The 60,948-nt window shown below is 36.9% G+C and overlaps 1 protein-coding gene across 2 annotated transcripts; it reads right to left on the bottom strand.

Moving 5' to 3' along the window:
* Positions 1-5,862: 5,862 nt before the first annotated feature.
* LOC121413880 (transient receptor potential cation channel subfamily A member 1 homolog) lies at positions 5,863-56,162 on the bottom strand. 2 transcript variants are annotated; one of them, XM_041606858.1, is made up of 19 exons: positions 55,959-56,162; positions 36,910-37,129; positions 31,776-31,971; positions 30,952-31,141; positions 29,437-29,525; positions 28,105-28,254; positions 27,246-27,366; positions 26,247-26,407; positions 25,682-25,803; positions 25,207-25,344; positions 24,374-24,558; positions 23,384-23,716; positions 22,273-22,413; positions 21,678-21,786; positions 20,435-20,526; positions 18,358-18,582; positions 17,787-17,855; positions 8,387-8,560; positions 5,863-6,342 (listed from the first exon to the last, which is right to left on the bottom strand). In XM_041606858.1, exons 1-19 carry the CDS (start codon positions 56,130-56,132, stop codon positions 6,112-6,114), a joined length of 3,120 nt encoding a protein of 1,039 aa, XP_041462792.1. In that variant the 5' UTR covers positions 56,133-56,162; the 3' UTR covers positions 5,863-6,111. The 2 variants fall into 2 exon arrangements, with proteins under 2 accessions (XP_041462792.1, XP_041462793.1); XM_041606859.1 differs by having other exon boundaries at positions 24,374-24,555.
* Between the last annotated feature and the right edge of the window lie 4,786 nt (positions 56,163-60,948).

Here is a 60,948-nt window from a genome sequence, read left to right as displayed (position 1 = left end):
TAAGAAAGTGACATTTTAAAGTTTCGCTTTATTTACAAAACAGTTATATGAACATCTCGGTCGGTATGCAAATGAGGGAACTGATGACATCACTCACTCACTTTTTCTTTTGTATTTCGTATTTCATATGAAAGTATGAAATATTTTGATTTTCTCGTCATTGTCATGTGAAATGAAGTTTCATTCCTCCCTGAACAAGTGGAATTCCATTATTAATTATTAATAGTCAAATTCGTAAAAATTGAAATATTGTTTAATTTTTTAACAATAAAAAACAAAAGAAATAGTGAGTGAGTCACATCATCGACTCTCTCATTTGGATGTTACTGGCTCTTTCATATAACTATAATTATAAAATAAGCGAAACTTTGAAATTTCATAACTTTTTAATTTTACATCCGATTTTGATGACATTTTCATATTGTGCTCATCTGATATTCTGAGGTGGACTTTACCATTAAGTATACAATAAGCATACACTGTAAAAAATAAAGTGCTGATTTAGCACTAACAGTGCTTGTATAGTGACTGTACTGCGAGTGCTGATTTTCTACCTCAAATTTAAACTAGAAAATCAGCGCTCGTATACAGTCACTATGCAAGCATTGTAAGTGCTAAATTTGCACCTCATTTTTTTACAGTGTAAACACAATGTAATGAAATAATTATGTTCTCCATCAAGGAAAGAAAATAATAAACTAATCGAAGAAAAGTCGAAGAAAATTCCACTTTCACTAGTTTCCATTTATTCTTCAGAACGAATAAATCGAACCTAGTTAGAGTGAAATTTCCTTCTACTTTCCTTTATCAGTTTGCTAATATATATATATTTATATATATATATATATACATTGTAAAGAAAATGATGAAGAGAACAATGGTAGGTGTAGCTTAAATCAAGGTTCCCCAGAGCTATCTACCCTTTGGAAAAATTGGTGATGCCGAAAAATGCCTCTGCCGTGAATCGAACCCGGGCCCCCAGCTTTGAACGTCGGTACCTAAACCACTAGACCACAGAGACGGGCTAGTGGCTAGGCCAAACCAAAGGGTAGATAGCTCTGGGGAACATTGATTTAAGCTACGCATACCATTTTCTCTTCATCCATTTCTTTACAATATTTAAATAAAAAGAGTTGCCAAAAGCTGTTGTACATGATAACTTTACACACACATATTTATGTATATACAGCATACACCCTACTAGATGATGGGAAAGGGAACCATTATATCGCTTCATCCAACATGGTGGGAATTCATTCACAATACTGCCGTAAACTGTGTTGTTGCAGTTTAATTTGTGTAATATTTATTGGGCAAATCAGGAATATAGATACCTGACTAAAAAAATTTGACAATTTTTTTTCAAAAGTGTAAAAATTAAATGTTGTGCTATATGTAAGACGAAACTTGTTTGTGTTCGCTTTTGGATGTTCTTATCTTGGCTTCATTATTGCATCTAAATGATCGCGAACATTGTTCGTACAGTGAATTGTTGCGCTTGATGGATAGTATAGTCAGTTTTAGTCAACTGTCGTATCAAACATCGTATATATCAACTACGATATTTCTGAAGATACAGTCAAAAGACAAGTAAAATAAAGTTTACGTTGATTATTAATTACCAATCGCAACCTCACGTGTATTATCATGAAAAGAAATCAATCGTTTTCAAGCCTTCACTTTTGCGGGGTCTGGTAAACAAATCCCAAACAAATCGGTCGACAAGTTTATTTGACGTCTTTTCAATGAAAGAATAGCCGCTTGCATTCTTACTAAACCTCTTTCACTAAATATTACCAAGGAGATATATGTAAGAGGTGAAATTTCCTTGATATTACCAATGAGAGTGAGCTTCACTGTCAGGCCAGCGCCAGGCTGTGGCTGTTCCTCTCTACACAGCAAAAACTGTGGTGTTAAACGGTGTACATAGAGGACCACACCAGTTATTTTACACCGGTGTGAAATTGGTGGTGTTAGTTTTACACCTATAGGTGTCTACAACACCTTTTGTTGCTACATTTACACTCTTTTAGTGTTATGTATAATCTCTAGGGTGTAATTTTAACACCTCAGGGTGTAGTCCTCTTAACACCAATTTGTGTCAGTTTTAACACCGCAGTTTTTACAGTGTACGGACATGGAACATCAACCAAATCTCGCCATCGTAGGAATACCATGTGGTAGATGATCCCAAGTTCCTCATGCACACCCATCCACCAAAGTATCTTATGAGGTCGTGGATGCAGACAACAGCCCCCATTCCTAACTTTATGTCCAGGATATCAACCTGGATCCAGGAGGTAGAAGTGGCTGTGATGAACCAGTCAAATCTGGCGTCCAAATCAGTAGTCATTGTGGATAGATTGGCACTCTGCAAGGTGATCATACTTGGATAAGTGTCGGAAAGAGAAAATGCACCCCTGCTTGACCGGACGAAATGATCCTGAAGCTGATCTAGATACAACAGTGAAAAGAGTTGAAGGAAAGAGAAATGTTATGTTTCTGCTTTTTTTACTAATTGGTAAATCCAAGTATTAATCCTTTCGAATTTAATCTAGCATTATTAACTAATAAATCGTTTCAACAAGGCCAAATGTATATATATATTAACAGTGGAATACGTTCACGTATTTTATTGGTCAAAGTAATTATACTTGTAGACTGTAGAAAAAATGAAGTGCAAATTAAGCACTTGCAGTGCTTGCATAGTGGTTGCACTACGAGTGCTGATATTTTTAGTTAAAATTTAAACTAGAAAATCAGCACTCGTAGTGCAGTCACTATACAAGCACTTTAAGTGCTAAGTACATGTGATGTACCGAAACAGCATCTTCTTGTCTTGGCAATGTGAGTTACGAAAGACGAAAAAAAAATGTTACACCAATTGACCCTTTCAAAATCCTCGAAATCCAAGAATTTTTAACGATTGAGAAAATGAAATTACAAGTAATAAGTTTAGTCCTTTAAAACTTTGTCACTGTATAGGATTCAGAAGATAAATAATCAGTCTTCTATTAATAAACCTTGAATTTTTTTCAAGTATCTAATAGGAAATTATAAAGAGAGGAAATGGTCCGCTTGGCGACAAAACTTTCTATTCTAAATCTTGGAGTAAGGTAACCATGTACATGAATTGATGTTCTCATATAAAATATCAAAATGTTTATGATAAAAATTATGAGATCGAATCAAAAGCCTTCTTTAAATCGTTACAAATCAATCGTTCACACCTCTACACAAAAGTGCATCATATAACAGTCGAATATTTTCGACAATATAACACACTTCCATAAAACCTTATTGGTTCTCATTTATAAGAAGAGGAAGCACTCTTTTAAGTGTATTTGAAAAAATAATATGACAAAGTTCGTTTATCGATATATAACACTATAATTCGAAGAAATAAAAACTAGTAAAACAAAACTTCACAAATTCCAAAAAGGTAAATTCAACTCGATACATTAATCATGGTCAATCCAACATTGGATAATTGTAAAAGAATGTCCGTCAAAATAATGCGTCTGAACACTGAACATTGAAATATCAAGCATTCTTTTTTATTCATATATTCCTTTGAATATAATAACAATTTCCATGTGAAAAACATTGATTGTCCAAGCTTTTGACCTTAAATGATCTTTGAGTTTCATCCAATGACTTGAAATTTTGCTCGCATGATTACTGATACTTGATAGTCCCTATACATAAATACAAACTTAATTGCATACATCACAAGAATAGAATAAAACATTTTACCTTAACCAGTTGATCCCTCCGCGGTCTAGCGTCCTTGGCAAGGCGTTAATCCACACTTTGCCACTCTTGACCCAAGCAGGTGCTACATGGGTACCCGGTAGGATGTGAAAGTCATATAGCGTGTCCAGAACTGTGTGCGCCTCAACGGCGACTGACTGGAATACTCCACAGGGAGTGGAGGATGTGCACACATTGTGTGCGAGAATTTTTTTTTTTCATTTTTTTTTTCTTATCTAAGAAACGAAAACAAATTACTGCCTAGAAATTTAGTTATGAATAGAATAGGACGTGTACTTTCATTTTCTGCAAAAATCTCAAAATCGATTTTGTTTTTTGGGGTGGGACCAAAATTGACTGATACGACGGTTCAGATGAACGCCGACGGTATGGCGATTAAATTTCATATGTGCCATGGAGTTTCGGAAATAGAACACAACAAAATTTTCACTTTTATGATCATGATACATCAACGTTTATCGTTGTAGAAACATGATAATAATGTTATTCATTCGATTCAGGCCCACTATGGAATGTGGTGTTTTAGATTAAAGGGGAATAAAACCTTTGGAACAAATAGGCCTGTGTAAAAACAGAAAAATAAAAGAGTAAGAATAAAGAAAGTTTGAGAAAAATTTGACAAATAATGAGAAAGTTATGAGCATTTGAATATTGCAATCACTAATGCCATGGAGTTCCTCCCATTGGCAATGCGACAAGGATGTGTGATGTCACTGATGAACAACTTTCCCTTTGATGGACTATAAAATACCCTCAAAATGTCTCTTTTTGCTTTTTCTTATGATGAAATAAACTCTTTATCCAAGATGTATTTATAAAAAATATGTATTACATGCCCTCATGTAGAAAGAACACGTGATCTATGGATAGATGTGATAAAAAAGGAAATTCAAGTGAAATATATACTAAAGTAATGGGAAGAGTTGTTCACAAGTGACATCACACATCTTTGTCGCATTGTCAATTTGCGATCTCCATAGCATTAGTGATCGCAATATTCAAATGCTCATAACTTTCTCATTATTTGTCCGATTTTTCTCAAACTTGTTGATCTGTTTCTTTGATTTTTCTATTTTCATACAAGCTATCTTGTTCCAATGGTTTCATTCTCCTTAAAGTGTCCAGGTTTTTCACGGTGGATGAATACAAACGCGCACACACACATCCATATTTATTTCAAGCAAAACACTTTCAATAAAGTATACAGATCAATAATAAAGTACAAAACATATTTAATACGAATCCGGTATTCAAATTATGAGTACGGAATGTATTTGCAATATATTTATTTGCTAAAGCTGATTTCTATATGTAAACCGAGATTCACATGAATTTCGTAAGATAGATTCTAGATTAATTGTATTTTATCTTTCGATTTTTTGCTAATTCCATGCTTAACGTACATGTATATGCTTGTAATTAAGGGAATATATACAGATATTTCATTATTTTTTACCTTTCAAAAACCGTAAGATATACATTTTCTGAATTTAGGTAAATGATCATACATTTATTATGCAGTATAACATAAATATCTAATGCTTTTAGGATCGTAAAGAACGTCGTAAAGATTCGTTTAGATCTTAGTCTTTGTGATGAAAGTTGACGGTAAAAGAAGGGTTTGGAAATTAAATTGCCAATGTTAAGCAGTATACGTGCACAAAGAAAAAAGGATATTGATTCAATCACTGACAAATATATATCCAGTAATAAAAGTGTAAGTTAAAGAGGTTTAACTGGTTTTTGAAACTATACATTTTTCATTATAGACATGCACTCCAAGAATGTTTGGAGAAAGTGATTTTTTCGTTAAAGACAAATATTTTTGCAAAATACTAAAGATATTGTGATTTATGAGAAACTAAATTCTGCAAGTAAAAAAAAAACTACTGGTCATTCATGTTTCACTGTACGCCAACAATTCAAGCACGTAATGAGATATTAAAGAAATAACGTTTGCTTTCATTCGAGAGGAACAAAAATATGCCCTTCATTCTTAATTATTGTGAGATACAAAAGAAAACAGTTATGGTCTGCGATTCTTAGTATAAGGGCATCTTGCCTAATAGTATCAGAGTGCCATATCTGCAAACAACGGAATTATAGTGCTCGATCTTCGGAGAATTCCAAAAACAATATTTCTTCAAACCATATATTTGCTTGTCTTTCCAAACTCCTGGGCCCAAAACATTATGGTGACTTTGCCATCCAATGACAACTGGCATGAAATACTTGATTTTGATTGGCTTTTGATTAGCGTAAGCAACTGGATGGCAAAATTTCCATAGTCGTAACTTTTATGCAACGGGGACCAGGCTTTAAGAATTTGAACGCGAATCACTCTCTTGGTAGTGTGCTTCTTTCAAGCAACGCATCTATCTTCTTGTGTAAGAGTTTCATGTTGTCCTCAAGATGGCCCACCCGATTCTGGATGCTCTTTTGTGAGCTCTGTGTTCTCTCTGACTCCTGAAGCTGCTTGCCATGCCCTTCTCTGATCTCATGAATGACTTCATCAACCTTCATATTAATATCCTTGATGCGATCCTCATCAGAACTGGGCTCAGCAAGCTGTTATAGAATGGATACAATAGATTGGTTTGATTTAGGTTTCACCATGAATCCTAGTTCTAGTAGGATCCATGGTTTCACCAAACCCTGAAAAAGTGTTTTCTTTTATTCAAGTGATATTCATGACTAGAAGGTTTTTGCATTGTTATTGAGCTTGGTGCGGACCAAAACACCTCTTTTTATTCGGCCATTGCTGCTCTAAATATTGACCAAATTTCATGTTTTGGTATCTTTGTAAAGAAGAATTATTCTTTCAAGTCATGTGTTTAGATTTTTAACAAGATTTTGTAATAAAGGAGAAACTTTTGATCTAAAACATGAAACAAAATATTTTTTCAGCCAACAAAAGTTGTTGTTTTCACACTTAATTTCTGTTTGAGCACACATAATTTTTAGATTATGATAAAGCTGAAGATCTAAGCTTTAATATGATATAATTGTTATAAGAAGATGCATTTTAGATGGGTCAGCAGCCAGCTTTTCATACGCCAAGTACATTTAGCAGCTCAAAAACAAGAATACTGCGCTCTGATTGGTCATGGAGACCACACACCCACGTAAATTCCAATGTTCCCCACAATGGACCTCTGCAAGGTCAAACTCACCATGTGGTAATCTCTTCAAATTACCCGCGCCTGTTTTAAAAAACATTATGAGGCCAATCAGAACTCTGGATTTTATGTTACTCAGTAATTTCAGAAATCTCGTCTTGCATCTTGATGGAAAAAGCTGGCTGCTGACCCATTTAAAAGATGCCACATATCAGGAGCGACATTGTAAGAATGTATAGAGTTTGAGCTTTCTGATGATATAAATAATGTTTTTGCCTAAAACACAAAATGTTGCGCAATTTGCAAGTGAAAACAGAGGAAGAAACTTCTGTTTGATGCATCTTTTCAAGGGAAAAATTCATCTATCAAAATATTTTATTCAAAAGAAATGACCAATATAAAAGAGTAACATTTACCCTTTCCCATGGTATAAGAATAATCAATATTACTCAAGAAGAAAGTGGTTAAATTCTTTGAGAAAGAGAGTTTCACAATTTACGAGATTTTGCAGGGACATAAATTCAGCCACGAGAGGACTTGGATAAATCTTGCTCATTTGCTTGCAGACTGACTGTAAATCTTGAATATTGCCTGAGATGAGGTCGTAGAGTTAATTAGAGGAATTTGAGAAAAACTATACCCATATAACTGAAGAATTACATTAGACAGGCCTCTTCAATTTTTTTTGAGGGGGGGGGCGCGTCATGAGCGATTTTCATCCATTGACTTCATAAATTTGTTATGTTTTTTTTTCTTCCTACTTTGTAACCAGAGATGACAATCAAACTTTTGTATGCATCATCTGATACGGATAGAAAGATTAATAAGCATGTTTTTACTTTAAAAAGAAGTCAATTGTATGGCTCGTATTCTCAAAGGATGTTTCAATTGTACAATGGTACAAGACCATAGACTATGCATGTTTTTGTGCATAATTACCCTAATTTTAATAACCCTAATTTAATTACCATAATTTTAATTTTTTACACAATTACCCTATTTCATCGTGTACGCTAGTGACTAAGAAAAATCCAATCAAAATGCGCACTTTTGGCCCAGGGTGCCAAATAGAAGCGCGATAATAGACCAAGGCCCGATTTTTTTACAGGGGGTGCTGATGTAAATTTGACAAGTAATTAAAGGGAGTTAACTACCAAAACTTGAGGTCATTTTTGTTCCGAGAAAATTCGGCAAGCATGAAAAAAGGGGTTTCACTACATTATTAAGGTCATTTTGGTTTCGAGAAATTTGACAAGTAAAATAAAAAGCAAAAAAAAATTAATACAAAAATTAGGTCATATCGGATACATTTCTTCATTTTTTCACATCTCCCAGAATTCCAGAGGGGGGGGGGGGGTGCTGCATATGGAGAATTATACACACAGCAACCCCAGGAAAATCATGGGTATGCTTCAGCACCCCAGCTCCCCCGTTTCCCAGGGCCATCTAATAGACTCTCTTCTGAGAATACGGGTCTATGATTTTTGACCTACCTGCTTGTTATTGCAGATTTTGATCGCTTTCTTCAACTCTTTCCTCAAGCTGGATATCAGCTGCATCCATTTACCAACCTTGGTCTTTCTAACAATGAACGACTTCCTACGAATAACAGACGAACGCCACACCCATAGAGGAAACTTACACTGCAGTTCCATTACATAATCAACCTAATAAAAAATACAATCATAAAAAAACATGAAACAAGATAAATCAATTTATAGGAGTGAGAGTGACATGGAGGAGCACACAACGACAATAGCCATCTTTTTATGATTTTGTGTACGACCATTGTCGGTATAGGCACTAAGGAGAAGAGGTGGGACATTACCAAAGTTGTCCCCAGAAATTTTGAAAAATGAAGAGAGAAGAAAACGAGATTGATTTGTAAAAAATAGGTATATGCTGTCAGAAACATTTCGAAGCTATAAGAATGCTCTGAACTGCCATCTTACACTCTGGAAAAATGATTTTGCGATATACACATTTTTTCACCCCCCCCCCGTGCTTGACCTTTCCTTTTGTCACCCACTTGTCCCTCCCCCCTCCACCTTGGCTTTTAAACGGGGAATCCAAAAAAGGTGGTGTCCTTTGACCTGATTTATTTTGTCATTTATTGTTTATCAGATAAGCCACTTCCTATAAGCTTCTTGAGCTTCTTCCCCGATCATCGATGTAATATATTGAACTTGAAGTTTGGTGACATTGCGATGTGCGTTTTTTTTTTTTTTTTTTTTGGGGGGGGGGGGGGGTATGGAAATCATGATGGATCTGCACGCCCCCCTCAAAAATAAATAAAGTTGCAAGGGAGCTAGTCCAGCGATCACTAGATAGACATACTATTTTCTGAATTGAAACGGTGGATCCCCACTATCGCCTGCTAGAAAGAAATAGAAATATTGTTTTACCAGGTGGCGCCATCATTTTTGTAAAAGTGGAGCCCTACCAGCAGAAACCTACAATCGCACGGATGTAATACTATAGCGAGTTTTCGTTCAATGACGTATAGAGCTTTCAGCGACTCGGGCGTAATACACAGGAAAGACGATACAGTCGGCAAGGACATGACCACACCCATTGATTTTTCAATAAAAAAAAGGAAAGGCAAAGGAAAGGAGAAAAAGTAGGGGAGAAGAAAAAAAAAAGAGAAATATCTGGATAGACTATGTAACTGTATACCCTGTTTATAATTCAGAAAAGGGACGTCAGTAGTTTCTGTTTGTGTCCACCAAAGTACCCTGGCGTCTGCTCCATGGCCACTATGTGTGGTAAATTAGGGCTATCATAGCAGGAGAGGGTCCCGTATTACCATAAGGGCACTTTCTAAATATTAAAAATAAAAAATCAGAAAGAAAGTTTACTCGAAATGGGGCATGTACGTCCTCCTTTAACCCCACCCCCTCCGATCTGTACTATGGATTCCAGGAATTATGGCCAGTACGATCTTTCAATTTTGACGTCAAACGTTGCATTTTTTAGAAGCACTTGACGTGCTCAACTGGATGCTGCAGCGTTGGCCTATTATCCACTTCATTTCCTTTTCAAGCTCCGCCCCCTCCCGGAATCCCGCCCGATGCACGTGACTTGTAGAAGCATTGAAAGTTTTACGCAGAGCACCGTCAGATTCATTTCGTACCCAGAATTCAACAGCTCAGTTGGCCAATAGTGACTCTGATTTTCTTGAGGTTTCATTGATATTTGGTTGGCTTACAAGTTATTAGAAGAAAGGGAGAGAATGTTTTACTGGTAGCCCTACCTCAGTTTCTCGCAAATTCGTGATAGTGAATGTTTGTTTGATAACTGCTCTTCTGCCATACCATTTTAACAAAATTCCTTTTGCAGGTTAGAATGGAGAGCTTGATAATGTACAATATGTCATTGGATCCTGAATGTGAGCTTTTATTTGTCCTAACAGAAGGTCTTGCAGACATCTTCAGGTCAAGGGGACTACTTTTATTTTGCAGCGTTTCTTCCTCTACTTTTAGTGGTCGGAGTACTTGGTAACTTAGCTTTCATCTACGTAGTCCTTAAAATCCATCAAATACGAATCTCCCCAAACTGGTTCCTATTGAATCTGGCGGTTTCTGACATAATCTTTCTTTCAGTTTCAATTGGACTACGGATTTGGCGTTTTGCTACCTCGCCTATTCTGTATGACGATGCGTTTCTTGGCGCTTTTGGCTGTGTCTTTGTATCTCTATTATCCGACGGGACACATTATGCCTCCTTGTTCTTCATCACACTGGTAACTATAAATCGTTTCTTCGCAGTATGCCATCCTCTGAAAATGAAAGCATTAGATAAGTTGTACAAGAAAACAGTGATAGCCATTGTCTGTTGTGCGTCATGGTTCATATCGATGATAGTCGTTCTTGCTATATTATCACCATCATCGCGTGGTTTCTTCAAAGTAATATGTTTATTATGGCCAACCCTGCCAACTGGAGAACCGCGGTTTGTAGACTACCCAGACACAATCACGTTGTGCCTTACAAGAGAAACGGGGATTGGAATCCTTTGGAGTGGTATGCGGGCCATTCCATTCTTCATCTGTTTTTTAGTCAACGTGGTCTTTTACATAAAGATCGTCCGTGGTTTGAACAGGTCAGGCAGGTTGCGGGTGCATGGTGGAAACAGGAAGAAACTGCAAAATCAGGTCTCGAGAATGCTTATAATAAACGGTGTGTTCTTCTTCTGTTCGTTAGCTCCGTTGGAAGCACTTTCCTTATTTGCCACGATTGTTGGAACATGTGGAATAAGATGTTACAACATATTACGCTCTTTTAGAGGGCCGGCAATCGATGCGATATTAAGGACATGCGAATCTCTGAGATATATCAACTCTGTTATAAATCCCATCATATACACGGCATTCAGTGAAAATTATCGGGATGCTTTCAGGCAAGCCTTTAATGTCAAGAAATCAAAATGAACTGAAACTAATAACCTGCCAAGCGTTCTTAACTAAACAATACACAACACAAACGAGGTTTACGAAAAAACAAAAACACTTCATAAATATTTTTCCTAATCAGTGAACAAATGTTAAACTTGCACTCTAAATGGCGTAGCCGCTTAAAGGGGAAGTTCACCCTGACAAAAAGTTAATTGTAAGCAGAAAAAATAATAAAAAATATTGCCGAAGGTTTGAGAAAAATTCATCCAATAATTAAAAAGTTATTAGAATTTCAACTATTTGATTTGTGACGTCATATGCGAGCAGCATTTCTACATAACGAATGGTAAAAAAAATCAATGAAATGTCATTTTCTCCGAAAATTGAAAATGGTTTTCACTGTAACGTTTGTATATCAATAGACAAATCATTTCATACCCGATCATGAAAAGAAAACAAAATTAAGGCATCAGGAACCATACAAAGTTTTTAATTCATACATTTTATATTACATAACACATGGGGCAGCTGCTCGTTTATGACGTCACAAATCCAAAATTTTGAACTCTAATAACTTTCTTACTCTAACGGATTTTCCTCAAACCTTCACCAATATTTTTTACTATTTTTTCTGCTATTTTCACGACAAAGTTTTCTTCAGGGTGAACTTCCCCTTTAAACCAATGCAAGAACCCTAAATTGCATGTGAGATAGGGCTACCGTAAGGTGCGATCGCCGGCGAATGTTGCAGTTTTTCATGGAATCAAGTAAACATTTTAGTGTTGGATAACGATATGTAAATCATGTTCAGAAATGATAGCACACTTTAGTTTTGAAGGGAAGTTTTTAAAAGATGGCTGCAGTATAAATTAGTCGATAACAGGTTCCATTAAAAACAATGGAAAAGTTGCATTCGAGAGCAATGTAAAGCAGAACAGCTTAAACAAGAAGGTAGAAGTATTTCATTCCAATGTTTTTAGTCTTCGTTATCAATTTCCTTTATGTGATGTATCCATATTATATCTTTGTCAAGAGAACTCTGAGAATATTCAACGTGAAAATAATTGATGTTTTGTAATGTTATTAAAGTAAATATAATGAAATTGTTTCCTTTTTTTCATCTGATAAGAAATATATTAAATGCTATGGTATCATAATCATAAAATTTTCAATTATGCCTCCAATCATCTATTTATGTTGGTACGATTGTTCCAATGGCAGAGATTTATTATAAACAAGGCTTTGCAGAAGAATCGGGGTTTTTTTTAATGAAATTCGACACGTTAGAAAGATATAAGTAATATCTATGTCAGACCGATTATCGAAGGTAGACTTAGTATGTTTGATTTCTATTCGAAATCAAAATAACCTATTGTCATGGATAAATTCTTGTTATATATACATGTATATGTTTATGCATGATACAGGCTAGGAAATTTCCTAGAAAACTCATACAATGCACATATTAAAGCTTTGCTACCCCCCCCCCTCCCCCAACAAGGAAGAAAAGTCTTGACATTGGAAATTTGGTGAAAACAGCTAAAATTGGCAGTAAATTTCGCGTAGAAAGACATACTTTATATTTAATTTAAAAGATTAAAGATAAGAACATTTCAAAATTCAACCTCATACTTTTCACAGAATATTACCTTCTCAAGACAACTTGTACAAGTGGAAAATTAAAAAAAAACATATCAACGTGTAATGATAATGAAACCATTGAAAATTATCTACTTCTACTTTTTTTTGAAAAAAAAATGTCCAAGTCTAATGAAACATAATATCAAAGATTATTCATTTTGTTTTCGAAGAACAAATGGTTCAATTAAGAAAACACTGTTAATTGGATGTAAAATGGGAAATCGAAATTTTGATCTTAATACTTTGATGATAAATATAGCCAGTGGCGGACCGTGACCCCAAGGAGACAAAGCATTGGGGGGGGCACGGCATTGTTCACGAACAATGCAGTGCCCCCCCAATGCTTTGTCTACTCCGGGTCACGGTCCGCTACTTTGATGATGAATAAAGCGCAGCTTATAGTTTATTGTCATGTCAAATGCAACTTTAAGAATTCATGTCATAGTAATTAGAGACTGGTTGCTGAATTTGTTTCATCATTCAGTATTATCTGGACGAATCCGTGTTAAAACAATTTTCTTTTCAGAATTTCAAGAAAATAAGTAATATGTTCATGTTGTAAACAATATATTATTTGGCTCTTCAATAAATTATGCCTATGTAAATATTATACGTTCATGTAAATATTTTGAAAAATATTTACTCAAGCAAGAGGCAAAGATAAAAAATATCTATTACATAATTCAAGTAAATATACAACATGCATGCGACATGATTTTTTTTTCTTTCTTTGATGTCAACAGTCAATTAATCACCCTTTCTCTTTACTTTCTTTTTGGTATATATACTGTACATTTTTATCTTACTATTTTACAATTACGCATATTACCTGATGAAGGTTTTTCCGAAAGCTTGTAAGAAATAAAGAGATGTTCAGCTACGACTGGAGTCTTGTAATTATTTCTAAACTGCAAAACAGCGTATGACCATTTTCAAAGTTGGGTATCCCTTACGATTTCAAATAACACATATTCATACATATTATGCACGAAAAATTTCATTCGGGCCGATTAAGCTAGCGTCACCGGAATAGAATCAGCTCCCCGAATCAGGGACGAATAGGTCCGGAATAGGTCCCAAATCAGAACAGAATCGCCAAGAAGTGACAACTAAGAATAAATAAAATGCCTCCCAGAATCCCTCCGAATTCCATTCGAATACATCCCAAAAGTGGCCTAAATGAAATTTGTCTTGGCCACATTTGGGAGTATTTAGATGGTGTTCGGCTGGTTTTGACAATTTTCATCGAGCTCGAATTCCTCACGATTTTATTTCGCCTTCGGGGAGGGAGAACAGAATGCTCCCGAATCCTCCCAAATACGTGCACTCTGATTCGGGGAGCTCCCTGTAGCAGAATCCATCCTAGGCAGACAATAATCTGGCAGAATCGGTCCGAATTTATTCGGGAAAATTATTCTATTTTGGTGTAACCCTGATTTACGGCCGGGCTACACCGCAACAGAATCATCCGCGAATCCATCCGAATACACGTATTCTTGTGGTTTCGAGAGTATTTTGTTCTCCCTCCGCGAATGCGAAATAAAAATCAGAAAGGATTGGGGAACATTCAAATTAGGCCGGAATGGGCTAGAATCAGTTTTAATTTAATCGGAGGATTTCCAATTTTTTCAGTAACCCTAGTTTTAATGTACATTACAGGGGCCGCGGAACAGTTTCGGAAAAAACGTGTGGGGGCTGCCCCAATCCCCCCCCCCGTTTCCGCTGCCACTGCATCATAATTATGAGCTAATTCAGGAGTACCTGCACATTAAATCAAACACGAACCGAAGTGGTACTATTAAATTTCCAAAGGCTACAGCAATAAAGAACTTGAAGTATCAGTATCTACACCACGTCTATCAAAACGATCACATTTTATGTAGTCATATATTTGTTTTCACATATTCAAAGAAACCTGAAAATATATGTGATTGATTAATTCTATTTCAAGTTCGATTTTAGGAAGTCATGGGCTTATTACACTTTCCTCGGCTGGAAATTTATCTGTTTATGCAATTTATGTCACCCAAAATGTGGTCCATAAGGCCTTGATAACAATTATAAAAAAAGGAACTATGCAAAATGTGATTTAAAAAAAGAAAGATGAAATCTAATTCTTCATTAAATAACAAAATTAGCAAAATCCACAAGGACATTGGGCGCATGCGCGGATCCATGCGGGAACGAAGGGATCTTGCCCCCTTCACTTTCTTAAAAAAAGAGAGGGGAAATACAGAGATGTGAGACTGACAAGGAAGGAGAGGGAAAGGGAATAGGAAGTAGAGAAAGAAAAGAAAAGAGAAAAAAAGGACAAGAAAAGAAGGAAAAGAAAGGAAGGGGGAAAATAAAAAGGTAAATAGGGAAGAAAAGAATAATGAGAACAGGGAATTCTAAAAAGGAACAACCTCTGCCCTATTTCTTGGTTGGTCAAGTTTGCCCTTTTCTTTTTTCCTATTTTTCTTTTATTTTGATTTATTTCCCCTCTCTTTCTTTTTTTTATTGTAAATTTGTGTTAAATCAATTAAAAGGTCCTGCATGGAAATTCAGGGTTTAACGTCAGAGAATGAGAGACTCCTTAAAATAATCAACATAATATTGATGAGTTAAACAATACAATGAATTATAATTGGTATATAAAAAAACATATGCTTGAAAGTGTGAGTAAACCGAAAGCCGAGTGAATCATCAATCATTCTAAAGGCCCCTTTGAATGATCTAATCTACTTTACATAAATCGTAGATTCGTATTTCAAACGAGTATAACAATATATAACATTGAAATATTATCATTGATTGCCTTCGAAAAAGGCAGTTATTGTAAAGAAATCAATAAATCATTTCTAGAACTGTATAGTTTCTAGAATTGATTCAGGAGTATACCTGCACATTACATTAAACATGAACTAAAGTGGTAATATATATTTCCAAAGGCGACGGGACTATATAACTTGAAGTTACAGTGTCTACACCACGGCGATAAAACGTATTATATTTTATGTAGTCGTATATTAATTTTCACATATTTAAAAAACATGAAAATATATTGGATTAATTCTATTTTAAGTTCGATTTCAGGAAGTCATGGGCTCATTACACTTTCCTCAGCTGGAAATCTATCTGTTTATGCAATTTATGTCACCCAAATGTGGTCCATAAGGACTTGATAGCAATGATAAAAAGGAACTATACAAAATAAGATTTTAAAAAAGTAAAATGAAATTTAATACTTTATTAAATGATGTTGTGCGCATGGGCTGAACCATGCGGGGCACGGAGAGGGGAAAGAAAGAGAAAGGGATGATTTCAAGGAAAGAGACGGAAAGGGAGAAGGGGGAAATAAGGAGGGGGGGGGGGTAGGAAAAGAAAGGACAGGAAAGAAAGGGGGAATTAGAACTTAAGAAAATAAAAAATAGGAACATGAAATTATAAAAAGGTGTAGAGGTGTATAAAAAGGTGTAGAGATTTTGTGGCTCAGTGGATAAGTCTCCGGACTGTGAACCACAAGGTCCGGTGTTCAAATCCCACCGCAGATCTAGCGTCCTTTGGCAAGGCGTTTATCTACATTTGCCACTCTTGACCCAGGTGTAGTGGGTACCCGGTATGAAGAACTTCCTTGAATGCTCGATGCGCCCGATCAGGGTAGCCGCATAAAGCCGGGGTAATAGTATGCAGCGCTTAGAAACACTTGTATCAAGCGCTATATAAATGTTGCATATTATTATTATTATTCTTATTAAAAAGTGGTAGCCTTTGCCATTTATTTGTCGATAAATCGAAAAAAATAAAGATGGAAGGAAATAAAGAGGAAGGGAACGATGGGGAAAGAAAACAGATTAAGAGAAAAGAAAGAGTCCCTGCCAAAACGGTCTTCCATCCCCTCTGCAAATGACGAAATATCAGTTATTTACATTTTTCATCAATATTGTGAATCTCGGAGTTTAAAGGCCCTTGCCTCTTTTCCACCCCCCCCCAAAAAAAAAATTGGAAGGAAAAGTGTAAAATATAGGTAGACAAGGCGCGAACTGTTCACGATTCCCTTTTGTGTTGCCAACAAAATGGAAGAAAATGGGGAATGAAGAGAAAAATATGATGAAAATGAAGGAAGGGATAAAGACAAAAAAATAAAGGAAATGAATTGGGATTTAAATGCGTTAATATTTATATAAAAAAATTATCTTGTCATTTTTGCTCCCGCCCAAAGAACTTTTTGCTCTGCCTCTGACACACACCAAGAAACACACCCTCACACACCGGTCCGCCCTAATCCTTTATACGCGATTCCATACATATATAGAGAAAGAGGCACAGTGTGAAAACAAGTTCTGCTTGGAAAATTATACAACAAAGTTCACCAGTCAATATTGAATGTGTCTTTCCCATAAAAGTTTCATAGCAATGATGGAATATAAAACGAGGTTTATTTGAGGTACTCGGTTCAGATATTAATATTTGTCATTTTTTCTCCTTTTAATTCAGAAAGATTAAAACGACAAGAGCTTATTTTCTAATTCTAATTTTTACTTTAGTTTCTAGTAGGCCTATCTAGATTATTGATATTTGACCAGAGCTCATCGAAGAGTTCAGAAGGTTGAGGTTACAAGATTTCCTCCGAAGGGGAGATGAAAAAACATCTTCAAAACTGTCACATTGTTTCCACAGAAACAAAAAAATGACAAGAGCGAAATGATAAGGGATATCAGTTGAGAATGTGTCCTGTTTTCGTCCTTACTGCCAAAGACGTGGCATTATATAACGCATGGGGCTTCATGTCTTTAGCCCCATGTTATAGACTCCCTCTACCAAGCCCCCCCCCCCCAGAAAAAAAACACACAGACACACATGATTTTAGCAACACTTACCTGCATTGTAAGGCGATGCAGATGAGCTTTAGCTTGTATAGCTTGGATGTCATCAACGGCTAAACCGACCTGAAAGTAAATGGAAGACAAGTCTACACGCTCAAATATATGTAATTAATAATCTAATCATATATTTTCGTTTAAAATTCCAGGGAGTCGGCAACAACTGTGCATGTGTTTTTTTATAATGATCTCTGCCACCTTTACACCCCAACCCCCCTCTCTCTCTTTGCTCCGTCCCTGTGTGTTGTTCTGCTCAATATCTTTGTATATGCCGCACTCGTGTGTGTGAGGAGAGACGTGTGTGTGCGTGTGTGAGAGGGGGTGTGTGAGGATGTGTGCGTATGTGTGTGTTTTGATGGGAGTTGTGGGTGTTTTTATTTATACACACACATATATATGTACATGCATGAATTAGATAGAAAAAAATTCAGTTTTTTGTTTATAGTTTGCTGTAGATGGAATAAAAAAAAGCATTTTGGGTTAGGGTGTGTGGGCGTAGAGACGCGAAAGTGTGTGGGGTGCCTGGTTGTGCTTGCATGTGTGTGATTGTGTATTAATGTGTACTTACCAGCATATTCATCATGAGGATGGGCATGAGGACGACGAAGAGAATAAAGAAGACATAGGTGAGTTTCGATAAGAATACCGTGCCCATGAAAGCATCATTATCCATCAATGAAATAGACTCAGATTCCATGTAGTTTGTGGTAAAGAAGATGGATTCGAAGTCAAACTCGCCTATCATCATGACGAATGTCTTCGCTAAAGAGTATTCAAGGGAGTGGAAGGCGTTCTGTAGACGATAGAGCAATAATAATTAATGATGATAATGATAGCAATGGTAATCGTATTAATCATATTTGGAATAAACTACTCCTCACATACATAATGCAAAGTCCTACTCAAAACGTACATTTTTACTACATGATTTTAGTTATGGGTCGGTCAACTGGAGGTGCACTCCAGCTTTTAATATTACTATGTATTGTTTCACAATTTCTTTTCTGTAATACCCCGAATGTTGATCATGAACAGAAAATAGCGCGCTTACAAACACCCGTATCAAAGACTTATAAAAAAGTTTTATAACATTAAGAAATAGCGATAAAATCATTGTTATGGATTACTTGTAGATGACGTCACAAAGTGGGGAGGAAATACGATATTTGTGCATTAGATAAAAAAACACAATAATTTCCCATTGTTTTTATCAAGTTACATATTGTCATCTATGAATAAATAATCTATTCCATATTAGATCTAAATCTAATCATATTCAAATGTAAGCAAGCATTATCAATAGTTTATGATGCACGAACAAACCTGTGTATGACTTGTTTTATAGAATGGTTGAAAATTTTGGCAATAAATCAATTTTCATAATAACCATGGAGAAGTAATGACCGATATATGGCTAGCGATGTATCGAGTAAATTTGCCATGCATAAGTAATTACCGGCACATTGCAAATTTACTGAGTGCATGGTTACCATTATGTTTTATACATAGCAATGTTTTCCCGGCTTTCAGCCAGATAATGTATATTGTTTTATATTTTTTCTTTCTTTAATATTTTTTGTTTACTTATGCCGATTTCATTTTTGTCCCAAAGTGTTAATCATAATTAGAAATTAGCGCGCTAAGAAACGCGCTTATTAAGCACCTATACATGTTTTGCATTATCATTATAAAAAAGATGATAAAAATTATAAATATAGTCGAATTTTAGATGAAGTCACATGGAGGTCATAAAAATGGGAAACCTTTGCATGAGATCATTAGCACAATCATTATTTTTACTGATTATTTTCCTGCATTTATGTTACTCTAAATGATTTTCTATATGGTTACCTGGCCTACCTACAACTGGCAGGCCAATAATATTCATTCGATCCAACCCATTCTCAATTTTTTAATTTGATATTGTTGATTGACAAAAGTGAATGAATATGATTGACAATCTAACACTGATTCTAGGGAGGGTACCTACTGAACTTCTCTTTCCAAAGTGGATAGATATATCACTACTCTGGAACTATTTTTTTACTGGCGGAAGAATTTTGGCCATTTTACTCTCTCACGTGATGAATTTGATCCTGTCAGGTGTAGCCTTCATAAATGCTGATTTATTTTCAAAATGAGCCGGTCGAGGTACCCTTTTCTGGTCAGATATGGAATGTCAGACATATATTATCCTGTCCACTGGTATTAAACATTCAACCCTCGAATTTCCTCCTTATTTTTTATGAATTTTTTAAAGTGCTACTTTAACACACAAGTCTATGGGAAATAAATTACTGGTACGTGCTACATGTTTTGCAATCCATGTATTGACCTGCCATTTGTTTGGAATGGAAACGGCGGACCTGGTCTCTTTATGTATATATATTATATAATTGTCTTTGAACCTGAATAAAGTCATGATGAAACAACATTGCCATCCTGTGAAGAAATAGTTTATTCCGGATAAGACTCTAGATTTAATTATGATCAAATGTAGGCAAGCATTTATCAATAGTCAAATAATTAGTCACCTCTGTCAAGAAGATTTTTATTCATCTTTTTAAATGTTCCAAAAGTACTAAATACATGATGGATTTATCAAATGGCTACCATTGCAATAAGCACATGGTGGATATACACACCTGGTTCATGAGGAGAGCATAGAATGTAAGTCCAAACGCCATGATGAACATAAACAAGATGAATCCAAACTTCAGGAATGTTCGTGTGATATCTGCAATTTAAAGAAAATTGAAATATGCAATATATTTGTATGTCATACTTACTTTTATTAATCCACATTGAAATATAGAGGTTTTCGATGAATCACTTAAGATATAATGTCGTGTAGCGTGAACAGTGAACAAATAAGACTATTTTCCTGAAGGACGCGGCCCCGGAAGAAAAATAGTCGATCAGCAGCCGCCTATTTTGGTCTTTATCCGCGTCATCCGCATTAATAGGCCAATAAATGTAATTGATCTCTGCTCTGCGCTGTACGCGCATTGCTGACAATAATTTTTTTGTGTCCACGCAATGAATTTAGGCCCCGCCTATCAAGCTGTAGATAGTTTTTGCACCATCCAGTATCTACGGCTCAGCCTCTCAGGGTGCTATTTTCGGCTGTCAGATGTCAGGATTCATCATGTTCATGACATTTTCCCGTGAGTTTGTGACGTCGGCTGGAACTATCTTGCTCACATAACGGTGTTTAGACCAATGGTGACGAATAAAACGCATGTAAGATATCGAGTCTGTCTTGTTGTTATATTTCGCAAGATGGGTAGGTCTAGTGGTTCAAATGTTCACATCAAATCTGAATTGAACCCCTTTCGACTCTTCTTCTGGTGGCTTAATAGCATCCCTCTACATCATGGTCATACACATTGCCGAATATTACCGTATAGGATGTGAACAGTCCCTAGAAAAAAATACATTCTACTTTTCGTATTGATTGATTTAGTTCACCTTACAATGTTAAATATAGTGCAAAGTGTTCCTTTTTTTCACTTCACATTTCCTTTCTCTTAACCGCTTAGGGGCATTTTGAATTTGCGGTATATAAAGTGATTATTAGTATAATCATCAGGTCCTAAAGATGATCTGATGTAAAGGTTTGAAAATGAGAATGAATATCACATCATGACTAGGTCTATATGTATAGTCGTATTGTTCATTGCATAATGTCAACATTTCAGATTTCGAGTGCAGTGTAATGCAATACTGTACACCGTATGAATATTATCAAAGTTATACAACAATGTTAACATTATTCATACACTGTCAAACAATAACACTTATGTCTCCCCAGCGAATGTAGAAGGCAGCGACACCGGCAGTGTTTGTGCCTTGACCATGTTGAATTCTGCATTCGTTGTCTTTTACCTAAAAACATGATGACGTATATTCCTAGTAGTGAAGACCTCCTCATGAAAAGAACACAATTCATCCACGCAAGGAATCCAGAACAGGCTCCTAGAGACCACTTCCAGGACTGATAGAAGAAGAGATTTCAAGAGGAAGGAAGGTCAAAATATTATTGACCATCTACATTCATAAGCATATTATGATTACATATTGTATTTGCACCCTATATAATTCTTATTTCGCAATGTATTTCCTCATACGGATTTGCACAATGCCAAGATTGATAATCTGTTGTGGTGAAAAAAAATTGACGTTGACAAAAGCAGAACAAAAGAACAAGAAGTATAAATTTTAGGAAATACTGAACGTGGAATGAGGATGATTTGTTTATAAGAGTTGCTTTGAGGGAATACGGAAGTTGGATTCAAAATTTTAGGAACGTTCTCTTAATATTAGCTTGTGTTCAGCAGTTGTTCATTTCACGTCGGACTAATCAATAGAGTTCGCTGGCATGTTTTTCTTTATTTGGAACAATATCACCACGGTTGTTCCTTTGACTACATGTAGTTGCCAATCACAATGTCAATTATTGTCAATCGACTTATACTTTTACCTGTATGTAACGACCATAGCTGGCGTATTCAACGTGACCCTTTGGCAAAGTGAATAGGATAGAAGCGATGTATAGGAAGAGCTCCAAATAGTTGTTTGGACTCTTGAAATAGTTCAATCTGTGTACTGCCATCTGTACAACCTGCAAATAAAGATGAATTTGGTGAGTTGGAATCGATCGCACAGTATAAAAATGGTCAATATGGGTTTTGCGATTAACGCCGTATATTTTGAGACGGTGGCTCAGTGAACACTGCTATAATTAAGTCGAATAGTCTTACGATATAGGACTACCTCTACGCATGTGCGAGAACACTTCTATATTTTACCTTGATCATGTCGATAGTTTTCTTCACAATCTTCAAAAAAAGGTAAAAATTTGTCCGGGAAGTGAGCGGCACCATGTTCTATAGAATAGCCAAGTGTAACTTTATAGCGTAGGTAATATTCCCTGGAGAGATTATGTTATATGTTACCAGTGCAAATTTTCAACTCAAACCGTTAACTACAAATGTAGAGAGAAGATCGTATAAACTTGTCATATTTCCTATCAAATAATTGTACAAGTTTTTACATTTTTGATGATCATGTTATATGATTTTTCTTACTCCTACAAAGAAAAGACGTCATTAAGCGAATTCGAATTGCGAATCAAAGATCGGCTGATTAGCTTTGGAACAGTCTAGTCTACCAACTTTCTTAAATACTATCATGCTTGGAAAATTTAGAAGCTATTGACTGACAGCCCATTTATTATGTTAATAAAATCTGACTGTTGTTATTGCTCAACTTGTCTCTTTTAGATATTATCACTGTTGAGTTGTGTGACAAACATGTACATCTAATGGAGCGAAATTGTAATTAAAAGCGCGGTGACCTCAAGGAAAATATGCTATAATCATGATAATGGAATACGCAATATGGACTTGGTACGATTGGATTGGATGAAGACAATGACACATGGCCTACGGCCTATAGGCTTCAGAAAGAAGGGGGTAAAGGCAGACCGATGAGAGAAGGATGAACCTCAGTTAGAGTAAGGAAAAAGGAAGATTTGAGAGAGACCAGGTAGCAAGAGAGGGAAATGACGAGTTGCCGTTATGCTTGCTCACCTCTCGAAATAAGTTCAACACAGAGAGGGCAATAATGACGATGTATCCAAATGTGCTGAAGAAACGCAGTTTCAAATGCGACGCCGTGTCCACCCACCGCTTGCGTCCGTCTGCACGCCAGATGATATGATCGGGGTCCTCGAGGCTAGTGTTGACTCCCTGAACGTAGTAGTTTGGTGGCATGACGACGATGAACCCGGTCAGCATGAAGAGGAAGAGGAGGTAGATGACGAGGGAAGATATGAAGGCGTACCGACCCACCGAGACCCACTTGTGATGCAGGAAGGTGGTAACAACAGGATGGTCCAGAAGGCTCTCCCGTTGAAGGCTTGTCTGAAAGACAAGGAGTAGAAGAAGAGAGTATCTTTAGTATTGTCGTGATTATTTGATTCTAGCTGATAACTAGCTCAAGAGATCTGGTTGACCCCACGTTAGTAAATGAGCCCCTATGAAATGTATACCGTAGATGTTTACCCACATGACAGTTAAGAGAAAACGAGAAAAAACATCTATAATAGAATATGATATGGATGGTTTGGTCTCACAAACTTGAACATTATATTTTCGGGATGGTCGATCTGGCTCACTGGAAGGAGCAAGGTAATCAGGAACAATCTATAGTTGATCAGGTTGAACAACAACGCTCTGAATTCCTCCACTGTATACTCGAAGATCTAAAATGACCCAGAAGGCTTACAGAGCAATAGAAACGTTGATCGACTGACGAAGGTTTTGAAATCATGGTGTACCAGACCCGATTTCCTTGGCGAGCAAGACCGACCAGACAAAAAAAAAATGAGTTGATAATTCTTAAAGTGGGAACATCGCACATGATATCTGGGACCCGCTGCACAAAGAATTGTTAGAAAGCAACGCCTTCAAGCCCACAAGACCTAAACGCGCACTCCTTTTTGGTGGAAAATCAAGATACGATTGACCTTGGAGTTGCATTTGATTTCGCCTCTTTCTGCCACCGACCTTGGATCCCACCATGATCTGAAGAGGATGGTTCAAGAACCGTTCTCGAGGGTCTGAGATGTAAGGCCAGGCACTCCGTTTTAAACGTCCTTTGAGATCAAACTGAGATTTCTCCCTTTTAGATGACCGAGAGCCTCTCATTGTCGATAGCCTCTGATAGACCTTGTTGAGTATGCCTCCATGTTTACCGCCATCTTCTAAAAAGGAGATTGATTGGGATATGATGGATTATGCCTTCCTTAGTTCGGAGTGTTTGATTTTTTCACCTACATGTATTAATATTTCACCGTTGTGCTATAAAGTGCTTCAGAGCTGAACACCAAATTAAATAACGGCAATGATGTTACCGATGCGAGTCTTGTTTCATAATACTGGACTTACAACAGTATGACTGTATGGCAGGTTTGACAATTCGGCAACGGACATGGTAGCAAGGCTCAGTGGCCAACCATAATCAAGGTTCTCGTGATAACTACCATGATGGCAAATGTACCAAAACTGTAAGTTCCTTTGTTACTCAGTAGACTTCATGATACTTTTATTGTTTTCTGTAATCTTCCTCTAGGTTAACGTACAATGGTCAAATCACAGATCGCTCACAGGTGGTTCATTACCAAAACCAGAAATTTGATTGTGCAAAATAAAAAAATAAAACCAATGTGCAGGAAATCTGCTAAACTAGAAATATTGTGGAATTGCTGCGGGTATTCTTAAAGGCTTCTGTTTGCATTGCTAGAAGCGTCAATGTGGTTTCTTATGCGTCAGGGTTCGTCATGCAAGAACGAAAATGATGTTTCACTCAGGATGACCTGCCTGACGTAGACAAGTGACAAATGATATCTCACCGGGTTGTCGGATCCATGTTGAGAAAGTATCCTCAAGGAATTCATAGTAGAACTCTACCGTCACATTCTTGCTTGGTTTAGATGAGTAGGCTCCCCCTGTCAGAGTTATACAACGATCTAGGACTAGTTTCCCGACATCTGGATAACAGAAGTGAAAAAAAATGGTCCAAAGAGCTTTTGTTACTGCTAATATCAATACTTCATCTTCCATGTCTTTCTTTCCTTTCTTTTTTTCATCATCGCCATTCCTCTTCTTCCCCTACTTTTTTTTAATTTTTGTTCTTCGATAACCAACCCAGTATTTAATTTCGGAAAATTGCATAATTCATGGGCATTATGCCACTACCGGCCTTCATTACTACAAAATCAAAGCCGTTTTTTTGTTTTACTTTTCAATAAATCGTCTTACGATGATACGAGAACCAGTGCAATAATTACAATATGTAACAAAGTTGGATAGCATGCTGATAAATACCAGGCATTGATTGGATGAGCTTTCTCATGGGCGTGGTCCTGTAGTTAGTCTCATCATCCAGACTCGAAACACACATCAAATCTCGCCACTTTGAATGGCGAAGGATCAGCTTCGCTACATCCCTTGAAGATACGAAAGGAAAGTATTTATGAAGTATACAACGATATTAGAGTGACAAAAATTATAACAGAATTTCCTTTTCATATTCTACAAATAAAAAAATCACCAACTATAAGTAACCTGCAAACATGAAAAAATTAATTTTTACACCTCAATACCACCCGAGTCTGATAGTTATATTCATCTATAAAAAGTTAAACTTGTCCATACATCATAAGGCTCGATTTCCCGGTCAAATCGTATATTTAGTACTGGGCTACTGGCGATACTTGGGGAAGGGGGGGGGGGGGGGTTGGGAGGAGGGAAGAAAATTGGAGAGGTCTGGGTCGTGAAACTTTATAATACCCCAAATATAAATTGATTGAAATATGACATCATTGTTAGACCGTCTTGCCCCTCCCCCTCATTAAAATTTCTTGGCACCGCCCCTGGATTTCAAACATACTCGAATCCGTTGTCGATTGCATGATCGAGGCAAGTCCGTCCATCCTCGTCACAGACCACAGCATTGGCTTTGTTTGCGATGGGGTCGTCATCTTGACCAAAGAGAAGCATCTCGACCATCTCAATCTGACCATTCATACAGGCATGATGAAGAGGGGTCATCTGATGATTGAAGGCGGGAAAATTTAGGGAAAAAAAGAATCGTAGAAGAGCGTTGTGTTCCTGGCAGGAGGGACAAAAATATCTAACTATAGCCCTTGCTCTTGAAAATAAAAGACAAGCATCCAAAAAGGAAAAGAAAAAAGGGGCACTCTCTCAGACAGATTGCCCCTTTTTTCTTTTCCCCTTTTCTTCCCCCCCCCCCCCCGGCACGTGTACGGACGTGCTCAACAATTATGAAGTGGAGATGTCTTATGTATAAAAAAAATGTTATTTTAGGTATTAATCAAAGAAATCTCATTCTTACAGGGATAATTTCAACTCATCCACACAGAACACACGCACCCATCGACCAGCTAGGAGTTCAACTCCCTGCATCACACACATCCACTCATGCATGCCAAAGCACAACCATGCCATACATGATCACACGACAAAGTCGAAAGCAACAACATTGTGAGAGAGACGGAGAATGAAAGCGTGAGTGGGTGTGTGTGTGCGCGTGGGGAGGGTGTGTGCGGGTGTGTGTGTGAGAGAGAGGGGGTAGAGGGATATGCATACACACACACACACACCCACCCTCACTCACATATAGGTGTGTATGAGAGAGAGTGGGGGGAGAGGGGTATACATACATACAAACACACACACCCTCACCACACCCACCCTCACATAATATGTACACACACACACAGGAGGAGTTCTATCATAGGCCTAAGAGTCAAATCAAGATCTCTTTACTACATAGTTTTCAGCTTGTAATGTTAGCTGAAAATACACCTACCACACAACCCCCCCCCCCCTTCCGCACCCCAAAATGGAATGTAATGATCGGACTTACCTCACACCGATCCCTCTCGTCTATGTGTGCATGATATTGTAGTAGTATACCAACTGCTCTTATCCAGCCGTTCCCTGCAGCCAGATGAAGGGGGGTACGTTCGCCATCTTCCCGCCCATTTCTTGACCCAAAAAAAAATAGTTAAAAAAATGACTGCATTAGAAAATATATGTTTCTTTGTTTTATTACAAAATTGTATCGTTCTTTTTCTGTTGCATTTGTGTGGCACCAAAGAAACAGATGCCTACTTCAGTTTTAACAACGAAATTAATACACACTTTTGATCCATCCGCTTTTTTTTGGGGGGGTAGAAAGCATGCAGGTTCCTTTTTAATTCAGTGGAAGAATGCTTTGGGGATCTAACCACCTCTCCCTAACTGCAATGAATGCATTGCGGGTAATTTGTGATATGAATACGTCGTTAAATATGATTATCAAAATGATGATTAGAACGTCATTATGTGAGACGAGCAGTTCCTCCGTATGTCACGGAATATAGATTACAAAAAATCGACTTTTTAGTGGAAATAATCATAATTAGAATGACGAGAATACTATACTTTTATTAAAATTTTGTTAATAATGATAAATCCATCGAACATAAAAAATCACTTTATTATAATTTTTGTCTTTTTAGAAAAGAACATTAATTTGAATTTATATCACACAATTATGGAGGAGCTGCTTATCTGTGACGTAACAAAAATAAAAACTAAAACAAAAACAATTATATTCCAATGTTCTTGCATGGATTTACATCACACCTTTACCGATAATTTATTTTTACTGCTTATATCACATATTAGCTTATCGTCAGGGAGAACTTTCTTTTTAACCAAATATCCGTTAATTTACTAACTTGGCATTGACATTAGCCCTAGCTTTGATGAGCTCAAGCATGATGACAGTATCGCCGACCTCTGCGGCGTAGTGTAAGGGTGTGTTCCCGCTTGAATCCGTGTGGTGTACTACTGTCTGGTGGGACCAGTTCAGGAGGACCATCACCAATCTAAATATGGTAGGAATTTTGTTTTGTAGTGATCTCTATCATTCATTCAAATAAATTTCATACATACATAATCAAGGAAATATAAAAACAAAATGATAATTGCAGCTGTGCAATACACAAAATAAATAACAGTGTAATAAACATAGCAGGCAAATTGTATCAGAACAGAGACATAATCCAAGATCATGCAAAAATAACATTTCAGAAAAAATTGTATGCAGCTAAAGCAAATAATAATAAGACTAACAACTACGCATTTTGAAAGAATGGATGTATATTGAGCATTCTCCCGTCCCATTAACCCCCACCCCCCCCCCATCAGACCCCAAAGCTGAACTAACTAACACACCAACAACAACAAACAGGAGAAATAGACAGAGGGGGGAGAAGAAAAAAACCACCATACACATAAAGGAGAGAGAGAGAAAAAAAGAATAAACAACAAACCAAAAGACAGGAACAATTAACAAAAGAAAAAAAAACAACGAACCAATAACAGACAGGACAGAGGGCAGTTTACAGTGATCGATCGACTCCATGCACGAGTAGGAATCATGATCATCATGGCTGGAATCGTGATTAGTATAATTCGAATAATGATCAAGATCAAAAGCCTTTGAAATGTGATGATTTTTTCTCAATATTGCTCATATTCTAGGGTATTTAGTTCCCCCTCGAAATGTAAACGTTTTACCCCTTTTCTTCGTAATAAGAGCACGTTTGGTTTGAAATACTTTAATAAGTTCCGGTGTCAAACGGAAACAAGCGTCCTCCCTATAAATTGTGTGTGTGTGTGTGTCTTTTTTTGTTATTTATTTCCATCGATTGACATGAATGAATAAATAGGATTACTCTTTATCTTTAATAGTCGTCATTGATTGATATGTTGATATATTTCTTATGGGTATTGGTGAATTGAACATCATTTTTGGCTAAGATTTCTAGAATATCTCCTGAAGTACAATTGATCGTTTAAAGTGCGTGACTTGTCAAGACTGGCATTGGTCAGTCTCTTGCATTAATTGTAAATTGAATCCTTTTCATGAAGATAATTAAAGCAAGTTGATTGCCTTGCATTCAAGATTATAAATACTCAAAAAATGAAATATATATTTTATGTACTTTTGATAAGAAGGTGAATTTCCCTTCATCTCAGGTATGAAGATTTTGAGATATTCTTACTCTTTGTGTCTGTTTTTGACAGCATCCATTATGAAGTCCATGATATCCACATCAGAGAGTGTAGGGAATCGTATGTCACTATCCAAAATCTGTGGGGATAACATGTTAAATATTCATTATTACCCCAATTTACGTTTTCTACCTCAATTAGTATTCAAAGTGAATTGAATTGAATTTATTACCAAATATTACTGTCAGGTACAATTACAAGGAATAGTACATCACATATAAACAAAACATTTGGTAATTGGAGCTAACATAATAGCAAGATGCTAATCGAGGTTAGCCCCAAATAATGTCATTATCATAGTTTAAACAATAAATTTAACTAAATCTCAATATTGTACAACAAATTCAATACTAATTCTACTTATTACTGTTGCAGAAAGTTTCGATTATTTTCAGTGAACATATTTTACACTATTTACAAGAATAAAAAAACATCTTAATTATTCACAAAATCTTTAAATAGAATTATTTGTTTTCAGGCAGTATTTTACCATATCAAATTAATTATAATCTTCCAGTAGCATTAATTTTAACGATTTGCTAAATGTCTTACGACTGGGGGTGTTTCTAATATTACTTGGCAGGAGATTCCATAAAGTAGGACCAGAAAATGAAATTGATTGTTTTCCCAAATTGGTATTATTTTTAAAATCCGTACAAAATTATGAAAACATTGAAATTGCGAATCTAGCCCTCTAAAAAAATAAATGAATAAAAATGAATTGACAAATATCTAGATAAAAGATTGAATCTACGTTATCTGTACCTTTCAGAATATGAAATAATCTACATTATAGGCGGATCCAGCGGACGAAGCAGCCGCCCAACCCTATTATGGCTCAATAAATTAGAAAAAACAGAAGAAAAGGAAAAAACAAAAAGAAGAAGAAAATAATAAGACGAGAAATCCGTGTTTAAAAGCATGGGCGTCGATCCGCCCGCGCTTTCTATTCAGGGGGGGGGAATGGCTCTCTGTAGTATTACGTAATATTCCCCAGATGAATAAAACTTTCTGCGAATTAACACCATAATTTAAAAAGGTCCCCTTGCAGTCAGTATATCATAAAATTCTGCTCGCGCTTCGCGTTTGCATAATGTTTAATGGGTTACACAATGTGCTCTTCATTAAAGCGGCGCATAAATGGATTTTTTTTCAGATCGAAAATATCAAACAACTTCGGCTCGCTCTTCACATCAGTAATTTATTGAAGATACTCATTCTTTTCGTTATTTAAAAAAAACATATAACATCTAATTTTGGGATCTTAATCTAAAAGAAAAGAGCTCGCGCTCCTTGCTCGCTTGAATTATTTAGTTAGATATCTAATCTGCTAATTGCAAGAAGTACTTAGAATGTCCAGTTTTCAAATCGAAAAATTACTATTTTTCACAATGTTGAGTGAGCTACCTATTCCCCTTATAGTGGTAAATATTTAATTTTTTAGGTCGGAATAGCAATAATTTCCCATAGATTTTTATTTTATTTTTTTTGACAATGGTACGTACCTTGCTGAGACTAGCTGCCTTATTGTTTGCTGCTGCCCATCTATGAATTTCCGCTCCTACCTCATGGTGTTTTTTACTTGAAGATACCATACAGACCAGGAGTACGAGAAGGGCATCGAAACTGTCGTGGTTAATCGCCACTTGCAGCGGGGTGAGATAGGTGGAGTCGTGGATGGTAATTTCAGCACCACTAGTGACGTAATAATGATGATGATTATAATTATTATTATAACCACTTTCGGATTAAGGGGGAGCACAGCCGACCCGTGCCCACACCCCCCCCCCCCTCGAGAAGCACAATTAAACTTTGTAATGTAAATATGCCATTAAAACTAAAGTGTGCCCCTTTGTTTTTGCTTGTCAATTTTCTTTTGTGGAAAAAATGTCCTTAATTTGGGGGTGAAAATCTTTTCTTCTTTTTATTATTATTGTTGTTGTTTTTACTACTACTACTACTACTACTGCTGCTGCTAATTTTACTACAACTACAACAACAACTACTACTATATGAATGAATGGAAATACATTTTTAGTCTTCGTCATTTTCTTATAATAGGCCTCTATGCATAATGCTAATTTTATTTAAATTACTATCGTAAAAGCATTCCTACGAATTACATATTACAAACATTTTGCTAGGCTAATCTCTGTCAAATTGACATTTTTTAAACTAAACAAAGATTAAAAAAGTTCCTTTATACTTGGATAGAAACTAATATTAACATTGTCATTTCAGACGTCAAGGATGATGTCACTTTGTTCCCTTTAAATCAATAACTAATAAGGCTAATAATTTTCAAAGTATTAAGTAGGTAATTTCTCACTTTTCAAAGAGAAATCTTGCAACCTCGGGTCTATTCTGGTGACAGGCTAGATGAAGTGCTGTCTGTCTGTCCCTGTTCTCACGGTTCATCGACGCGCCTCGGCAGACGAGGTCCTTGACGATGTCGAGATGACCCGCCGAGCTCGCCACATGGAGGAGAGTGTTTCGGTGATGATCGACACTCCTCACCAGGTCGTCTGAGAGTCAGTGACATAAAGATAAAGAGGCAAAAGGTAAGGGAGATAGAGAGGTGAGAGAGGAGGGAAGAAGGCAGACACAGAGAGAGAGAGAGAGAGAGAGAAAGAGAGAGAGGGAGGGAGACAAACATAGACAAGAATAAGAAAGTGAGAGGATTGCATTTTTATGCATTATTATCATTATAATTGTTAATTGTTGGGCGTTACCTGTGCGGGAAGCGGGGGGGGGGGGGGGAGGAGCGAACTGAAAGCTTATGACCCGCAGGTCTCTCCTCCCGATATAACTGATCATGATTGGGGGAGTGCAGGTGGACCACTACACCATGTACACTGCGGTCTCCCCTACTCTTACACGAGGAGTGCAGTTACTATTTGAAGTGTTCATCAAAATGAAAATCGAAGTTTGAATGAAAGTCATCAAAGAATGAATTGCTCTGATTTCACAACCCCAAGATCGATTTACTTAGCAATTTCCAATACTGGATTGTTGAAAGTGACATGCCCTGGTGGTATAAGGCGCCTGATAACGCGATGAAAGTCCAAGGTTCGATCTCTGGCACGGTCTATGACCAAGGCATTTTGTCTTTTATCGAATAAATGAAAATGCTAGAAGCAATGCACATATACCACACGTTATATATGTTTATTATCTTTGACTGGAACAGGATCTTCTGCAAAAAGAATTAGCACAAATTCAATATATTCAAAATCACGACTTGACTCCTAAAGTGGTTTTGCAGCAAAGTGCACATTTCCCTTCAATAACAGTATTACCATTTAACAAATCATTAGACAGTGTTAGATGGGAATTTCATCCTTACGTCAGGTAGCTTAAAACACTAGAAGGAAAGAACATATTATTTTTTTTTAGTATTTAAGTTTTAAAGAAGATTCATCGATGAGAACGTAATTATGAATATCTAATATCTGGCGTCAGTTACGAACTCTGTAACTATCATAAATTCTATTAATTGCTCATGTCAATAATCATAATTATTTAACGATTTTTTTTCTAGACTTAATGATGAAATAATGGGGGCTATTGTACTCAATACGCATGTAAAATTATGGGGGGAGGTTAGATGAGTTCCTAGTACACAAGTCTATGGAAAGCAGTTCGTATGCGTACGTGCGTCAATTTGTAAGGATTTTCTTCAAAATGACATTATTTCCCGAGTCTATCAGTTATCAGATTCACGTCAGGGCAAAGTTTCATTTGAAATTTATAAAGCAGGCACATTTTCCATTTCAGGAGAGCAGTTTGTTTGCGTGTGTACAGGTACTTCCATTTTCAATGATTTTCTTCAAAATGATATTGACATATTTTGAGGTTCTAACAGTAATCAGTTTCACGTTAGGGCAAAGTTTCTATTTGAATTGACAACTCACGCACATTTTCTATTTCAGAAATGGGGACTATTGGGGCACTTATATATTTTTTTAAGTTGCAATCTGATGTATGAGCAGTCTTTGGGTTTTCTGAAACTCAATTCATCAATACTGACATCAATGACACCGGGCAATGACACACATGGAGAGGCATTCATAGAAAATAAAATACGTTTAAATTTCAGATAAACAACAAATGAAAAGATACGTGTTAAAGTTCATGCAAATAAAATGAAAGGGATGGGACACACTTCAACGACTAGCAATTTTGTCAAAAGAAAATTTATTATCTCGCCCCAGGCCTTTGTCTGCCGTTGCATTCATGAAGCCTGTTTAGGAGAATGGGTTCTGGTTCAAAATTCCTGTATCTTTCTATCCTTGAAAAATGACTTTGCAGACTTAACCTATTTTACGTGTTTAGGATGATACATGCTGATGAAACCTGTTTTGTTTATTTATGACTATATTTCTCCCTAAATATAATCATTCGTTATCTCAGTTCTGATTTTAACGTAATATCAATCACGTATTGGCTTTTACGTGTTTAGGACGATACATGTTTATAAAAATCTGTTTTGTTTGCATATTTATTGGTGGCTAGGTTTCTCTTTCCATGAATTTATCATTCGTTATCTTCTCTTGTTTTTAATGTATGTATCAATCATGTATTGGGCTTTACGTGTTTATGTGATGATAGCATGCTTATGAAATATGTTTTTGGTTTGATTCTTTATTTGTGGCAATATTTCTATTTCCACTAATAGATATCATTCGTTATCTCCTCATAATTTTAGTGTACGTATCAGTCATGTATTGGGTTTCGGGTTACCTAGTCATTCTATATTGTTATTCTATTACATAACATTTGTACAAGTCTTCAGAGGGTTAGCATAATTTCAAGGAGCCAGGCAGTGATCACACAAAAGACATTTCAAAGTGATTTAAAATTCAAATGAGGTATGGGACCCAATAAACAGACCGGGTGTATGTTTCATAAAGCTATTCGTAAGTTAAGAGCGACTTTAAGAACGACTGGCGATCTTCTTGTGGAAAATGGTATATTCATTGGCGATGGTTGAGCGCGTAAGAAAGGATCACCAGTCGTTCTTAAAGTCGCTCTTAACTTACGAAAAACTTTATGAAATGGCCCCAGAGTACAGTAATATGTCATCTTTCCATTTGCTTCACGGCAGTGCAGTCCATCCCTATAGTGTTATTACTAGTTCCCAGACAGCAAAAACTGTGGTATTAACCGGTGTACATAGAGGACCACACCAGTTATTTTACACCGGTGTTAAATTGGTGGTGTTAGTTTTACACCTATAGGTGTTATTACAACACATTTTGTTGTTACATTTACACTCTTTGGTGTTATGTTTAATCTCTCGGGTGTAATTTTAACACCTCAGGGTGTGGACCTTTATTAACACCAATTGATGTCAGTTAATTTAACACCGCAGTTTTTACAGTGCACTATCATGATTTACGCTACGATTCAAAAGGCGTATTTAATCGTAGGGTATATCGTAGTGAACTTATCAGATCGTATCAGATCCGCCGAGGCAGCCGTATTGATCGAAGAAAAATTTTAAACGATTAATTTTTTGCGATCGATTACGAAAGACCAGTCGTGGCTTTCTTGAAGGGTCTAGATGTGCAGCCTGATCATGCCTTGTGTACTGAAGACCCTTTCGCTAAGGAATTGAAACAGCAAGTTTTGTATGTGCTAGTCTTTGCGTGGAGACACACTTGCTGATCAAATTTTTAATCAGGGTCTGAGCCTGCAGACTAGTCTACTCCCTGGTTATACTGAAAATTAGTCGGTTCAATATACGACCAAAAAAACCCCAACCCCAAACATAGTGCAACAAAAAGCTTTTCTATGGTTTGTGGTACTATACATTTGTGGTATTGTGGTACTGTACATTTGTGGTACTGTTTGACCTTACCGAACATGACGAATAACGTATTAAAAATCTACCAAAATCTGCATCCGGGAAAGTGCTTATTTTCAAGATGGCGTCCAATATTGCCACCACTGAAAATTGACAAAATACACTTATTATAATATTTTGGTGCATATTCCCTTGTCTAAGGCCGATCTTTTGATACAGGTAAGAGTAAACAGAAACACTCCAGGGTACCTGGAAAATGGCTGCCGTGGCCTAAAATTCATCTTATTTTTTGCAATTTGTCTGGGGTCAAATCCTATATTGACCCGACTAAATCATTTTTTTTTAGATTGAAAGAAACAACAACAAAATACAAAACTAAAACTTAAAAACATAGAAAAATAGATAGATAATTAAATAAAGAAATACATCTCTTTTATGTATTTCTTTATTTACTTATCTATTTATTTTTCTATGTATTTAAGTTTTGATAACTGAAATGGTAATACTGATAATGACACCACTACATCCACTTTTTCTTCTTATTCTACTACAGTGAGTACTACTACTGCTGCTGCTGCTGCTATTACTACTACTACTACTACTATTACCACTACTGCTACTACCACCACCACTACTACTACTACTACTACTACTACTACTACTACTACTACTACTACTACTACTACTACTACTACTACTGCTACTACTACTACTTCTAGTACTACTACTACCACTACTACTACTACTACTACTACTACTACTACTACTATTACTACTTCTACTACTACTACTACTACTACTACTACTACTACTACTACTACTACTACTACTACTACTACTACTACTACTACTATTACTACTACTACTACTACTACTACTACTACTACTACTACTACTACTACTACTACTACTGCTGCTACTACTACTACTTCTAGTACTACTGACTACCACTACTACTACTACCACTACCACTACCACTACCACTACTACTACTACTACTACTACTACTATTACTACTACTACTACTACTACTATACTACTACTACTACTACTACTGCTACTACTACTTCTAGTACTACTGACTACCACTACTACTACTACTACTACTACCACTACTACTACTACTACTACTACTACTACTACTACTACTACTACTACTACTACTACTATACTACTACTACTACTACCGCTACTACTACTACTACTTCTAGTACTACTGACTACCACTACTACTCTTACTGCTACTATTACTACTACTACTACTACTACTACTACTATACTACTACTACTACTGCTACTACTACTATACTACTACTATACTACTACTACTACTACTACTACCACTACTACTACCACTACTACTACTACTACTACTACCGCTACTACTACTACTACTTCTAGTACTATTGACTACATCTACTACTCTTACTGCTACTATTACTACTACTACTACTACTACTACTACTACTACTACTACTACTACTACTATACTACTACTACTACTGCTACTACTACTATACTACTACTATACTACTACTACTACTACTACTACTTCTACTACCGCTACTACTACTACTACTACTACTTCTATAGTACTGACTACCACTACTACTATTACTACTACTACTACTACTAGGAATTTCTACGGAATTACCTGTTCCACAAGCCACCAATGCATCGACCACTTCGATGTGACCTCTCTGAACAGCAATATGAAGAGGGTTTGTTTTCTTCCCGTTCTGTTCCGCCACCACGGTCGATATACCCCGTTTCCCGACGTCGTCTATCAGTTCATTCAGCTTCCCGACATCGCCCTCTTTGGCGATTTTGAGTAATTCATATAGATGGTTCGAAGAAGAGGTCTGCTTCTCATTCTGAAAGTGATATAACCATGAATAGATATTGTAAATTCTATAGCTAAAGGGCACCGTCACACTTAGACGCCTTAGCCAGCTTGTGTGTGGGTATGTGTGTGTCCAGGAGGGTGCGCGCGTGTGTCTTTGAGTTACAAAAGACGCGTGTAAATCAGATATGATTACTTTGGTCTGTGACCGGCCTTTAACGCCACCATCCGAAAGACGTGACCAGGACTCGAACCTCGAACCCCTGAATCAATGTGTAACTTCCGCACGCAGTTTGGATTACAGGCGCACGCAACAACGCCCAGTTGTAAGCCGTCGTACTCGACACGTGACCAGCCGTTTTCTCGTTTGTATTGATATCAACCATTCATTTCTTGATATCAAGAAGTGGGGAGGCTTGCCGTAGCCTACATACGTCGGCATACCCTGACTAAAATCTGAAAGTGTAACAGCCCCTTTAGGCCTAATTGTAGTCATTTAACAATCATCAGCATTATTCGTCATTTTGTCCTCCTAATCTTCTAATAGGCCTGTTTACCAAGCTATCCAAACTCGTTTCTAAAGCCTATAAAGAATCAGCACATTCCATTGACAAATAATTGCCAATCAATGAACTAAAATGATTATGTGGAATTCAGTCTTCATTCATTAGAGGGTTATACACGCTGCAAAGTAAATCACATCTAAAGAGTTTATTTTGGCTTATAATCGATCGTGATCAATCGGTACGGAGGATTCAATAACAGAGTATATGTATTGAAAATGTCCCTCAAATGACAAAGAAAACCTGGGAGGTCTTTATCTAAAATGGATTCAGAGCTGAAAAAAATGCAAATTATGTAGTTTTTAAAGACCAGTGGCGTAACAAGCCATGATTTTCAAGGGGATATGGTATGGCTAATCTGGTCAAACTTACAAAAAGTTGCGAGACACCGATGCAAGCGAGTGAAATTTGACATTTAACAAAAAAATCCAATTATATAATATATTTACAAATGTCTGCAGTAAAAGTATAAATTCAGGTATATTTTATGACACAACCGATCACTTGCCAATTTTTTCTATCACTGATAATGCTCTGAAAGAGAAGAGAAATACAGATGTTGATAAAGCAAGAATATGTTTTACTTCTACTTTTATTGATGCTATAAAAAAAGAGTTAACTCATCAAGATTGGTCTGATTTTACTTTATTTGATAATGTTGACCATGCTTATGATCATTTTGTAAACAAGCTTAATAATATTGTTTGTAATGCATGTTCAAAGAATGATTGTAAAAAGAAATCTTCACCAAGAAAATCATGGATCACTTTCTCTTTATTAAAATGTATCAATAAAAAGAACAGGCTTTACAAAGCATACTGCAAAACACAGAGTGATAAGTCTTTTAACAAATTTAAAAAGTACAGGAATGTACTGAATGGTGTATTGAAAAATGCTCGCAAAAAATACTATCATGACTTATTACAAATAAATAAAAATAATCTTTCAAAAGTTTGGCAAATTATTAATGAGTTAATAGGGAGAACTAAACAAGATAGATTTCCCACATATTTTATGAAAAATGATGTTAAAATAGAAAGTGATAGTGATATTGCTGAAGAATTCAACAACTATTTTTCAAGTATTGCTTCTTTTGCACAGTCTAAACTAAATCAATCACCGAAAAGTCATTTTAGTTCTTACCTCAATAGATTCTGTAATAATTCAATTTTTTTGTATCCAACATGTGAAACAGAAATTATTAACATTGTTCAAAAAATGAAAAATTCAAAAAGTACAGGATATGATGGTGTAAACATGCATCTTATAAAGAATATTATTCACTCAATTGTTTTTCCATTAGTCCATATTGTTAATTTATCTATGTGCACTGGCTCTGTGCCAAATAATATGAAAATTGGTAAAATAGTCCCAATATACAAGAAAGGTGACAAGCACCTTTTCTCTAATTATAGACCAATTACATTATTGCCATGTTTTTCAAAAATACTGGAAAAAATTATGTACAATCGTATAACTAATCATATATATAAGAATTCTTTATTAACCAATGCTCAATATGGTTTCAGGTCTAATCATTCTTGTGAACATGCTTTGATTGAATTACATGATATCCTATTACATAATATTCATAATAATTTACATTCATTTGGTATCTTTCTTGATTTGTCAAAAGCATTTGACTTGATTGACCATAATATTCTTTTATATAAATTGCCATATTTTGGAATTCGTGGTGTAGCCCATCAGTGGTTTCATAGTTATTTATTAAACAGGAAACAATACACAACCTTCAATAATAATGACTCATCTTTTTCCAATGTGGAATGCGGAATTCCGCAGGGGTCCGTACTCGGCCCCCTGCTTTTTCTTTTATATGTCAATGATTTATGTAATGTTTCTTCATTTTTCCATTTCATTTTGTTTGCTGATGATACCAACATTGTCTCCTCACACAAAGATTTTGATACACTCCAGTGTAAGACAAGTGAAAAACTCTGCAAAATTATAGACTGGTTTGATTCCAATAAGTTAGCAATCAATTATGATAAAACATGTATTTTGTATTTCTCCAAATCAAATATTAAGTCTCCTCACCACAAAGTCAAAGTAAAAATTAATAATTTATATTTGAATGTTTTAAAAACAGTAAAATTCCTTGGAGTTTTACTGGATGATCAACTTTCTTTTCGAGAACATCGCATTAACTTACTTAATAAGATTTCCAAGAATGTTGGTATCATCAGTAAATTACGTTTTATTTTACCCCCAAAACAGTTATTTATGTTGTACAATTCACTTGTACTTCCTTTCATTTTTTATTGTAATATTACTTGGGGAAACGTAGGAAAAAATCAATTAGAACCCTTTCATAAATTGCAGAAAAAAGCCTTACGTATCTGTACCAAATCTTCCTATTATGCATCATCTGCCCCCCTATTCTTTGAATTAAAAACACTAAATATTTATCATATTTATGAATTTAAAGTTGCCGTTCTTATGTATTATATTAAACAGGAAATGGCCCCTGTAAACATTATGAATTTTTTTAATTATAATAATGATTTTCACAAGTATAATACTCGTTCAGCTACTCATTTTCATCTTCCACTGACCTCTAATAATCAAATTCATAATTCTTTTAAACATGCAGGACCTAGAATTTATAACAATTTAGATTCAGTAATTCGTTCCTGTTCAACTGCCTCTTCATTTAAAATTTTACTTAAAAGACAATTAATTAGTGGTTATTTATCTTGATTCTTTTTCCCTTGTCTAAACATACTCTCCTCTCCCCCTCTCTCTTTCTACTCTCTCTCTCTTTTGTTTGAGTGCAGTGGGTCATGGATGTGTGTTGAATGTGGGTGATTCTGTGTTTGATGTGTGAATGTATTTTGATTACGTTATGATTATTAGTGATTAGTAGAGTACTTTTAAAGGGGCAACTGCCTACAAGATTTTAATCTTTTTGGTTGCCTCTTACCATACGTTGATTTTTCCTTTACTTGAATGTATAAATTGTATTTATTTGTTGTATATTTATTTGTTGTATGCGTTGTTATATTTATGCATTTATATATTATGTTATTTTACATTGTATTTTTTACACTGTATTTTACATTGTATTTAAATATTTTTATATGGTGAATAAATAAATGAATGAATTATGTCATATATTTTTACACAATATTCAGAAAATAGTACCATATTTCACCCTTGTCTCTTTACGTTTCTTTTTCCTTTTCTAAATCGTGACTTTTTGGGGGAGGGAGGGGGGCCAAGCCCCCCCCCCCCTCTATACGTCCCTCGTCCAGAGTCAAGTACTAAACTGTTTATATTTTTCGTTCCCGAATCTTTGACAAAGACTTCTTTGTTATTCTTTGTCATGACTGGCATTTAACAAAACCTTTTCTCTGTTTTTTAATCCCCCTTACTAGGTTGATGGGCGAAAACTTCCTAATCTACTTCATGCACGGACTGAATGTGTGCTGCAGTGTGCGGCTGTAGAAGGCATGGGACGGTATGTCATTCAGTAGCATTATTCGACATTAAAGGTCAGGTCCACCCAGGAAAATGCTGACTTGAATAAATAGAGAAAAATCAAACTAGCATAGTGCTGAAAATTTCATCAAAATCAGAGGTAAAATAAGAAAGTTATGTCATTTTAAAGTTTCGCTTATTATTCACAAAACAGTGATATGCACAACTAGGTGAGTCGGTCGATGATGTCCATCACTCACTATTTCTTTTGTTTTGTATTGTTTGAATAATACAATATTGTGAGAAGAAATACTACACGATATACCAGATATTGCCATATTCTCAACTTTTAATTTCCGTTCGGGAATTGTTACCCAAATATTTCACATACTTGTGTATCACAGTAATATCAAACATTAATTAATACACCAATACTTCACAAACATGTGTATCGCAGTAATATCAATAAATGTCAATGCCTGCAGAGGAAGGAGAGAGTAAGGCTAAGAATTAACCACATAGGGGGAACCGGGTCACGAGTCACGTGACCAGCTGGGAGGATGGTGGCTCCACCCAGTGTCCCAGTTGCCTGGGACGGGGATCCCCCTACGAAATATCCGATAATCTTGGCCTTTCCCCGCCATTGGCTCACAGAGCTCTTGGTCATTCCATCCCCTGCATGCTTCGAGAAATGATAATGAAATTGCCAAGTACTAAAAAACAACCAAGATGCATGTCGTTTACAGGTTACAACGTCCTGTTAATAACAACCCCAACCATCCAGCCAAATATTTAACAACCCCAACCAGCCATCCATTTCTTTACAAAACCATATATCAGCCTATGAAGATACATAAATGAATCTTACTAAGCAACAAGACTTGCAAACATTTTTAGCCACTCCGTGGACAACTGAAAGTCCAAACTTCCTCTAGAGTATAACCACGAGGCAATAACTTTTTACCAACCATCTGTTGGCCTAAAGTCTTGTTGATAACAACCCCAACCATCCAGCCAATATTTAACAACCCCAACCAGCCAACCAAAATATGTGTATACAACCAAGGAGTTACTCCTAGGTACAACCCCAACCAGCCATCCATTTCTTTACAAAACCATAAAATCAGCCTATGAAGATACATAAATGAATCTTACTAATCAACAAGACATGCAAACTCATTTAGCCACCCCATTGACAACTGAAAGTCCAAACTTCCTCTCGAGTATAACCATGAGGTAATAGCTTTGTACCAACCATCTGTTGGCCAATAGTCTTGTTAATAACAGCCCCAGCCATCCAGCCAAATACTTAACAACCCCAACCAGCCAACCAAAATAATATGTGTACAACCCCAACCAGCCATCCAATTCTATACCAAACCATAACATCAGCCTATGAAGATACATAAATGAATCTTACTAAGCAACAAGACATGCAAACTAATTTAGCCACCCCATGGACAACTGAAAGTCCAAACTTCATCTAAAGTATAACCACGAGGTAATAGCTTTGTACCAACCACCTGTTGGCCTAAAGTCTTGTTGATAACAACCCCAACCATCCAGCCAAATATTTAACAACCCCAACCAGCCAACCAAAATATGTATACAACCAAGGAGTTACTCCTTGGTACAACCCCAACCAGCCATCCACTTCTTTACAAAACCATAAAATCAGCCTATGAAGATACATAAATGAATCTTACTAAGCAACAAGACATGCAAACTCATTTAGCCACCCCATTGACAACTGATAGTCCAAACTTCCTCTAGAGTATAACCATGAGGTAATAGCTTTGTACCAACCATCTGTTGGCCAATAGTCACGGTTTTCAACCAATTACATGTGTTATGTGTCATAGTAATCATGTTTTACCATTCCCGCACAGTGAATGCTAATTATTCATTCATGCTACCCATTTGTGCCCGTCTCGCATGTTATACTGATAAGATATATATATATTATTTTTTTTTTCTCTCTCTCTTTCTTTTTTCAACCCTTGGGCTAAAAGAAAATCCGCTGATTAAATATATCGACGGAATCCGTAAATGCACCTTAAGGAACATCAATACAGAGGAATGAGGGGTGGGAGGTGGGAAAATGTCTTTCCCGGACGGAAATTAGAAAGTGAATGACTCGATTTCATCCGCGCTGATCGCGCATTCAGAGCATTGGCGCATTTCGGATGTGTAAAATTACCGCGCACGCTTTAATGTGATACAATCCTTCCGGGTGCGCGTTTTGACCGACTTCCCCAACAGAAATACACGTGAACTTGACCTCCTTCTGAAGGGCAGTGAACTGGTTCATAGTCAATATTTGTTTACATACTAAAACTTGTATTCTCTCCCAATAGAATTTATTCGATAATCGAATAAACATATTGTGAGAAGAAATACTACACGATATACCAGATATTGCCATATTCTCAACTTTTAATTTCCGTTCGGGAATTGTTACCCAAATATTTCACATACTTGTGTATCACAGTAATATCAAACATTAATTAATACACCAATACTTCACAAACATGTGTATCGCAGTAATATCAATAAATGTCAATGCCTGCAGAGGAAGGAGAGAGTAAGGCTAAGAATTAACCACATAGGGGGAACCGGGTCACGAGTCACGTGACCAGCTGGGAGGATGGTGGCTCCACCCAGTGTCCCAGTTGCCTGGGACGGGGATCCCCCTACGAAATATCCGATAATCTTGGCCTTTCCCCGCCATTGGCTCACAGAGCTCTTGGTCATTCCATCCCCTGCATGCTTCGAGAAATGATAATGAAATTGCCAAGTACTAAAAAACAACCAAGATGCATGTCGTTTACAGGTTACAACGTCCTGTTAATAACAACCCCAACCATCCAGCCAAATATTTAACAACCCCAACCAGCCATCCATTTCTTTACAAAACCATATATCAGCCTATGAAGATACATAAATGAATCTTACTAAGCAACAAGACTTGCAAACATTTTTAGCCACTCCGTGGACAACTGAAAGTCCAAACTTCCTCTAGAGTATAACCACGAGGCAATAACTTTTTACCAACCATCTGTTGGCCTAAAGTCTTGTTGATAACAACCCCAACCATCCAGCCAATATTTAACAACCCCAACCAGCCAACCAAAATATGTGTATACAACCAAGGAGTTACTCCTAGGTACAACCCCAACCAGCCATCCATTTCTTTACAAAACCATAAAATCAGCCTATGAAGATACATAAATGAATCTTACTAATCAACAAGACATGCAAACTCATTTAGCCACCCCATTGACAACTGAAAGTCCAAACTTCCTCTCGAGTATAACCATGAGGTAATAGCTTTGTACCAACCATCTGTTGGCCAATAGTCTTGTTAATAACAGCCCCAGCCATCCAGCCAAATACTTAACAACCCCAACCAGCCAACCAAAATAATATGTGTACAACCCCAACCAGCCATCCAATTCTATACCAAACCATAACATCAGCCTATGAAGATACATAAATGAATCTTACTAAGCAACAAGACATGCAAACTAATTTAGCCACCCCATGGACAACTGAAAGTCCAAACTTCATCTAAAGTATAACCACGAGGTAATAGCTTTGTACCAACCACCTGTTGGCCTAAAGTCTTGTTGATAACAACCCCAACCATCCAGCCAAATATTTAACAACCCCAACCAGCCAACCAAAATATGTATACAACCAAGGAGTTACTCCTTGGTACAACCCCAACCAGCCATCCACTTCTTTACAAAACCATAAAATCAGCCTATGAAGATACATAAATGAATCTTACTAAGCAACAAGACATGCAAACTCATTTAGCCACCCCATTGACACTGATAGTCCAAACTTCCTCTAGAGTATAACCATGAGGTAATAGCTTTGTACCAACCATCTGTTGGCCAATAGTCACGGTTTTCAACCAATTACATGTGTTATGTGTCATAGTAATCATGTTTTACCATTCCCGCACAGTGAATGCTAATTATTCATTCATGCTACCCATTTGTGCCCGTCTCGCATGTTATACTGATAAGATATATATATATTATTTTTTTTTTCTCTCTCTCTTTCTTTTTTCAACCCTTGGGCTAAAAGAAAATCCGCTGATTAAATATATCGACGGAATCCGTAAATGCACCTTAAGGAACATCAATACAGAGGAATGAGGGGTGGGAGGTGGGAAAATGTCTTTCCCGGACGGAAATTAGAAAGTGAATGACTCGATTTCATCCGCGCTGATCGCGCATTCAGAGCATTGGCGCATTTCGGATGTGTAAAATTACCGCGCACGCTTTAATGTGATACAATCCTTCCGGGTGCGCGTTTTGACCGACTTCCCCCAACAGAAATACACGTGAACTTGACCTCCTTCTGAAGGGCAGTGAACTGGTTCATAGTCAATATTTGTTTACATACTAAAACTTGTATTCTCTCCCAATAGAATTTATTCGATAATCGAATAAACATATTGTGAGAAGAAATACTACACGATATACCAGATATTGCCATATTCTCAACTTTTAATTTCCGTTCGGGAATTGTTACCCAAATATTTCACATACTTGTGTATCACAGTAATATCAAACATTAATTAATACACCAATACTTCACAAACATGTGTATCGCAGTAATATCAATAAATGTCAATGCCTGCAGAGGAAGGAGAGAGTAAGGCTAAGAATTAACCACATAGGGGGAACCGGGTCACGAGTCACGTGACCAGCTGGGAGGATGGTGGCTCCACCCAGTGTCCCAGTTGCCTGGGACGGGGATCCCCCTACGAAATATCCGATAATCTTGGCCTTTCCCCGCCATTGGCTCACAGAGCTCTTGGTCATTCCATCCCCTGCATGCTTCGAGAAATGATAATGAAATTGCCAAGTACTAAAAAACACCCCCAAAACAAATGCCCACAAAACAACACCCATTTTTTTTTTTTTTTTTTTTTTTTTTTTTTTTTTTTTGCCAATTCTTGTTCAGTTGCACCAAACTAGTTACCATTAAGCACTGACCAGAACAACTTTCGTACCAAGAAAAGAAACATTGGATAGGCACTGTTTCTGTGTTTCTGTATATCTTGCCATTTCGCAGAAAGAGGTTCTCTGTTCATTAATTAACTCCCAAGTTTATTTTCACTATTACCCATGTCCAATCAGGTGCGAGTGACCACCCACGCCAATATGACAGATGTGATTGCATTGTAAGGTATAACCAAACCAAATTCAAAACTATCAGCTTGGCTTAATGCCAGTTGCTAACCTTTGAGCAATTCGTGCTATTGATCTATTTAATTTATTTTCGGTGTTACTCATTCGTATAATGTTTCTCTTGTATTTCTCTTCGGTATGAGCCGAAGGTAACGTTTGGTTAAAAGGATAATGAACTAATATAAGCATGAGAAAACATTATAATAGTATGAATGCCATGGGTTGTGTAATTAAACAACACTTCCCTGCACGTCCAGTGTCTTTCCTTCGCTATTCCCAGATCAATTAAAGGAGTCGCATTCGCCAATCCTGGGACTCAAGAGCTCTCTTATTCATTCAAGTCTTGTCCGGTGAGGGCGAATTGACCCGCCCTATTGAAATCACTAATCAGGATGTCACTTCCTTCGTCTGACCGTTGGATGCCACCTCTGTTGTAGTACCGGTGTTCATGATAGTGTAAGATGTGGTTGATAAATGACGCATTGTGCATGCACCGAATCCTTCTCTTGGCATATATACTTGTTCACAGATTTCCTGACATTGTCACTAGCTGCCTGTGAGGTGATAGTTCTTTCCTGTGCATAATAGTAAGGCGTGGCAAGATGCTTGAGAAACATATGTGGCACCAAGGCCGTAGAGCTCTGGTTGAATTCAGTGAGTTGTCTCCAGCTTGTCTACTTTCTTTGGCACTATATAGCTGCCCAATCATTGAATCCATTGGATCCCACGTGAATGATTATTAAGGTTGGTCTGGGGCTGTATCTCAGTCCCCCTTGGAGGTCACTCGGGCAGTTGGGAAGCGTAGTACCCCCCACGGCTCCACCAACTAGTACACCTCGTAGCCTTTAATCAGCCCCCAAGGTTGTGGTTCCCCGTGGTGACGGCCCTCTCCCGAGCCCTCCTTGTAAGCTGTCGCCAAACAGCCAGATTCTTCGAGCCCTGCAAGGAGAAACCAGAAATCTTTCCGAGTATATATTCTTTATGGTAGCCTATGCCGTACATGCATGTCAGTATGAGATAATTTATTGGTATCCAGATGTATGGATATAATATGGTAACTGTAATTATATATAATTATATCTAAGCTGGAGTTGCATTGGGACACGGCATGTAATACCCTTAATGATATTCAAAGATAACTATCAATTGTGGTAGTGAGTTTACTGAACCTGAAAAATGACCCCAACATTTGTTCATATGAGCATTATTTATGCCAGTGGATTCTGCAAGAAATTGTGTAGTTCTGATGAATAATCAAAGTACATGTAAGCATACATTCCACGGATTTGTCTAGTCTTTTCCTTTATTTGCCTGTATTGGCGTTGCCCATGGTAATTGATCCCCGGCTTAGGTTTCATGTTTCCACAAGATTCGATTCATTTAAATGTACCAGATCTCAGCTCTGGCGATATAAACTCATGTTGACGGCAATTACTCTGATATATCTTTAAGTTGAAGTTAAATTGGCACCTGTAATCACCTATACTTCTTTTTACTTTGGACTTGCGTTGGGACATGTAAAATAACCATAGTTCCTTCTCTGGTTGATTTGTCCTGGATCATGTTAAAAACACCTAATTCTCTTTAAGCCGGAGTTGTATTGTGCGTGTAAATACCTTAATTGTTTAATTTGGTGTTGCATGTAAACTATACACATTCCATTGACATAAAGAACTTTCGCCAGAAGCATGCCTATTTAAACTTAAGGCCAATTAAGATTTCCTTGCTCTTCTCATGCACGTAGCTCCCGACTACCTATCTCTGTTTTCCAGTTATCAAATTTATGATTTTTTTTTCTTCTTTTCTTTTTTTCAGCCTTTATTATTATTTTTTTTTTTTTATTTATTTTGGCATGTTAAGCAATTTATTTTAACTAATAGTTGTAGCAGAAGAGTATTATAATCAACAATATTCATACACTGTTTATAACCTCTAAAACTACAGAAATGAGCCAAATTGCAGACGCCTTTCTTTTATTTTTTATGTTCCCTTTTTTTTCATTTATTTATTTTCTTTTTCTTTGCATCCCGCCAATATTAAAGGTATTGTTTAACTTTGCGGGCTGCCGATTTAAAAAATTTCTCAAACCAAGATGAAATATGCGTACAAGTGCATGTATTACAACTAATAAACCCTAAAAACAACCATTATTGAGAATGAAAAGCTAAAACTACAAGGCAAACCCCGATTTTTAAAATAGGCGTCTTATAGATGCTTAAATAGTACGCATAAGTGTATGGGATGAAATTAAGATGGTATTTCCGGTCACTTTATATTTCAATTTTTGAAGAACTAAATAATTATTTTCGAACGCAATTTTTTCTGGGCTTCATTTTTGTAACACATCACAGACGCAGGTGACAAGTGTGACCTTCTAGCTCAGATTTTTAAAAGTCAAACCAATGTTAACCAATCCCTTTAACTCTTGCAGAATCAGCAGCAGACCACTTGTCACCCATATTCCCCTCCTGATCATCTAAAAAAAGGCAGCCACATGTACATTTATGAAACGTGCTGAGTGAGTAATCAGTGGCTTTCTTTTGATATAAACCATGGATGGGTATCTGCGTAACATCATCTGAATTACAAGAATGCACTGCCATCCTCCCCCGAAAACCAATTATCAAAACTACTACAGTTGGGTAAATACCACCCATTTTATCACATAAAACATTTACGACTTCATTTCCAGGTTCACCCGTTCACCTACATGTACACTTGAACTAAATGGCTTACTTCATTTGTATGTATTGTATTAAAAAACGCAACACATGGAAAATATGACCGAAGCTTAACAGGGCTCAGCCACATCCAAATACAAGCCCATGCCCGCCTATCAATATCCATTAATTTCCACTTGACCCCTTCCGGAAATATTGTTTCATCATTATTTATATTTACCGCTATTAACATTACTAGCAAAATTATTATTTCAATTGTTGCCATTCATGATATAGTCGATATCATCTCAGTTCCAACTACTCACGGGCAATCTAGGCTCCTGTACTTTTACGCTTCAACCATGAATTGTAATGTTTCATTGTGTTGAATATTGACAAAGCGCTATATAAAAACAATCGCTGCTTGCCGAAACCCTTGAACTTGCCCCTTCCAAATGAGAGCAAAAATATTGCAAAGTATTGGTAATAATCCTATCCCGATTGAGGTAGGAGTTCCATGCTAGTTCGCATAGGTGAGTGCATGGTAAATTGACCGTTACTGTGTTTTCTCGAGATTTAAAACTCAAAAGCACTCCCAAACATCGAAATCCATTTAATACAAACCTAATTCCAAATACCAATCCTTTCAAGGCGTATGAACCGAACCATTATTGATGCTTCAAGGTGTAGATCTTGGGATATTTATTTTTATATTTCATTATCAATACTACCAACTCTATGGTTCCTTTATTTACCGTGTTTGTTTTCTATCTAGGCCTATCCCTTTATCCATTATCATTATTTTGTTTTTCTTTATTTATTCATTTTTTGTTGAAAGACTGAGAGAATTCAATTCAATCACATTTCAAGCTAGCCGGACAGGGATAAATTCGAGACCATGATCAGATTAAATCAAAGAGGTCAACATTTATCTTTCAAGCTGATTTATTGCGCATACTATAGACGGCCTTTATGGTTTATCCGCCAGCTGAACCAGGGCCTAAAACAGACAAGTCTAGTCCATGGTTACATCTACTCAGAAATAGAACTAGGCCTAGCCTAACTTCCATTGTGAAGTTGATACTAAAGATGTAGGTCTAGCTGTAGGCTGCGCACAGAACTGGCAGTAGACTGGATCTGACAAAGAATTGACTTTTCCCATTCAATTTGATTTGAAAAAGTTCGAGCATTTCTCCAATTGCAAAAACGACGTCTTAGAATTAGGCCTAATTCAGGTCCTAAATAAATATTCTAATCCTATATACGTATCAAATCTGGCCAAAACTATGAAAACGAATATAATTTAGGCATTGAGATCTTTAATTTATCCAGATCTAATCTAGCCTACTTCTGACGTAAAGTCTAGACTACCCCAAATAGACTACCCCCAAAAATCTAAACAACCGGCTTCGGAATTACAATGAATCAGAGTTATTGGCCAAGCCGGGCACTACGTTGTAGTCCTGAGTAAGACCAGGTCCAGGCCAGGCTAACGTTAGGCCCGGGCTCGATATTTATTTATATTTTCACCTATGCGGCAGTGGTAATGCCACTAATTTCTTCAGTTTAAACGACGTTTGTACCCAATAAGTAGGCTTGTGTATCAATCCATTCTGTATAAATTCATCTGAATTAGCAGCAATTTCAAAATTTAGACCCCTAGGCCTAGACCTTGATCCACAGCCAAGTGATTAAAATTAACTGCAGGCTAGGTCCACATCTACATGTGCTATGGCGTGACATTAAAATAGGCCCTAATCGCTAGCACTTGCATTTTCCCTGGATCTTGGACTTAAAGCCCCGGTTGAATTATCACTGCAAAATGAGCGAGATGTTAATCTAGGCCTAGCGTTATTGTCAGCTGTATTCCCAGGTTCACCCCCTGCGTTACCGCCGAGTTAACCCTCATTCTATTTCTACTAGTTTCAGGCACTATAGGCCTACTAATGAGAATGACACAAGTTCACCAAAGCCAGAGGCCTGCATTACAGGCCCTAGCCTAGGCTGGTTAACTCACCGGATGACTGGTGGCTCGTCGTGGGTTAACGTGGGTGGGAGGTGGTTGCTTGTTGAGAGCCCTATCTCTGGTCCATCACGTAGCGAAGGCTCGATCACCCCCGGTCTGGTCGGCTGCTGGCTTGCCGGGCTCTCCGTTGTGGCCCTCGTTGCTCCGTACGGCACTCTGACCGCATAGACTGCGTGGACGTGGGCGTCTCCTTCAACCTTTGGCTCCTTTCCCCCTGCCTCCTCTGCTGGTTGATCCTTTTTGTTCTCCCATCTTGAGCATTGATTATTTCATCGAACCAGTCAAGTTTTGATGTCTGCCGCGATAATTATACTTTAGAGTCGACCGTCGAAATTGAGGAGCCAGTATCGTAATGTGGTCGAACTTAGCTTATCGATCTGCAGTGCAGTGTAGCTGGCCTACTTGCGACTAAAATTGAGTTTTAGTGAATTCACTTGTCAGATGTCTCCGAGGCCGAGGTATAATAAATTGGTTCTGTAGATCTGTCCGAATTAAAGGACTAGGCCGAAGCGAAGAGTACCTAGGCCTAGGGCTAGGCCTATAACTTTAACCATCTTAACAGTTTCATCCCAGATGTACGGTATCAGTGCCAGTGGAATATGTTCCGATGTTATTAGGTTTGAGTCCGGCTAGGGTTGGATTTAGTTTTCCGTGTATAGATCCAGATCGCGATATAGAGTACCGTGTATAGTTCTATCTGAGATATCTCCGTGCATGGGGATCGTGTTTCCGATAAATCCGAGTAAAAGGTACCGTAGTACCACCGTGATCATAAAAAATGTCTTTCCCGGACGGAAATTAGAAAGTGAATGACTCGATTTCATCCGCGCTGATCGCGCATTCAGAGCATTGGCGCATTTCGGATGTGTAAAATTACCGCGCACGCTTTAATGTGATACAATCCTTCCGGGTGCGCGTTTTGACCGACTTCCCCCAACAGAAATACACGTGAACTTGACCTCCTTCTGAAGGGCAGTGAACTGGTTCATAGTCAATATTTGTTTACATACTAAAACTTGTATTCTCTCCCAATAGAATTTATTCGATAATCGAATAAACATATTTCATTATTTATAGATTTGAAAATAAGGGCCAACTTGACTGAACCATATATATATATATATATATAGTTTTAAACAATGCTAATTCAACATGTTCAGGGAAGAATTAATTGTTGTATCACTTGAAAATGAGGAGAACATTAGAATACTTCATATTTCATATGATAAAATATAAAAGAAATAGTTAGCGGATGACGTCCTGATTTGCATACCAGCCAGGATGTGCATAATAACAACTGTTTTGTTAAATTTAGCGAAAGTTTAAAATGTCATAATTTCTTATTTTACATCCGATTTGATGAAATTTTCAGTGTTATGCTTGTTGGATTTTTCTCTTTTTATTCATATCAACTTTTTGTTGGGGTGGACTTGTCCTTTAAAAAAATCCTCGTTATCCAATATGTACACTCTTAAAACAAATCAGTCAAATTGACTAGACCAGTAGTCAGCTGGGAGCAACTGATATGGCAGTCACTCATATTCACATTTCTGACATATCGTCGGCCTTATGCCAAAAGGGCCTTAACCCAATTTTAGGGGTTCTGAATATTTTATAATAGATTTAACACATTTCATGTAAAACTTAATAACTTAACACGTTTATCGAAATTGGCTTCAAAAGCAAAAAAACGACCACAAACTTTTGATTATTAGAGAGGCCAAAACCTTTAAACGCCATTATCTCAGAATGGCCAAAAGCAGTTAAGGCCCTTTTGGCATAAGGCCGACGATATATTCTAGTCAGAAATAACTCTGTTCTAGTAACATATGACTAGAAAATAGTCAAATATGACTAGAATAACAGTTGCACCCAGCCGACCCTATTAACTGGTCATTTTTGACTGATTTGTTGTTAGAGTGTATATTTCAATATTCAGTATGGCTATTCACCATATCCCTCCGGATGTTCTTACTAATCTTTATTTGTCAATTCTTAGATACATAAAAATGTGTCATTTTATTCCCATATAACAGATAATCATTAAGGCCCGTAAAAGTTGTAAGACTAAACTCAGAAATATGTTTTTACAGGACTGTGTTTGTGCGTTAACCATACAATGATTTGGGTTCAAACGTAATCATGCTGTATGGAATAACAATTTTGAACTTTTGATGACACTTATCTGAAAAGCAATCTTTTTCTCTTTCTATATACATATGGATGAATCATAAAGTTCCTAACAATGGTAGTGGATCGATATATTGAATGCAACCGTGATAATAGATGGGTGAAACATAATAGGAAGAGAGGGAGAGAAATAGAGGAAGGGAGGGGGAGTTGGGCATCCATTCAGGGGACGGGGGGGGGGGCACGACCCCCAAAATATATTAAGGATGGGGGACACAATTGTGGTACATGCCCCTTCCCTCCGATGTGTTTTATTATCATTATTATTATTATTAATTAGTAGAATGGGGTTGACTGCGAAATTCATCGCAGTAAATAATTGTGCTCGAAATTCATTGAAATTTTAAGGTGGTTTTTGCTGATCGCCTCTCTTACTCTTAAAGTATAATATTCAGGATCGTTTGTGTTAGCAGCCACTCTTTTTCGTCAACTGGCAACTATATTCATTATATCGATTATTGTTATCGGAACAACATGACTGACCAATAGATTGACCACTTAGGTTTTTTTTTTTTTTTTTTTTTTTTTTTATTACCATTATTATTATTCTTTATTTATAGTTTATGGGGGTAGGGGGGTTAAGTGTAGTTAAGGGTCTGGTTTTAAGTTGTGTGTATGTTTTTTTATTAATATAACTTCCTCATTAATCAGTTTGATTGAAGAGTATGGAGAATTTTGAGTTTTATATACAGATTATAAGTTTATTTCCGTAATTTAGATTTTTGCTGTTGTACCCGGATTCTGTTCTGTATTTATCCCTTCGTGATTATAAGTTGTTAAAAAAAATTTGAGCAGATTAATTTTAAGTTTACATTTGAAATTCATATATATTCCTTTTCTCACCATGTTAAAATGTTAATGTGTTAACTTGAAACAATTAAGTTTTAATGTCATGTTATATATACATATATATATTTTTTTTACATGTGATATGAGGAAGAAATAAGTATGATTTAAAACAAAAAATAGATGTATCAATTATGTATTACACGAAAGGGGGGGGGGTCAGGTGGATTTCACAATGCAGGCGAATATGACTATCAAGGTGATATGACTTATATTGTAGACATTACAGACATGCATGATTTTGATGAGGAAACGAGAGTTTTCTTCTCTCTCACTCCGTTCGCCCGTATTATGGAAAATGAAACTTATTTGAAGGTACAGTGAACGGACATAGAGAGAGAAAAAAGAGAGGGAACAAGAGAGGGAGAGAGGGGGAGAGAGAGATGAGAGGGAAAGAAAGGGGTGGAGGTTCAGGAGCTTTACCCAATACCCTGGGAAAAATCATGAAAAGATGTGAGTAACTGATAAATATAAATAGATAATAGCAAAACGACAATGAATTGTACAAATAATTGGGCAGTCTCTCTCTCCTTATCTCCATTCTGTTCAGTAAATTATGATGAAATTACCCCGTATTCATTTTATAAAGATTTCTATTGGAAGCCGTATGCTTTTCGAATGGGGAAATAATAGGGCTTCAGTGACAGGTTAGGTTAGAGCTGTAATGGTTTTTTTTACAATATCTGAACAAAACAAAACAAATGGATCGAAGGGGAAGAAACGTGACATTCCTCTTACCTACGGTAGCATGGCGTAGATAAAGAAATTTCAGAAAGGGGAAAAAATGAAAAAAAATCTGTTATTATTGTGTGTGTGGGTGTTTTCTCTTTTTTACTCCGTAACAACACCTGCAATTTCGTTGTTAGAATGAGTGATGAGTTTTGTTTTGTTAGCATTTGAAAGTAGGAAAGTTCTATGCGCTAATGTTGTCTGATAGTGTGGAAAAGTATAAACCGCCTCAGAAAATATTCAGTAAGTCTTGATATATTACATTACCAAATAATTCCTTTTATCACCATCATATAAAAAATATCTGTCCCCCCTCCCCGCCCCCACAGTGACAAGAATAAAATGATAAAAGCGACTTGTTGGCAATTCCACATTTGGCAATTCCACATTTGGCACCCTCTTTTCTAGTGCAATCTCTTATTTTCTCATTTTATTTTATCAATTACCCTCCCAGCCCCTTACTTTCTCTTTTGTGCGCGATACCGGGTATACGCGAACACCTCGCCCCTTTCGAGATACGTCACTAAAGCCCGGCGCGCACCATGCGATTCGTTGCGATACGAATTTCAAAGATATTGTAATTAAATTTGAGATGAACATTCCAGCAAATAAATTTTTAGCGAAGCGAGTTCGGAATAATGGTAAGAACCACTGAAATCGAAATTCGAGTCTAGTATGAATCTGTAGGAATGATTAAACAAATTCAATTTCAAATCGTAATGACGTCATGATCGGCTGCGACTTAAAGCCGATTTGGACTTTACTCCGACCTTCCGTACCACAAGGCTTACCGCAAATCAAAATTATGATTTTATTATCCATAACATTATGCCGAACTAAAACAAAAAAATGATTTCACTGCTTGGAACCTTTACATTTAATCCAAATGCGATTTATTAAAAAAAAATTGCTTCGCATCGGATCGCATGGTATACGCTTGGCTAAACTGAATATACAGAATATTGCTACAAAGATGGCATTAAACTTTATTGCAATATTTAACTCCTCCATAGCCGTGTACACAATAGAAAATTTGAAAGTTATGGTTTACATTAGGATTTTTTTTCTTTCAATAAACATAACTGGGACACGAAAACTAACCTTTGCTTCACTTATTTTTTAAATCGCCCGTGTGATAAACCCGCTCCGTCGGAACAAAATGTATAAATATAGATTTGAACTGCAAGCTACTAACCTGATCAAAAGTGATATCCAGATACGAAGACGATGACGAATGACAAGCGCCATCGCACCAAGATATGGTATCTATCGATGTCGTAGACGCTTTCATTTCAAAACGAATCTTTTTATCGTCATCGTTCACGTGATCACTCTTAGGTTTCGCGAGCAGAGTCCGAGATTCTTCCATTCTGTTCTAAGAGCTAGCACAGTAATGCAGGATACTTGTTATGAATGCTTTGATTTTAACTGTGAAATGTAAACGAGTGGCATCAAGAAAAGGGTCGTCGAACCGTCATAAAACCAATAGGAAAGGGGTGAAATGGAAAAAGAAGAAAGAGGGTGGAAGTCAAACATATCACGGACCTCCTGCAGTAGTATAGGTCCATGAACAAATTAAGGTGACGTGGACCAGGGGTGGAAGGGATGGGACGCCTTGGAAATGAGGAGTGTACTTATTCATATTTTGCACCACGAAAGCCAAGTAACTCTAAGCAACAGAGTGAACCAGAGACAGACAGGCAGACAGACAGACAGACAGACAGATAGACAGACAGTAAGATAGATAGATAGATAGATAGATAAACAAAGTGGGAATGATAGATAGATAGATAGATATATAGATAGATAGATAGATAGCTGGATGGATGAATGGATGGCTGACAGATAGATATTATAGATAGATAGATAGATGGATGGATGGATGAGCCCTGACAGATAGATAGATATTATAGATAGATAGATAGCTGGATGGATGGATGGATGGATGAATGGATGGCTGACAGATAGATAGATATTATAGATAGATAGATTTATAGAGGGATAGATAGGTCGATAGATAGAGAGATAGATAGATAGATAGATAGATAGATAGATAGATAGGTCGATAGATAGAGGGATAGGAAGATACATAGAGAAAAAAGAGGAGGGTTATAGAGGATGGAGGTGGGACTGAGCTACTGCCCATTGCCCTCACCCCACCCCTTAAAAGAGTTCCTAAATGCCCCTTAGTATGTTAATAACAGTGAAGACACAAGGTAGACATAAATATGAATATATTTGTTTAACATGTTTTGTGCCACGTTATCACAAAGGTGATTTGTAAATATGCTTTGCATCAGGCTTGGTAAATCCACCAGACAGAGAAAATGAAAAAGAAAACAACCCCTCACACAATAGCACCCTGAATGCAAATCAATTAAGCATGTAAGGTAGCAAGAAAGAGCGAAAAATACCTTGCTAAAAAGGAAAGATCTCCGCGAAGGGAAATTCCACACAAATAAAAATTTGTTTTCAGAGGAAAGGGAAGAAGCAGACAGGACTTGGTTTAACATGTTTAAGAGGCGGGAGGTTTTCCGCTAAGTTAGATAGGAATTCAACAGAAATAATTAAAAATTCACCTTCATTTTTAGCATGAACCTCTTTTCCTTGTCAATTATCGTTTTTTAAACTAGCACCCTCTCTTCGATATTGTTCTGTTGGCCTTGGCAGTATGCTACATAGGTTATATTTCGATAACTTTCCGGTACGAATCCCTGATAATAAAGTACATGGCCAATGACAAAGTTGTCCCGCCCATTTGTCACAATTCACCTACCAAGTTGCCAATTTGAAACTTACATGGTCTAATTAAGAAATCTCAAGTTTAAAACAGCCATATTTTTTGATACACATCATTCTAGTTGCCAATAAAGCATTTCCATTTATTTGAACGCAGGATAAAAAGAACATAGGTGCCGTGGCCAGGAATCGGCCCCCGGACTTTGTAGCCAGGCGCCTTAGACCACTCGGCCACGACACCTCCTAACTCATAACTTTATAATTGCGTGACAAGTTTCGTGCAAACTTTCCCGATTACGTTTTACATATTTACTTTCTCCGCTCACATACAGCATTGTGTGACAAAGGTTGGACTCACTTTAGGTTTTTATTCAAAAGAGAAAAGGGAAACTTTGAAAAGAGAAGCAAAAGTGAGACTCTTGGAAAATACTTCACGGATTTACAGGTTTTAGAATTCCTCTAGTGAAAAGGACACACTGTCACAATATTTTGTTCATATTATGTTCACCTAATGCACTTTTTTTCCAAACTGTGAACACGTAAACAGTGTGACAGTCAACAGTTTACTCACATAGCATACTAAGTGAAATTGTGATTATGTATGTGGGCCACTACGTGAAGGGATTTTTGTCCTTTCTAGCAGCCCATACCTTGCAGTTTAGGTGAATCTCATATAGGTTCTTATGGTATGAAACTCCTGGCACACAAGACAAGTTGTCGCAGTGGCGTACCGTGGGTCACAGCATTGGGGGGGGGGCACCAGCAACAATTTCGAATCACTTAGGGAGCGCGCGAAGCGCGCTCAGTTGTCAGGTATTCTGACCTAACAGAGATATTTTAAGGACATGCAGGATATGTATCTCACTGATTAAATAATGCGAGCGCGAAGCGCGAGCTGAAAATTTTTTATATTCAGAGCTAAAAAGGGACATTATAAGCAATTTTTTTGTAATCATGATATGTAACTGTGTCGCTAAACAAACAATGCGAGCGCGAAGCGCGAGCTAATTTTTTTTATATATTGAACCTAATTAGAGAAATTTTTAGGACTATTTCAAAATCCATTAAGAGTATAAATATCTCACCACAGTCATCTAATGCTAGTGCCATCCTTTGCTGATTTTGTTAGAATTACATCTAAACACAGTCATGAAACACCTTTTGTAGTCACTGTAATCATGATTATCATACGCATTTAACTAATCAAATACTGCAAGCGCGAAGCGCGGGATGAAAATTTAGGAAATTTAGACCTGAAGAGGGGCATTCTAAGGCTTGTTTGTATGTATTCCCTAAGACCGAATGTATTTCACTAACCACATGATGCGAGCGCGAAGCGCGAGCTGAATTTTTTTATTTATTAACCCCAAACATGGATATTTTAAGGACTATGCTTTTTGTGAATCCATTAAGAGTATACCTACACTGTTAGAAAAAATAGAAGAAGTTCCTGCAGCAGAGTCTCGAGAACACCTGTAATCTTACCGAATTGCGTAATCTTACAGGAAATTGGTATTTGATGTATGGAATCTTACAAATTTCCTTGAATAAAACACCCTTTTCCCCTTTTTTAAACAGACCTGTTCTGTTAAATTGCAGAAAAATTCTTGTTTTATGAATTTACAGAATGATTATTACGCAATTCGGTAAGATTACAGGTGTTCTCGAGACTCTGCTGCAGGAACTTCTTTTATTTTTTCTAACAGTGTATCTCACCATAGTCATCTATTGCCAGTGCCAAGCGCTTGCTGATTTTGTTACAATTACATCTAAACACCCGAAGTACTTTTTGAAGTCATCATTGTAATCATGAGTATCATACGCATCTCGCTAATCAAATACTGCGAGTGCAAAGCGCCAGCTGAAAATTTAGTATATTCCGACCTGAAGAGGGCATTTTAAGGCTTGTTTGTAGGAATTCACTAAGACCCTACGTATTTCACTAGCCAAATGATGCGAGCGCGAAACGCGAGCTGAAAATTTTTGATATTCAGATCAGAAAAATTGACATTTTAAGGACTGATTTAAGGAGTTCATGAAGAGCAGAAATCTCACCAATTCACTAATGCGAACGTTAGCACGGACAGGAAATGTTTTATATTAAGACCTTAAAATAGGGCAATCACTTTAAGTAGTCATGAAAAATAAGAATATGTCACTACATAAAGCAATAATAACTCGAATTGCGAGGAAATATATTTGTGTATATTGATTTGAAAACGGGAGGTTTTAGTACAACAGGATTATATATCTCGTAAAACAGTCTATGCGAGCACCAGGAACAATGAAACAAATAATGTTTCATAAAGTAATGAAAAAATGCTTCTTATGTAATATAACATACAACATAATATAATATAACATTATAATGAACAATAATCTCTTCTTTCCCCACTACGTTTCTCCTCCCTTTTCCCTCTTTTTTTTTCTCCCTTTCCCCGTTTTTTTTTTTTTTTTTGGCCAGCCGATTGGGGGGGGGGGGCACGTGCCCCCCATGCCCCCCGTAGTTACGCCACTGAGTTGTCGTTACACTTTACAATACAGTACCGAAGTAAGATGTCACATCAACCATTGCACTTATCAGCCAATCAAAATGAAAGAAAGCTGTTAGATCTGACAACTGTTAGACACTGTTAGATGACAGGATTTATGACAATCTCCCTCTCTCTCCTTTTGTTATATCTGTTTACGTGATTTGCCAGCAGACTGCTGGAAACTAAGTGTTCAAGCAAACATTTTATTTTGTTTTCATCAGTCCACAAGCATAGGGGTATTCACACTGGCAGTGAATCATCGCGTATTTTCGTGCGGGTTTTTTTTTTAATGAGAATAGGAAAACCCGCACTGAACTCCGCGATGAAGACCGCATGAAAAATCGCGAGTCATCTTGCAGTTTTTCTATCATCGGGAGTAAATTACTCACGAAATTTAGGGGCATTCTGATTTGAAAGACCGCGATGATTTGACTCGCTATTTTATTGCGATGTTTTCCTCATCTTGAATCACACTGAAGGAAAACATCGCGATCTTTCTGGAACCGTAAAACATCGCGGTCTTTAGACACGACGGGCTTGCGCATGTTCAATTTACCCGCATCCAGCTTGCTTTGCGATTTGGCAACGCAAGAAATTTAAACAAAACATCGCGTAGTTTTTTAGTATTATCGCGAGAAATTTGATAGAAAAACTGCAAGATGGCTCGCGATGGTTCATTCGGCCTCCACCGCGGAGTTTCGTGCGGTACGTTTCCTGTTCTCATTCAGAAAAACTGCACAAATTATCGCGATGATTCACTGCCAGAGCTTACGAGCATCATGGGGCCTTAAAACTGCATTATTCTATTGATGATGTGCATTACTAAATTAAAAAGAACCCTTTTTTTGTTTGGCCTACATATCGATTTGACACGTCGTTTGTGATGATAAAATTATATTACCAAAGATTCCT

The sequence above is a fragment of the Lytechinus variegatus genome, chromosome 4 (assembly GCF_018143015.1).
Source record: "Lytechinus variegatus isolate NC3 chromosome 4, Lvar_3.0, whole genome shotgun sequence".
NCBI lineage: Eukaryota > Metazoa > Echinodermata > Echinoidea > Temnopleuroida > Toxopneustidae > Lytechinus > Lytechinus variegatus.
This window is presented reverse-complemented; position numbering and strand designations above follow the sequence as displayed.

Coding starts and splice junctions, on each gene's coding strand:
- LOC121413880 (XM_041606858.1), bottom strand. CDS start 56,132: ATGGAAGAATCTCGGACTCTGCTCGCGAAACCTAAGAGTGATCACGTG. Junction 31,142..31,775: donor GCAAGATTTCTCTTTGAAAA/GTGAGAAATTAC, acceptor TTACGTCACTAG/TGGTGCTGAAATTACCATCC. Junction 25,345..25,681: donor GCTCATCCAATCAATGCCTG/GTATTTATCAGC, acceptor TCTGTTATCCAG/ATGTCGGGAAACTAGTCCTA.